The following is a 53,744-nucleotide window of genomic DNA, read 5'->3' as shown; positions in this document are numbered from 1 at the left end:
GGAGAGGGGCAAAGGGCAGAAGGTCAGAGTCCTGGTGTCCACCTGGGGAGTCCCTGACCTCAGTGCATGAGGACGGGTCTGGCTCCCCAGTGCCAGTGCAGGACTGCTCAGATGTGGCCCAAACTGTCTCAGAACGTATCACTCAGAAGAGTGTGACATGATATTCCTAAAACAAGTCTGTCAGTCAGAAAACCTCTCAGCGTGGCTCCTGCCCATCACCTGTTTTGGAAACCTTCCTATGCTTTCTTGGGCTTTTGTACAGACAGCAGACCTTCAACTGCCTGCCCCTGCCTCACCCTGTCATCCTGACACGGTCTGGCTCTGGTCTCTGGCTGTGTTCTCTGAGCTCTGTGAACCTCCTGTCGGTTTCACTCTAGAAACTTCTCACCGGACACAGCTGCTCTGGGGTTGGAGGAGAGTGGGTCTCACCTAAGGACTCTGTTTCTACCCACATCTGTTTCTCCTGAGCCTCTGCAGTGGGGTCAGGGCCTTGTTCACCCAAGTCCCACTGTCTGTATGTCCTGGTTTCTCTGTCTGTGGAGTCCGTGCTAGAGTCTGTCTGTGTTAGGGCCAATCTACAGTTTCCTCCTTTGGCATGCAGAGAGTGCCCTCTCCCTCCAAGGAGAAGCTGTATTCCTAGAATGCAGTATCCTGGAAACCTTCCCACGAACTAGCCCTGACTCCAGGAGTCTCAGCCCACCTTCCCTGCGCTTGTCCTAGTTGGGATGGGCCTGGCCAGCGAGGCCTGGCTTGGTGAAATCACGGGTTCCTGCTTCTAGGGGTGCTTCCCACAGAGAGCCAACAGTCACCTCCCCGCACACCATAGCCTTCTGTGACCCTCACGTGGCTCCTTCAAGTCCAGAGCCTTCCCCTCCCTCCTGACTGGGCTTCATGGGTCCCAGGCCAACTCAGGGCTCTCTCCTTGGGTGCCCACAGAAACCTGGAGCGGCCCCTGCACCTCCTACCTTGTTCCCAGCCTGGATCTGGAGTCCCACAGCCCAGGGGACTGGGCCGTGAGACTGATTTTTCATTCCCCAATCTTGGCTTTCAGGGTTTTGGGTCCTTCTAAAGTCTCCCAGGTGGTCACTCCTTCAAGCCCCTTGTTCCCTCTCCCCTGTGAGATGGGCCACAGCTTCCCCTGCACAAAGCTTTCTAGGCAGATGGAAGCCGAGGCAGGAGAGGACAGAACTAAGCATGTTTTAGGGAAGCAGCCTGGCCCTGGCCGACACACAGACAGACAGACAGACAGATGAGTCTCAGAAGGTCGTCCAGTCTAGCGCCCTACCTCTGTGGTCAGAGGTGAAGGGGTCTTGGTGACCCACTGAGGCAGGCAAGCATCTGAACAGGGAGGGGAGAGGTCCTTGCCTAGGACCTGGGCTCCAGAGAGAAAGCTTCACCACAGGCCAACACAAGATTCAGAAAGGAAAAAAAAACAGCAGAAAATTGCCCAGTACCTTGGGGAGAGCAGGGAAGGAGAGGGGAGAAGAGACTCACCTAGGACGGTCAGCTTGGTCCCTCCGCCGAATACCCAACACTGTGACACAGGCTCATACAAAAACTCTCCCTGGGACGCCCCCACTCCCAGCCCCCACTGCAGCTGTGATAGAGGAAGCTGGGGGCCACTGCCCCTGGTGGCATCTGCTCATGAGGGAGTTCACACGGCCCTACCCTCACCCCCACAGAGAGAAGGGAACAGGTGACATCTTGTGACCAGCGTCAGGATCCCTAGAAATCCTGGTTCCTGGAGGACACTGGCATTTTGGATTTGGTTTTCCCACCAACTATCATGCAATCACGGGAATGATTTTATTGGAGGGCATTGTGTCACTAGGAGTGAATTTCCATAGTCAGGGATAAATGGTCTCCCTAGTGGAGCTGACTCAATACTGACTGCTTGGTGAACCCCTGGGGTGAAGCAGAGCGTGCCGTCTCCCTCCAGGGAGAAGCTGGTTATCCTAGAGTGCAGTGTCCTGGGAACCTTCCCATGAACCTAGCTCTGACTCCAGGAGTCCCAGCCCCGCCTCCCCTGGGCTTGTCCTAGTTGGGATGGGCCAGGCCAGTGAGACCTGGCTGGTCCCCATTGAAAATGCCAGCCCCATCCTGCAGGGTAAAATGGAAGGATCTCCTGCACTCCTCAACCTGGTCTCATGTTGGTGGGCCAGGTGGGGTCGTGGCTGCCATTGCCTTATTCAAATGTGGGGGACGTAAGGGAGCTCCTGAATGTGGTCTCCAGATATGACCTTCTGCTCAGGGAAGTGAGGTCAGTGGGAGATCTCAGACCTGGGGCAGGAAAGGGACATGATGAGACAGAACCTCTCATCCTCCTAGAAATCAGGAGCCATGGAAGCTCCTGAGTCAATGGGAGAAAACCAGATGCTACCTGAAGAAGCGCCTAGGGGTACATGTCCATGTTTTGTCACCACATTGTCATTGGCAATTCAATATAACTGCAGTGGATCCCACATGTCAGGTGTCCTCACCTGCTAGAGCTCACTCTGGCACTACATCCCTGGAGGATGGCCGGGCACCAGATCGTCAGTTATCAAAGTGGTGAACAAAAGGGAGGAATTTACATTTCTTCTTTTTCCCAAAGCATGAAGCCCACTCCTGGGTGCATAGGGTAGCTGCTGCACCCTCCCTTCATGGACATGCTGCAGCGCTCACGAGAAGGAGGTGAGCTGAAGCCTTAACCCTCTGCCTTCCTTCTCATCTGGGGCTCGAAGTTACTGATTATCAAATGCAACCAATCGACCCTCCACCTTCCTTTTCATCTGAAGGTGTAAAGTTATTGATCATCAAATGCAACCAATCGACGCTCCACCTTCTTTTTCATCTGAGGCGTGAAGTTATTGATCATCAAATGCAACTAATGGACCCTCCGTCTTTTTTCTCATCTGAGGCACGAAGTTATTGATTATCAAGCAACCAATGTCACTAAAAGAATGACAACACAACATGGGTGACTTTGCTGGAAGTAGCCACATGTCCTGGGATGGGATTATGCCAGTGTCCAGCCTGAACCCCACTGAGCCTCTTGATGCTAGAACCATTTGTCAGGAAAAGAGAGGTTGAGGGAATCACTGGGTTGCTGCTCAGGGTCACAGTGGCTGCATTCCGACTGTGGGAGGTCCCGGGACCAGCTCTCAGCTCCTGCAGCTTCGGCCTTGCCTGGGAAAGCCAGAGCCATTTGGGAGACAGCTGCAGATGGAATGGACCTAAAAACACCTTCACTAATGATAACGTCAAGTATTTCAAGTATTTAATCCACTTAGAAACTACATTAAAACCCACAAATATGCGACAGCATCAGAAAGTCAACTAAAAATATACACAATGATATTCACAAGACATTGGATGAGACCCTCATTAACTATGATGTCGAGAAATCCTTGATTCTCTCCATTTAAGTGTGCAATGACTTCGGCACTTGCTTCACATCATTGCCCAAGGGAGTAGTTTAGTTATCCTGCTGTGAGTGGGGTCAACTGTGCCATCTCAGCTGGAGAAGGTCAGGCAGGCGTGTGGACTCTGCTGAGGAAATGCCCACCAGGGGCAGTGGCCCGGCTTCCTGCATCACAGCTGCAAGTGGGGGATGTGACCACAACCACAACTCCGGGGGTCTCGCTTCCATCCTCCCGGTGTTGTCTTAGTTTGGGATGGGTCTTGCCAGGTTCTAGTAAGAAATGCCAGCCTCAACTTCCAGGAAGTTGGATGCAAGCCCCTGTCACCCTTTCAGGGTCTTGTCTCATTTTTGGGTGTGTCTGGAGTGTCTGACACAAAAGGGCTGTGTAAGTATCACCCCAGTGTGATCGATAAATCCCACCTCCCACTTCCAGGGACCAGTCTACTCGGGGTTAATGGGCAATTCCAGGCAAAAGGCAGGAGAAAGATGTGCCCAGGATAGATTGTGAACAGAGAGCAGAAAGCCATCGAGGTCCACTGGGTTCTTTCAGGAGAATTCTGAGTCCACCAGAAGAGGCACCCAATGGGCCACGGTGGGTCAGTGTCATCGTCAATAAAATAGAACGGTGGTGGACTCAAATGTGTCACATACAGTGACATAACTTTGAGTTCACCATGATACCAAATAATTGTTCATCTTCAGAAGATGGCAGGCAACACGGTCATCGTTATTAAGATGCTAAATGAAAGGAAAGACTCAACATGTCTATGCTATTTCTTACTGAAATAAGAATCACACTCCTAGAGAAGCACAGAACATATGAGGGCAGGGCTTTACAGATACTCAGTAGAAGGAAAAGGTGGTCGAACTGAAGTGCAGTCACCTTGCATCCATATACCATCTAACAGCACTGGACACTAAGTGTGAAGCCCATGTGATGTCACAAATAGGTGACCCCACATGGGAGCCCACTAGCCAAGTGGTCTTGCTGAAAAGTCACACTGAACCTTGTTAAACCTTTCTGTCCAAGAACCCATTTTCAGGAAATGCAGAAGCAGGGAGGAGCGCTTGGTTCCAGCTTGGGGAGGCTGCGGACTGCATCCTGACCATGGGAAGGTCCTGGGACCAGCCCTCAGCTCCTGCAGCTCCTGCCTTGCAAGGAAATTAGAAATCAATTAGGAAGACACTTGCAGATGGAACAGGTCTAAAAACATAGTCACCAGTCACAATTTCAAACCGTATTGAATCCGCATAGAAATGAAATGCAAAATCACAAAATACCAATAACAACACAGGTCTAGTGAAAGAAGCATAGGACATTTTTGAAGCATTTGATGGGAAACTTCTTTTTGATATTAAAGAATTATTGATTTCTATTGGGTTTGTAAGGACGTAGTTTTTTTTTTTTTGGTCCATATTTTTAGAGACACAAATGGAATATTTAGACTAACGGACATGATGTCTGCAATTTGCTTCAGACAACTATGTAAAAGAGAAGTTACTTGATTTTGGGTGGGTCAACATTAGCTATATTATCCTCCCGTTTGCTTTTCTTGCTGTCAGTTTCCTGTAATATTTTACAAGGCAGTAATGAGAGGGCTTAGTCTTGGGACATCAGAGGAAAGTCTGGCATCCTACCCTGCAGGGCCATTGAGAAGGTGGAGGCCAACATGGTCCTCTTTGCTGTAGGGGTCTCAGCTTTCACATCCATGAAATGGGGCCAGACGGGGTGGTGGGAATCAGGACCCTTAAGTTTCCTTCTAACTTGTAGGTTGTGATTTGGGGAAGGGGTGGCTGTGATTAAGCTCCAAGAGGACCCCATTCTCTGCCCCACTATGGCCCTAGAGTTTCCTGTCCTTGCAGGCTCTGTCTCAAGCCTGGCCACCCAGCAGCTCTGATGAAGGCACCTGTCACATCGCTGATGTCCTGGAGGCACCAAGAAGGGGCCTGACAGCACCCAGCACTGATGAGGAGGGCTTCAAAGTGAGTCTCCCAAGGCCACCTCACCCGTTGTCAGGGACCCTGGGACAATTGTGTCTCTGACCTCGGGCTATAAGGGCAGATGTTGGGGCTGAGCCATGTGAGGGAGGGAGGGAGTAGGGCCTGGTGGGGTGGGGTCTAGGGTAGCTGAGTCCCATGAAAGCCTGACTTGCCTGTAGCCCTCAAGTCACACTCACCCTGCCGTGACCTAGTGTGACCTGGCCCTGATTCTTGGGTGGATACGATTTTGACACAGCCTCCATCAGACTATCAACGGATGCCCATTCTGTGCTGGGGATGGTGTCTTCCTCATTCAACCCAGTCCACCTGAGTCTGACCCTCATACAGGCTGGCTATCATGGCCCCAGCCATCACCATAATCTAACTCTACCATATCCCCTGACTTTAGAACTTGAGACTTCACAGTTGCAATCTCAGCCCCTTGCTCTCTTTCTGGCCTGGCCAGTGTCAACCCTGAGCCTGACTCATTCGATCACAACAAATCACCTGTGTGCCTCAGCCTTACCCCACGTCCCAGCGCTAGTGACATGAACACCAGGGGCTTGAAGAGCACTCTAGGGCTCTCTAAGTTGGTTGGGACCGTGAATAGAATTCTTGACTTGTAAGGTTATATAAAATTGTTTTCCCACTGCAGGACTTGTCAGTGCCTTTCATAACTAATGTGCCTTATGAAAGTGAAAACTACACTGAAGTTTTCCATTTTCCAGCCTTTTCATGCCTCCCTCTTGATGGCACAACCATGGGCCCCTCACCTAGTAAATGGTCTCCTAACTGCATATCATGGATGGGACAGGGAAGTTCAACCCTGTTCCTGCTCTGGTCATGGCCTGGGCTCAAGGGTGTTCTGCCTCTAGCCCACAGAAGGGCCCCTGGTACACTCCTCGTTTCTCCCCAATACCCCGCTCAGGGACACCACTCTGTCCTCACTAGGCTCCACATCCTTCGCAGGTGGGCAAGGACTGCATTTGAGGGACCACTTTGCAGGGATAACTTTCTGCTCTGGATCATGGTTCCCACCAACACAGGGAGCTCACCCGTTCCCTGGCAGGTTGGGTGGGGCGTGGGATGATGGGGACATGGGACCTTACCTGGAACTATCCCTGCCCCTCAGCAGCGACCCTTCAGCACAGGCACATGACCAGACACAGACGGCATATTGGAGACCCTGGGTTTTACACAGTCGGGTCCTTATTGAGAAGTAGAATTTTGAGGGTGTTGCACTGGTCTGAGCTGATACCAGGCCGGTGGCTCAGGGGTACAGCAGAGAGTTGGGGAAGGGGTGACTGGGTGAGATAGGACCCTCCAGAGAGATGCCTCAGAGAGGCTGTGAGTCTCCTCCCTTGGGTGACTTTCCCACTGGATGCAGAATTCCATCTGCCCCAGAGAACCCAGGAAAGGTTAGGAATTATATGTAAGAAAAGGAAAACTAAGATAAAACAAGATGTCTGGTTGACAATCAGAATATTTATTGAGGGCTTTTTGGGTGCAGGGAGAAGGGCTGGATGTCTTGGGATTGGGGGGAGAGACCTCTCCCCTGGGAACGTGCAGCTCCAGGCCCCGTGGGTGGGGTGAGGGTTGGGCCTAAGAACATCCTTCAGTGGCCACTGTCTTCTCCACGGTTTTCTCTTTGTGCGTGACGTGGCAGCTGTAGCTGCTGCGGGACCTCCACTGCTGCGGCGTCAGGCTCAGGTAGCTGCTGGCTGTGTACTTGTTGCTCTGTTTGGAGGGTGTGGTAGTCTTTGGCCTTGTACCCAGCAGGGTGGTACATGTGCCGTTAGGCTGGTTGTCACTGGTGGATATCTCCTAAATTGCTCTAGTGCTTCCTGGCAAGGCAGAAGGAGCTGCAGGAGCGGAGAGCTGGCTGGGCACCTTCCCCTGGTTGGAATACAGCCACGCCTCCTGGAGCAGGAACCTAGGGCTCCCCTTGGCTTTTATTTTCCTGGAAAACGATTCTAGCATGGAGGGGACTAACCGGATTCAGATTGAACATTGCAGAATAGCTTCCAAGGACCGGGGGCTACTTTCAGCAAAGCCACACATGACAGATTGCCACTATTGTAGTAATGTTAGCTGCATAGGATGGACAATAGCTGCAAGGAAGGCCGAGGGTTGAGGCTTCAGTTCACCTCCTTTTCATGAGCGCTGCAGTGTGTCTGTAAAGTCAGAGCCCTGCAGCTGGGCTCCATTCACCCAGGAGTGTGCTTCATGCTTTAGGAAGGAGCCGCTTTGCACACAGATGATCCAGGGCCCAGCCATCAATCCAGGGTGAATAATTCAAGTGTATTCTCACTCTGAACTCTAGGATTCAAGCCATCTAATGTTTTTGAAGCCACTGTCATTGTATTTAATTGATGATGACAGGTGGTCACCAATGATGAATATTTTCCCAATGGGAGTCTCCTAAAGGGGCATCAGATTTCCTCGCATGGCTCCAGGGAATTAAATGGCTCCTGATTAGTCAGAGGATAAGAGATCTGTCTTATGATGTCTTTTTCTTTTTTGTCTTATGTGTCTTTCCTGCCCCAGGCCTGGAATTACCCACTGATCTCCCTTCCCTTAGTGAGAGGTAGTATTTGGAGACCATACTCTGGAGGCTCCCTCATGTCCCCCATCTGAAAAAGACAATGACAGCCACCACCCCAGCTGTCCCAACCAACATGAGACCAAATTCAGGGGTGCAGGGGATGCTCCCAAGGTTACCCTCGCAGATGTGGCTGGCATTTCGTATCGGGACCAGCCAGGCCTCATTGACCAGGCCCATCCCAGCTAGAACTACTCCAGAAGGTAGGGCTGAAACCCCCAAGGTTCCTAGAACACTGCACTCTAGGGCCACCAGCCTCAGCCTCTGCCTGGCAGGAGAGGGGCACCCTCTGCATCACCCCATGGTGTTACCAAAAGTTGAATGGTTGGTTCAATTTTGCAGAGAAGAAACCACCTATCCCAATCTGTGTAATTTCACTCCTTAGTGGCACTGATGCCCTCCAGTAAATTCAACCCTGTGCCTGCATGATGGTGCAAAAAACAAATCCAAGATCCCAATGTCCTCCGGAAGCCTGGACTCCCAGGGATCCTGCTATGGGTCACAGGATGTCACCGGTCCTCTTCTTTCTGTGGGTTGAGTGTGGGGGCTGTGTGGATTCCCTAATGAGCAGATGCCACCAGGGGCAGTGGCCCCAGCTTCCTTTTTCACAGCTCTAGTGGGGGTTCGGCATCAGGCTCCAGGTGAACCCTAGCATGGGGCTGGAGGTCAAGCAGGAAGGGTGTGGACCACTAAATCAGGCCCAGGTAAAGTTAGTTTCTGGTTGGTTTGTGGATGGATCTTGATGATGGTCAGTCTGCAGGAGCAAGAGGACATGGGGAAATTGGGAAAATGAGAAAAGTCACCAATCCAAGGTCAAACTCTGCATCTATTGATTGCCCGGGGCAGGCTGTATCAGAGTTGAATTCAGGATGAGCTTCAGGGCCAGGTCAGACTGGATAAGAGCTGAGGGAATGTGGGCTGACAGCTCTAGGCAAGGGCTGGCCTCCACTAGGAGTCAGATCCCACAAACCCTCCTGCCCACTGAGCACCGTCTCCCTCCCTAGCCCGTGGTGGTGCAGCCTCCCCACCCCATCCCATGTACACCTGCTGCCTCATCTCAGAGACACTCATCCCAGTGTCTCCGACAGCAGATAATGTCAGCCTCCTGGGTGTGGCAGCCCTAGCCGTTCTTGGTCAGTCCTCAGTGCCTGGGTACTCTCAGATCCCCTGTCTCTGCCTCCAGCACATCAGGGATGTGGTTGCTGCCTTCAACAGAGCTGCTGGGTGATCCTGATAGGCCAGGGACAGAGCCTGCAAAGGCGGGAAGCTCTGCGGTCACCATGAGGCAGAGAAAGGGCCACTTGGTGCTTGATCACAGCCACCCCTGACTCAAATCCCAGCTTCTGAATTAGAAGAAGGCTAAGGATTCTAGTGGCCACAGTCCCTGTCTTATTTCACGAATGAGAAAACTGAGACCACCCAGGGAGGACCAGATCCATAGCCCTGCTGGGTACAAGGCCAAGGTGGCCTCCACACCCTGGGTGGTGGGGGTGCCATGTGCCTTCCAGGTCACCATCACAGCGCCTGGGTAGAAGTCACTCGTGAGACACACCAGTGTGGCCTTGTTGTCTCCGAGCTCCTCAGTGGAGGGCGCGAACAGAGTGACTGAGGGGGCGGTCTTGGGCTGAGCTGTGTGGACAGAGAAGGGGGTGAGAGAGGGCAGACAGAACCCCAGGGTGTTGTGGAGCCCCTCTCTCTGTCTAAAGTCTCTGGGAGGGTTCACGGTATGACCATCTGGTCCACCTGGGGCCTCTCCTCCTCTCCTTTTCCCCATCCTTTCCACTTGTACCCTGTGGAAAGCAGGCAGCCCTGAGCCTTCCTAGGAGCCCTTCCAAGTCACCTTTCCCAGGTGGCCCAGCTCCTCTCCTCTACAGCTCCCATTTCCTCATATACCCATGCCAGGCTCTGTTTCTTCGCCCTTGATCTCTGGAGTCTGAGTTTAGAATCTGGCCTTGACTCCCTGGATTTCTCATTCCCATCCCTAGACCCCCCCACCTCCCACTTAATTCTTCCAGGACTCAGAGCCCCCTCTGTGAACTGCAGGTCCCTTGCTCAGCCTGTAGAACTGTCCTGGCAGGCAGCGTGTGGGGAGACCTGAGCCTGCTTTGAACTGGAGCCTCCTATCCCCACAGGCACCAGGCTCTGCCCCAACCCACCCCCCTCAGCTCTACTGGCAGGGGGTGGGCTCCACCTAGAAAAGCCTCTCAGCTCCTCTGAGGCTCTGGGGAGTCTCCTTTCTCTGCAAGCGCAGCCACAGAATGCTTCACCTCAGCTGTGTTCTTGGGGCTTTTCCCTTAGACTATGAGACTCAGCAGCCCCCATGCCCACCCCAGCAATCTCTGATGACCCTGAACTTCTCCTGGTAGCCATGGAGTTCCCTCCACCCCTCATTCACTCCCATGTGGTCATCTCCTGAGTCTAACATGCCCTTTGAGGAAGGCAGGAGTCTGATCCATGAATAGGCACCAGACCCCAGAGGTGACGGGGCTCCAGGGACACACACATCTCTGCCTTAAGAGATCTTCTCCTTTCTAATGACTGTCCTGGGAGGGCTGGGCTCTGGGACCTCACCCAGTCTCATCCATCCCTCTGTGTCCCCGTGTCCTCATGACCCAGCATAGGCCAGAGAGCTGCAGCCTGGACCCAGAGCCCTCTCTGTGCCCTTCATTGGTCTTCCCTTGGGGTGACCTCTGTGTCCCCAGGCCCCTCTGTGGCCTTCACAGGCTGGATGGGCATCCAGCCCTTAGCCTAGACCCTGGGGTCCCAGGGACTGTCTCTAAGGCCACTTCAGGGCCCTTATTAGAACCGACCTCTGTCCCTCACTCAGACCTCTGGCCTGGAAGAGGGGAAGGAGGCTGACCCTGCCTAATCCCAGCCCAGGCCCTGTGACCAGGCTGCATCCCGCTGTTGGAAACTGATGGCAGCTGCTCCCACTGTGGGGCCCTTCCTGCCGGTTACCCCAAGAGTAACGCACATCCTCCAGTCCCCATGGAGAAAGGTAGTGGTCAGTGCTTAAGGCTGGGAAGGCAGTGGGGAGGAAGCCCCAGAGAGAGCAAACAGATTTTCCAGAGACAGCAGAGGGTGAGACAGGCTGGGAAAGGTTGAGAGCCACTTACCTAGGATGATGACCTGGGATGTTAGATCTAAAGATGTAACACAGTGACTGAGGCTCGGACCAAAACCCCCAAGGCCAGCACCTGGGGTCTGCTCCCTGGGGACTGGGCTGGAGCAGGAGCCTGCTGTGCATGACTGGCACAGGGGTTGCAGTGGGCAGGCTAGGCATGAGTCGGGGGGGTGGCCAGCCCCCCAGAAGTGTCCCGTACCTATCCCCTCTCCAAGGCAAGTGTCACCCACAGTCTTGGAGTCACCCCAGTGTGTGTCCTTCCTCTCCCAGGCTGTCGGTGCTGATGGCAATATTGGGACCAATAGGTCCCAGCAACTCCCTGAGTGACATATCCCCTCCTGCAGTGTGGCAGGGGAGTACTGAGTTGGCTTGGACCCGTTCAACCTCATCTGGCCTCATTTAAAGGGCCTCTGAGTTTTCCACACAAGTGTCCCCAGTCAAGCCAGGCTGGCTTTCTCTCTGGATTTAGAACACTGGGTCATTGCTGACTCAAGTGGTGATTCCTCTACTTTCCATCCATGGAGACACAGCTCAGTTCCACTTTGTGCATGAAGCTTTTTCTGATATCTCAGATTATTTTTTCCATCTACCTGTCCATCCAACTGTCCATCCAGCTGTTCATTTTTTTATCTCTTTGTTCATCAATCTATCATCCATCTATCCATCCATCCATCCATCCATGCATCTGTCCACTCATTCATCCAACAACAGTTCCCAAGCACCCATCTATGTCAGATACTGTTTTTATGCTGGGACATGGCAGGATTCCCTGGCTTTCAGCCTCATCTCTCCCTGAAATCTCTCCAGTTAAGGCCAGAAAGTCCCTTGTCTCAGTTTAGTCTGCAGTTCTTCCCCAGTCCCCTTATGTCTCTGCAAGAAGCTCTTCTTTCTAGCCACTGTCCCCTCCTTGGTGTCTGAGACTGCCCCCTCTCCTCCTTCTTGGCTTCCCTTTCTCCCAGGCCCATGCCCAGCTGCTGACTCCCAGATCTCTACCCTGGGTTTTGCTCTCTGTATTCTCCTCATTGTCTCTGCATCTGACTCTCATTGTGCACACTCACAACTGTCCAGGGGGTCTTAGATCCCTGTTTCCAGCCCTTATCTCTCTTTTAGGCTCTAGATTCATGTATATTCTACCTCCTCAACCTATGTCTTCTTGGATGCCTTGTAGAAACCTCCAACTCAACAGATCCCAGCTAAACTCATTTCTCTATAACCTTGCTCCCCCACAAAGTCCTCACTTCAGCAAGTTACTCTTCAAGCCAGAGGCCTGAGGACATCCCAGAATGCCTTCCCCTCATTGTATTATCCTCTGTCCTAGACGTCCTAGCAAGATACTATTAACATCCTCCAGAGAAAAAGAAAAACACCCAGGTCACACTCTAAGAGTTTACGATGGCAAGAATCCTCAGGTTTTGCCAAATCTTATTTTACTTCCCAAGGCAATTTGTTCACATTGGAAGATACCCATTGTGACAGGGCCAGCAAATTTCATCTTAGCAGCAGGTTGTATTTAATACATGTGTATTTAAGACATGTGCAGAAGATTTTTGAGACAGAATTTAATAGTAATATAAATTCAGCATTTGTTTATGGTATAAAGAAAGCAAACATCTAGACTTTTTTTTTAAGTTACTGAAGAAAACTTTCTTAACTCAATGAAGAACATCTCCCCAAATTTACAGCAGCATTTATATTTAAAGGCAAAACATTTAAAGAATCAGAAACAAGGCAAGGTTGTCTGCTCTCACTTTTACTATTCAACACATTCTATAGATTCTAGTCAATGAAATATTAAAGGGGTAGAGGAGGAGGTATAAATATTGAGGAAAAAGAAAGAAAATTGTTCTTGGCAAATGATGTGATAGTTGCCCACCCCCACCCCCACACACGGAGAATCAGCTGAAGAACTTCTGGAATTAATACAAGAGTTAAAGTGGCTGGATACAAGAGCAACATACAAAAGTTAATAGGGTTCCTTGCTATAGAAACAGTAATCATTCAGGATATAAAATTGGCAAAAAATTATAAATTCAATAAAATTATATTCATAAACCCTTTATGAATAAAAACAAAGTGTGCAAGATTTGCATGAATCAAATATCAAAACACTTCTCTGAGTGAATGAAGAGTACATCATATCTCTGGACAAAAACGCTGAGCATTATAAAGATAGCAGTTCTCAAATTAATCCCATATTCTGTGATATTACAAACATAACACCAAAAGAATGATTTTTGAAAATTAGGGAACTGATTCTACAGTCCAACTCTAAGAATGACGGATAATAGACATGACTATTTTGAGAAAAAGTAACAATGACGGGTTCTTTCCTACCAGATACTGAACATACTATAAAGCTAAAATAATCAAAACAGGGTGGGCACAGGACTAGATCAATAGCAAGAGAACCACAGAAAGAATGTAATAAATCAGTAATGTAGTAGATGATAAAAGTTGCGTTTATATTCAACAAATGTGTGATGACTGGCTTTCCTATTTGGGAAATAAGGTTTTATTCCTATATCCACAAAAATAAACTCCAGGTGAAATAAAGAAAAAAAAAACCACACAACAAAACACCAATACACTGAATGTACCAGAATAAAATAGAAAAATGACTTTATAATATTGAAATAAAGACGACTTCCTACACATGGAGGGGTCACAGCAACCATAAAGAAAAGGTTAAACCAGTTCAACACATACAAATTTACAACATCTTTATGGTGGGAGACCCCATAAACAGAAGACCCATAAAACGGACTAGGGAAAAATATTTACAATATGCATACTACACAAGTGGCTAAAATCCCAAATATATCCCAATATATAGATGCAAGCAACTGAATGGAAAAGCAGGCAACATGATAACCAGTTAATTCACAGAAGAAATACAATCAATCAATAAAAATATTAAAAATCTCACCAGTAATAAAATACACAATAAAACAATAAACACATTCATTTTTTTTGCTCATCAGATAGGCAGACAATAAAAAGATCAACAATATTGTGTCATTGACAAGAATGTAGGAGAGAAGGCACAACCATTCACTGGAATGAGTGGACACAGACTTGGAAGCATTACCTATAACATTTCAAAAGTGCAATCTCTCTGATTCAGCAATTCCACTTTTAGGCGTCTATCCTGGGGAGATATACGAATGCACTTTGTAGGCATACACACATGGATTTCCACTGCAGCATCATTTGTCATTTAGATTTTTTAGTGGAAATAACCTAGATGCCCATTAATAGGGGAATGATTAAATAAATTCTGGCTCATCTAAACTTTGCTTATATAGCCATGTGAATGTGGTTAATCCATATGGACTGATATAGAAAATGTCAATAATAGATTATTTTTAAAGTTGGTAATATGTGGAATATAGCTCTATTTTTCCAAAATAAAATCCCAACACCAATTCTGTATGTGTGTGTATATGTGTGTGTTTTCAGGGACGTACACACAGGAAAAAGTCTGGAAGTAATAGAACAACCTGACAGTGGCCATCTCTGGGAAGACGTGGGAGATGGTAAGCAGAAGCACTTGCTTTTACTTTATATACTTCTCTGTTTAATCTTTTTTTTTCTTTTGCAAGGCAAAAAAGTGATGTACGGAAGTCATTACATTTTGTAAAGTGCTCATTACAAAAAGAATAATGTACAAGAGTACATTACTCTTGTATTAAAAATTATATTAGAAGATAAAAATGAAATGTCCCTTTTTGTGAACAATTTCACAAAACCAGAAAATTATAAAGCCACAATGGAAATTAGGTGAAATCCCACCAGCCAGACAGACACACCATTGACATTTTCCTATATTTTCTGACAGATTTTTGAAAATGCATATATACTTTAAAAACACAATTGGGCCAGGTGCAGTGGCTCATGCCTGTAATTCCAGCACAGGGGAAGCCCAGGCGGAAGGATTGCTTGAGCCTAGAAATTTGAGACAAGCCTGAGCAACATAGCGAGGGTCTGTCTCTAAAAAATAATAATCCCACTAAAAATTAGCCAGGTGTAGTGGCCTGTAACTGTAGTCCCGGCTCTCAGGAGGCGGAGGCTGGAGGATCGTTTGCGCCCTGGAGGTTGAGGCTGCAGTGAGCTGTGGCTATCCCACTGCACTCCAGCCTGGGCAACAGAGCAAGACTCTCTTCTGAAACAACAACAACAAAACAGCCCCAAATACAATTGTGTTTTTTTCACACCCTTTTTGATAGATGTGATATTTGGGTTACTTCCAGTTTTTTCCCATCATTCATAATGCTGAGCTAACCACCCTTGTGATAAACATTTGGTTACAGCTTTGATTATTCCCCCCTTAAGATAAATTCCTAGAAGTGGAATTGCTCAATTTAGACAAATACATTTTGTTGTTTTACTCACCACCTATTGCTAAAATAGTTATACCTTTTCAATGCCCATAGACAGTCCCAGAGAGTGCCTGCTCCCCTCTGCCCAGCCCTCACTTCAGCTTCATGCTCCTGTTTCATAAGAATCTGGGACCCTGGCTGCTCTGGACCTGTGCCTCCTCCCCAGCCCCAGGGCATGGCTCCTTCCAGGCTCCCCACCTACCCTGGACCTGGCTGTCACTCCCTCTCCTCCCTCCTCTAATCCGGCCTTGCATCAGCCTTCGATCTGGCGCCAATTGTTCCAAAAACACAAATCCAACCCTGATAATCAATCTCCTACCTAAATCTCTCCAAGGACTCGTCCTGGACACGGGGATGGGTCATGGACCCTATGGTCCATCCCCTTCCCAGTCACCCAGGAACTCCCAGCCTCACCCCTCGCTCTCTTCTCCTCTGGTGCTGCCCATCACTGACCAGTGCCCCTTGATCTGTGAGACCAGCCTGGGCATCCCCCAACAGAGGGAGCTCCCCTCTCCCTTTATTGCTCCAAACATGGGCCATGCACCTGTTCCAATGATTGTACAGTGCCCCTCGGTTCAGCCCACCCTCCCTGTGTCCCTGAGCCTGGCCCCAGTCAGCATTTATGAGCAAGTTGGTGAATGGAGGGCCTTAGGGGAGACCAAGCCAAGCCCTCACTGCCTTCTCCAGGGAGTGGACCCTGCCCTCACTGGGCAGGAGGCACATGGGCAGAGAGGAGGAGGAGGAAGAGGGGGAGCAGGAACAGGCCTGGACACCCTGTGGGGACAGTGGCCGCCACCCCCTGTGGATGTCCTGCCCCTGCCTCTGTTCCTGCCCTACCCAGGGGACTAGGACTAGGTGATCGAGGCACTGACCCTGGTGCAAAATTTAAGTGGGGCCAGAAAACCCAGAAATCAAGAAAAATAATAGTTTAATATGATATTACAAACAGTAATTAATTCAAACAAATCTGTGATGGCCAAAATATCAACCTATTAGTTAAAGCCAGTGTCTCCCAGGACCCTCTTAGGGGTTAGCTTCCTCATCACCTCTCTGGCTTGTCTCCCCTTGGTCATCCTTTCCCAGCTTTGCCACAGGACCCCCACATCCCCTGGAATCTCTCGCCCCTTACCTGCCCCACAGCCTCCACAGGCTGGACCAGCTGCTTCCAACTGAGGCTGCAGGGTCTGGGACCCGGCTCTGCGGTGTAGCTGTTGGGCTCAGCAGGCCATAGGCGACCGTGGCCAGACCCAGCTGCAGCATGGGGGCCAGCGCTGCCTGGGACCAGGGCCCAGCTCCTTGGGGGTCTCACGACTCACTTGCTTGTCTTGGGTTTCATTGGCCCTCAGGGTTAGAGGCACCTCTGGCCCGACTTGCAGTATGGGCTCCCTGGAGGGTGGCACCCTGGTCCCTCTCTCCAGCGGGGCTGTTAAAGTGCACCCCAGTCCGTTGGCCATGTCCTCTCCTTGGAATGGCTCTGGTCCCTGTCCCTAGTCCAGGCCCTTCCAGGGTCCATGGCTGTTACCCCTGGGGATCTCTCCCAGAGGGGCAGCTACCAATTGCCCTGCTGTGGTCAAGATCCAGGGCTCAATGGCCTCCCATCACAGCCGCCTGCCTGGCCCCGCCCCTGGGGCCCTGGGTGGTAACACCTGACCCACTTCCCTTCCCCAGTTCCCCAAGGGCACCCTGGTCTGTGGAGCACCTCCCTAGGGCCTAGAGAGCTGCCCAGCAGGAGTCCCCAAGGGCTTGAGCTCAGGGGGTTGGGGCTGGGGCTGGAGCGGTGGCTTCTTTTCTGATCAGTCCCCCAGGCTGGGTGCCTGCACACTGCACTCCAGCCGGATGGGCCCAGCTCTTCCTTGGCTGGGTTGGTCAAGCCTGGCCGGCTACCCTATGATCCTCTCCTGAGTCAGGCAAGAGCCCTGAAGGGAGTGATTCTATATCCTTCAGGCAAGGAAAAGTGGTGAAATCATAAATGTGGAGTCTATCCAGACCTAGGTCTCCTCTGGGCCTCAGTTTCCTTATCTATAAAATGGGGAGAGAGTTCTTCTGCAGCAGGGAGGTTATGAGGGTTAAAGACACCATGTGTTTGCTAAGCATTCAGGGGGCGTTGAACAGATTCAGGTCCTCTTTTTGTTCTTTTAGTTTGGGATTCAGAACAACATGCGGGGTTTCCATGGGGCAAGTGACCCATGGGGCAAGCTGCCCCTCTGGGAGAGATCCCCAGGGGTAACAGCCATGGACCCTGGAAGGGCCCAAGACCATTCCTTCAGCAGGGAGCAAGCTGTGCTGGGATCTAGGAGGGAGCTCGCCCCCTGCATTCCTATTCATCTGTCTACCTGGAATACTCGTGCCTGGCTCTGTTCAGCAGTAGTGGAGGAGGAGAGGGCCGGCAGGTGCTTTGAGTTGGGGTCCTTTTTGACTGTGATAAGGAAATGTGATGCATAATACAATAATAATAGCAATGCTCCTTAGTGCTGGTGCTTTACAAGCCTTAATCCTGGGAGCTAAGATCATCTACTGTCTCCCGCAATTGAAGATGAGGAAATGCTGTTCAGGCTGATTCCCTACTTTTTTTTTTTTTTTGAGACGGAGTCTTGCTCTGTCACCCAGGCTGAGGGGCAATGGCACAATCTCAGCTCACTGCAACCTCTGCATCCTGGGTGGGTTCAAGAGAGCCTCCTACCTCAGCCTCCTGAGTAGCTGGGATTACAGGCACGTGCCACCATGCCTGGCTAATTTTTTTTTTTTTTTTGTATTTTTAGTAGAGACTGGGTTTCATCGTGTTGGTCAGGCTGGTCTCGAATTCCTGATCTTGTGGTCCACCTGCCTTGGCCTCCCAAAGTGCTGTGATTACAGGCATGAGCCACTGCTACCAGCCTGATTCCCTACCTTTTTAATGTCCAGGGCCAAGAGGCAGTAGGGCTGGAGTCAGAATCTGAGGCCTGGTTCTTGCATGACACCAGGGCATACTTTGCTGATGAAGACATGGCTCTCTGGGTCTAGGTGGTAACACGCTGCTTGGTGCATAGGAAAACTCCAAACCCAGAGGAGCACGAAGGAGCGGCTCAATTAAACATGGACTAGATCTGGCTGAACAAAACTCTTTTGCTTTGTGTGGCCCGTTGCGTCATTTGCACTCCTTTACCCCCTATTCATCTTTTCTGTTGCCCCTGAGAGCCTAGTATAAAAATGTTTGAGGAGATCTTCAAGACCCCATACCCTGGTGAGAAAGGCCCCTCCCCTGCCGCCTTACGGAAATGCAGTGAGGGTCTGCCCTCTTGCTTTCCAGTTACTTTTTCTGCCACAAAATCTCTAAAAACATCTGCTCACGTTCAGATCTGCTGCCCTCTAGGGATCTCAATGTTTTGTTTTAGCAACTCTCCAAGGAGCCTCCTAGAACTTCCTAAAGTGAATTTCCTGGGAGGCCCCCTTGAGAATTGCTTGGTTCACATTTTGAGTCAGATACTCCTTAATTTCCCTGATAAATTTGGTGACAATCAGGGCAGCCATTTTTGTGGGTGATGGTAACATTCACATAGCCTCAGACTTCACTTCGTTGATAAAGATGATGGTTGTTGGGAGGCAGTTGTCTACTATGGATCTCTGCATTTCTGCACGTCTCTCGGGCAAAGGCACTGATTGCCTTTGTTGTGGATGATCTTTTCAAGGCTGTTTTTAGAGTGAACAACCTCGGAAGGTACAGAGGCTGCCACTCTTTGGAACAGAAGGCAGATATGCTTACTGTCAAGTATAAAATGTTTGGGATCCCTGAGCTCTAGCATGCAGATGTCGCCTGGCCCACTTTGCATCACCTCGTGGAACTGGTGCAAGACAGTGCTAATACCTTGGCAACTGCTATTTTTGTGAAAGACAGACTATCTGCTGTCTCTGACCCAGGAGTCTCGCATCTTCTGCCAGCACCCATAACACTGTGGCAGGCTTACTTTTTAGTCTGCAAATAGGGTGAAGTCCCAGACTCTTCACAGTTCTTGATGGTGATGATAATGAGGAGAAGGGGGAGGAAGAAAGAGATGAAGTTGAAGATGGTGACCATGACTTAATGGTTCGACTCATCAAATCAGTTTTCAAAGCTCTCCAGGCTGGATCTTTATACACATTGCTTGGGCAACCTCTGAGGCCAGGTGCCAGGGGCTGGATTATATAAACAATGACCACACATCCCTGTCCTTGGAGATGGGCAAGGCACTGAGCAGTAATGGGGTGCCTTACATTATTCAGGGCATAAGGGGGGCCCCTGGGAAACCTCTGGTCCAGCACAGCTTCTCTTCCCCTGGGGAGCTTGGTCTATTCCTGCCTCTGATCTTGGGCTTCTTGCATTTTGGGGGCTGGGGCAGAGTCTGCCCTGGGGGTCTAGGCTGAAGCTGTGCCTTCCCAGTCCCTCTGTGAGTATGACACTCACCCATTGCTCAGGACCCAGAAGCTGTGGTTCCTTCCAGGGACAGTCCCAGGTCTTGGGGATAAAAAGGGGCTGTCCCTAAATGTAGTATCCCCAGCTGCTGCCCCCACCCCCACCCCTGCACCTGCCATGGCCGCTGGGCAGACGTCACCACCGCAGACCACATCCTCCCATGGTGGCTGCAGTCGGAAATCCGAGTCTGGCTGGGTCCCTGGAGGGCCAGACTGGGCTTTCCCAGCAGGTGCAGCTGCAGCTCTGGCCACCCAGGCCTGCCCCATGTCCTCCTGGACTGAGAGGTGCAAGGGCTGGACCCAGGTCTGGCAGGGGAGGTCAAGTCCAGCTGTCCTGCTTGGCAGACCCCCTGCTCAGGGTCTCTAGTGCCTCTGCAGAGCCCTCTGGGTCCTGCCCTGGCCCTTCTCTCCCAAAGCAGAGGGGTGTACCCCATCCAGTGGCTTCTGCCCTGCTCCATGTCTGAGGGTGTCCCCAATTCCGGTTTCCTGCTGGTCAGTCCCCTGCCCAGTCTCCACCCCCCAGATCCCAGAAACTCCATCTGCAGGCACTGTAGACTTCTCTCTCCCAGACCCAGGGGTCCCCACCTCCCCACTCGCCATCATCCCTAAATTGCAGCTGGCTGGTCTTTCTTGTCTCATCTTGAGCTTCTCACTGCTGGGATCTGGGGGAGTCTGAGGCACAGGATGACAAAGTATTGGCTGGGGATGTGACAGAGGTTCTGGACCTCTAAGTCTTCAGAGTTAGAAGCTGGCTCCGCAGCTTGTGATCCCCCTCTGAGGAGTCCCCAGGAAGCCCAAAGACCCTAGCTCCTCTGGTGGTCCTGGGTCGCAGCCTCCACCCCAGCTCTCCTCCAGGAAATGGGAGAGATTCCTGCTCCCTTTGTAGATGTCACAGACTGGACTCGCCAACCTGGCAGGGTAGTCTTCTAGCTCCTTCTACTGATGTGGAAACAGAGGTTCAGAGAGGGATAGTTTCTTGCCTGAGACACACAGCAACTTGGTGTGAAGACTGTGTCCTGGGATTTTACTAATAGCAGCCAGAAACCTGGGAGAACCAGCCTTTTTGGACATGGGGTGGAGCCAGCCTGGAATTGGAGGGTGGAATTTTGGGAGGTTTCTGTTCTTTAACGTCTACCAGCTGCCTGGAGAGCAGCTGTAAGGGAAGAGTCCAGTAGGGGGCAGCAGAGACCAGCAGTAGAGGAGCAGGACCCGGCCGGAGCTCTTCAGAAGAGGGAGGCGGAGACCCAGGGGAGGGCTCTGGTGGCGGGGCAGAAGAGGGTGCAGGGGCCTGACTCTGGTTTTGCATCTCCGTGGGTGCCCACTCTCCTGTGGGACTGTGGGTAGGACTAAGAGGGAAACCACTGAGGTGAGTGGGTCAGATCCTGAAATGTTGTTCATTGTGGGTTTTTTGGGCATTAATTTCTATTTTTGAAAATATTGCATTATTTATCTGGTCACCACATTTTTGGATGCTCCTTTAACTTTTGTGTTCAAGGTGAGTGATGGCTATCACTTGGAACTCCAGGAAACCAGTCTCTGGAGACATGCACACAGGGGCTATACACTTGACACACAATTGCAGAGCCCTGAGTCCTGGCTTGAGAATATCAAACCTCTAGCAGTGAAGGGGCCAACTGTCCCACTCAACAGTGTGTCCCAGTCACCTGGCTTGGCACCTGGAACATAGTGGGTCCTCCATGAATATTTCTTGACCAAATGAATAAACGGACCAGGATTCAACACCAGGCCTGTCTGACCAGAATCTCTTTCCTCTACACCCAGGGACCTCCGGCTTGGGAAGACCCTCAGGGTTGAACTCACTCACACCCCAGATGACCACCTGCTCTTCCCTCTGCCACCTCCTAGGGAAGGGGTTGCGGAGCATCAACTCACTGTGACATCACCTGCCCCTGATACAGGCCCTGAGGCCTCAAATCGAGGTGACACCTAGAACTTCCTCTCTCCAGGACTCTCTCCCCTGCTGGTGTGGGAAGCACTCCAGGCACATCAACCACCGGTGTCCCGAGAAGTGAATCTCTGTCCTTGTTGTCCCTGAAGTCATCTTCCCCAACTGGAAACATCTTCTGTCTGGACTGAGCAATAAGACCCCCGAAGCCACTCTGATCCCCCCTTAAGGAGTCCCTAGGAGCCTTGAAGACCTCAGCTCCTCTGATGATCCTGGGTTGCAGCCTCCACCCCAGCTCTCCTCCAGGGAATAGGGGAGGTTCCTGCTCCCTCTGTAGATACCATGGACTGGCCGACTGGCAGGGAGTCTTCTAGCTCCTGCTACTGATGAGAAAACAGAGGCTCAGAGAGAGTTCCAGGGCTCTCACTGCAGCCCTGGAAAATGCCTGTTGCTGCTTCCAGTAGGAAGACTAGGAAGCTGAGGCCCAGGGGGTTTAGAAGCAAACCTAGTGGGAGTGAATGGCCCATGGGAACTGGAACCTGGGATACCAGACTCCCAGCCCGGATGTTGGAGTTGGCCAGGGAGATGCAGCCACGTGGGGCCTGGCCAGCTTGAAGGCCACATGCCCAACAGCCTGGCTCATGTGGTCTGGTTTCCCAGCTAGGGTCAGAGAGCCCTCCCAGCACCTCTGAGGGTGGTTGGGATCTCTACAAATATGAGACACAGGGACTGGCCTGGTTCTTTAGGGAAGGTTCTGCAGCTGGTGGGATGGAAGCTTCTGCTCGAGTCTCTGGGCCAGGGCTGCTCTGCAGAGCCTGGAAATGGATCAGGGGGAGGAGCCAGGGTGGGCACCGGCAGAGCCTGGGGGCAGGGAGGAGGCAGGAGATGAGGAAGCAATGAGGGTGCTCGGGAGTGGAGGGGAAGCCCCAGTAGAGGGAGGCGGAACCTGGAGATGCTGCTGGGAAGGACTGGACCAGGGTGGGTGCAGACTTCCATCCCTCTGACCTTGGCCCAGCCCAAGCAGGAGGGAGCCCTGGTTGGCCAGTTCCCTCCATCTGGACTGACCCCCAGCACCGCTTGGGGGACCCTCATGTGGTCATTTCCATCACAAGAGGAATGACCCCTGTGGGACTGGGCCAGCTGAGCCCATACCTCTCATCCCTCATCCCCGCTCATGGATTTGTTTGTGTCTAGGGATTGAACAAACTCCTTTCTCCTCCGTTATCACTTCCCCCCGCCCCCACAATGAATGTTTGTGCTGAGGACTGAGACCAATTGTGTCAACGTAACTGCTGGTTCCAGGACACTCTTTCCCCGGAGGATGAGGGTGTAAATGATAAAGAATGTTACTCATTGCTTCAGGAAGTTCCTGAAAGCCAGTTATCCAGGTAAGTGGTCTGCTCAACAGAGCTCACAGTTCTCACCTAGGTAAATTGCTCACTTATCCAATAAATATTTACTAATCAAGACTTGATTCAAGGCCTTCCCTTCCCTGTGTCTACCAGCCTGTGTGTGCTGTGTGCAGGGCCTTGTGAGCCAGGCTGAGACGGCAGGTTTCTGTCTCACTTCCACATCTTCCTGTGTCACTGTGTGCAGTGCTGCTGTGTGGTACCTGACAGTAATAGTCAGCCTCATCCACAGCCTGGGTCCCGCTGATGGTCAGGGTGGCCGTGTTCCCCGAGTTGGAGCCAGAGAATCGCTCAGGGATCCCTGAGGGCCGCTTGCTATCTTGATAGATGACCAGCACAGGGGCCTGGCCTGGCTTCTGCTGGTACCAGTAAGCATATTTATCCCCCAGTTTATCTCCAGAGCAGGTGATACTGGCTGTCTGTCCTGGGGACACTGACACTGAGCGTGGCTGAGTCAGCTCATAGGAGGACATGGAGCCTACAGGAGAAAAACGGGGAGAGAAAAGTCTTGCAACTGAGAAGCTGAGCTCCAAGAAAATCTTCCCACATGCCTTGCCTGAACACGGCTCCAGGCACGAAAGAGCTCTTAGGGCAGTGTGAGCACAGGAGCACAGCATGGGGAGATTTCAGCTCACCAGCCCCTCCCCCTGCAGCAGGTCATGAGTATCCTACCCACCACAGGCAGGGCCCTGCTGAGCTCAGATTTGGGCCATGCTGGACCCAGAGCCCTGGGGCCGGGCTGGTGGCTGGGACCCTGGGGGCAGCACCTGTAAAGTGGGCAAGGAGGCCGAGGAGGAGAGGGGTCCAGGCCATGGCTGAGGCTCCCCCGATGCTGCTTCCTGAGGCCCAGGCTGGGCAGGTTCCTCCCAGGCCTCTCTTATCCCCTTGCTGAGAGAGCGGCCCGTGATGCAAATCAGCAGAGTCAGGGGCAGCTGCTGGAGGAGCTCTGTGGTTTCTACAGAAGGGCTCAGCCCTAAGGGACACAGAAGGAGGAGGGGTGACCCCTGCTTACCCACCCCCAGCACACAGAATTCTCCTTCTCCTGCTGGCCCCATCGTCGGGGCTGACATCACCACTGTAGGTTGTGTTCCGGCTTCACTCCTGAGCTGATCTGGCCATGCAGAGCTTTGCGAGGAATTCTATGTGCATGTTCCAGGGACTCTGATGCCCTGCCCATGTGGTCATTCCTTGTCCTGCATGGAGGTGACCAGGGACTTACAATGGCGACTGAGGGATTATTCTGGAACCTAAGGTCCTTCCTCTGTTGGATACTGGCTCAGAGTGACTTGGGTAATTTAGGATTCCGGGGGTGTCCTGTCCTTAAATATTTTGTGGCAAAGTCCAGACGTTAGGTGCAGTTGTAGCTCCCCCTCTGGAGGGCATTTTTCAACCCAATGCCGTGACCCTGTGACCCTACTCTACAGGTGACACCATGAGGCTTGCACATGTGCAGGGATCTGCTGTTGCTTCTGAGTGGTGGTTCCCAGAATCAAACGTCACCCGTGTCATGTGCACATGGACTGCTGAAAGACCCAGCAGATACTGTAAGTTCCTGGCCTTGGCTATGAACTTTGCTCTCCTGGGGTAGAGCAGAGGTGCTGTGCCCCAGTATCGCCGGTGTGTGGTCGTGGTACAGCTTAGATGCTGAGAGAAATCTTTGCTGTGCAGCAGAATGCGGGGCTCTCAGAGCAAACAGGAAGGAGATGAAACACATGTGCCCACAGGGGAGGACGGCCTCAGTGGTAATGACGCATTTTAGCACAGAAGAGTGGGCCAGTGTGTGGGAGAGCAAAGTGTCTGCACCTGGGTCAAACATGCAGCATTGGCAAGAGACAGAGCTGAGAAGACAAAGCCTGGAGAATCCGTACCTGGATGTTAAGGGCGATGCTATAGAAAACGACACCTTTCTAAATCTCGGGTGGCGGTCACTGACCCTCCCTGCATGTCAGCATCTCCTTGTCACCCAGGTCCACCCCATCTCCAGGTGGCTTTGCCAGGTAACTCTGCTCCTTCCTCTGGTGGCTGCTCCACACTGGCTGCTGGAGGCCAGGGCCTCCTGGGTCTAGCTGTATCCTCAGAATCTGCTGTTCAGGTCCCTGATTCCCTGATCTGTGAACTGCTGGCTCCAGTGGAAGAAGTTTTTCTCTTCTCTGTGTGACCCATGCCTGCCTCAAAACCAGGTGCAAGGGGTGCAGGTTACCCATGACAACAGGAACATGAATATTTGGAATAAGAGGAGTCAGGTCTACCTGAGGCTGCCTGCATAGGTCTCTGGGTGGTGGGTGGTTATGGGGGTAATGCCGGGGCTTGGCACAGAGGGTGGGGATCACAGGACTCAAGGACTGGCTTTTATTGGTGCCTGATGTGGATGCAGGGCCAACGAACAGTGGTGACTCCTGCACCAGAGTCAGGCAGAAGAACATCAGCCCAACAAATGTTTATCCAGACCCACTCTGGTCTGGGACACATTCCATGTTGGGAATTCAGCAGGAACGAGACACAGCCTTCTTGAAGTGAGTTAGTCATCGTGCTGGTTTGACCACGCAGTAAAACTGGGTTTGCAGATGCAGCAGACAGTCTCTGCCACCTTCCACCTGACCATTATCTTCTACATTCACTGAAAAGACCGGCGCCTGTGATTCCCAGGTTCTGCTCATCTGGGATTGATGGTGTGGCTCAGGCCTGATTAGTGAGATGCGAGGTCAATGGGTGAGGTTCTTCTTAGGAAAGCTTTGCTCTTGTGAAGGAAAGAAACCACTGGATTCATGAGGCCCTTTTCCCCTTGGATATGGGAGTGATACCTGGAGCTGTAGCAGCCACTCTGAGGTCTTACATCAACAAGGATGAAAACAAGGCCGACATCACAGGGATGGTGGAACAGAAAGTGAAAAAGATCCTGGTGTCTTCGTGGAAGTGGTGGGTGTTATTGCAGGGAGAAATACGCCCTTAGCTGTTTGTGCCTCTGTTTTTTTTATGTGTGCTTTTGTGATAAAAAAGCATTCGTGACCAATTAAGTAAATCATTAACACAAATCAATCAATTAATAAAAATAATAAGGCCGGGCGCGGTGGCTCAAGCCTGTAATCCCAGCACTTTGGGAGGCCGAGGCGGGTGGATCACGAGGTCAAGAGATCGAGACCATCCTGGTCAACATGGTGAAACCCCGTCTCTACTAAAAATACAAAACATTAGCTGGGCATGGTGGCATGTGCCTGTAGTCCCAGCTACTCAGGAGGCTGAGGCAGGAGAATTGCCTGAACCCAGGAGGCGGAGGTTGCGGTGAGCCGAGATCGCGCCATTGCACTCCAGCCTGGGTAACATGAGTGAAACTCCGTCTCAAAAAAAAAAAAATAAATAAATAAAAAATAAAAAATAAAAATAAAAATAATAATAGGCAAAGATTCCTATAGTTGTAAGTGCTATGGGGATAATGAAAAAAATGCAGGCAGAAAATAACAGGCAGTTTGTATTATAATAAGAGCCTGGGGACACCTTCATGGGGAGGTGTCTCTGCAACTTGTGTCAGGAATGAAAGAGAAAATGAGCCCTGGGAGCTGTGCAGGGAACAGCGGAGTCAGGCCCCTGTGGAAACAGTCCGGTGTGTGTGAGGATCTGAGAGGACAGCGGCAAACCTGAAAGGGGTCTCGGATTCAAACCATTTAGGCTTATTGCGCTATTTAAATAAATTAGTAATTTGGGAGCAGGAGTCATGTGTAGTCAGGTGTGGTGAGGGGAAATTTCCAGGTAATTAATCAGGTTGTTGGCAGCTGATGAGCACATATAGGGGCCTCCTGGATGCTGCTGCTGGGCAGTGATGGGGGAGGCCCTGGTTGGTTGAGCCCAACCCGCTGACCCCTTCCTAGTTCATCTGGAGCTGAAGACACTCAGGTGAGTGATTCCTGGTTTCTTACCTCATCCTGGTGCTCACCATGCAGCTCTGTGGGGACCCACACTTCTGCCTGTGCCTCTGGTCCTGGCCCCACTATCTGGGTTTCCATGTGGGTGACCAGCACCGCTTTCCCTGAAATTCTACAGATCTAGGACCTGGGAGCACAGAATCTGCAAAGTGCATTTGACACAGAAGGGAAGGGGCTGAGAAGGGGAGGAACAATTCCAAGGTCCCTTGGGAAGGAGAGAGAAAAGGAAGACGAGAAAGGCCCTGGACCTGTAACAATAAGTCTTCTTAGTGTCCTGGGACCAGCCTGCCAGGGGAGGGCATGGGAAAATCCTCAGCTCAAATTCTCAGGGTCCCTTCGTAAAGGGCGTCTCCCTGTCGGCTCTTCCAGCAGCCTGTAGGGGGCGTGCCTGTCACACTCTGGGTTCAAAGCGAGGGGAAAGACTGTTGGTTCCCAGTGCAGGAACCAAGCTCTCTAGAGATACTTTCCATACCCTGAACCTGTGCACCGTCTGCAGAGGCTTGGATTTCAAGTGGCAAGATGTTGGACTTCAAATGAATTATTTGTGAAAACCACAATGCAGATGAAAATCTGACACGATTCTCCTGTTGCTTGGGCTACAAGAGACACAGCGACAGTCGGTTGCAATGAAGGTCACGGTCATGGCACAGAGGGCAGCCTGAGAGTAACAGCCAGGCTGGGGCAGAGGTTACTGTCCCGTGTCCCCATCTGTGTCACTGTGAGTCACGGCCAGCTGTTCCCACTGCCATGGGCTGTGGCACAGTGATAGCCTCCTCTGCAGCCTGGGTCCTGCTGATGGTCAGGGTGGCCGTGTTCCTTGAGTTGGAGCTAGAGAATTGCTCAGGGATCCCTGAGGGCCGCTTGCTATCCCAACAGATGACCAGCAGGGGGGCCTGGCCTGGCTTCTGCTAGTACCAGGAAGCATATTGTATCCCCCAGTTTATCTCCAGAGCTGGTGATTCTGTCTGTCTGTCCCAGGGACACTGACGCTGAGGTTGGCTGAGTCAGCTCATAGGAGGCCATGAAGCCTGCAAAGAGAGGAAAGGAAGGTGGGCTTGCGGACAAAAACTCAGTTCCAGGAGACACCCTTATGTTTTGCACCTGTAGTCAGCTTCAGAGACTCCAGGGGCCCTCATTTCACCCCCTCCCATCATTCTCACCCCGGTGGTCCATGAGCATGGCAGGAGGATGGAGACTTTGAATCAATGAAAAAACACTCCCTTTCTCCTGGCAAGTGCAGTCTGTCAGACTCACACAAGCCAGTGAGCAGAGCACAGTGCAGTGTTGGGGGTAGGTTTCAGCCCCGCCAGTCCCTCACACACAGCAAGGTCATGAGCATCCTGCCCACCACAGGCAGGGCCCTGCTGAGCTCAGAGTCAAGGTCAGTCTGGGCTCAGGGACACATTCCATGCGGGAATTCAGCAGGAACAAGACACAGCCTTCTTGAAGTGAATTGCTCATCATTTTGATTTAGCCATTCAGTAAACACTGGGTTTACAGACCCAGAAGACCCCTGCCACCTTCTACCTGCACTTTGGGCTCTATATTCACGGAATAACAGGCACCTGCGTTTCCCAGGTCCTTCTCAGCAGGGATTGACCATGTGGCTCAGGCCTGGTCAGTAGAATGTGAGAGTCAACGGGTGAGGTGCTTCTTAGGAAAGTTTTGCTCTTGTAAAGAAAAGAAAACCATTGGATTCATGAGGGTCTTTTCCTCTTAAATACAGGTGTGATAGCTGGAGCTGGAGCAGCCACCCTGAGGTCTTGTATCAGCAAGGATGAAAACATCACCAACATCATAAGGCTGGTGGAATAGAGAATGAGAAAGACACGGTGTCTTCGTGGAAGTGGCAGGTATTAATGCAGGGAGAAATACACCCTTAGCTCTTTGTGCCTCTGTTTTTCATATGTGTGCTCTTGTGGTATAAATGTATTCCTGATCAAGTAGAAAAATAATGAACACCAATCAATCAATTAATAAAATAATGATAGGCAAAGAATCCAACAGTTGTAAACGCTATGCAGACAATGAAAAAGGTGTAGGCAGAAAATGACAGGCAGTCTGCGTTATAATAACAGGCTGGAGACACCTAAATTGCAAGGTGTCTCTGGAACTGCTGTCAGGACTGAAAGAAGGAATGAGTCTCAGGAGCTGTGTGGGGAACAGCGGAGTCAAGCCCCTGTGGGAAGAGTCTGGCATGTGTGAGGATCCCAGAGGACTTGGCAAACCTGAAAGGGGTCCCGGATTCAAGCCAGTGGAGGCTCATTTAGCTATTTTAATACATGAGTAATTTGGGGCAGGAGTCATGTGTAGTTAGGTGTGACGAGGGGAAATGTCCAGGTAATTAGTCAGGCTCTTTGGTGGTTGCTTAGCATATACAGAAAATTCTAGGATGATGATGCTGAGACAGGGATAAGGGAGGCCCTGGTGGGTTGAGCCCAGCCTGCCGACTCCTCCCTGGTTCACCTGGGACTGAAGACACTCAGGGGAGTGGTTCCTCATTCCTCCAGTCTACCTGGCACCCACCATGCAGCTCTGTGGGGACCCACACTGCTGCCTGTGCCTCTGGTCCTGGGCCAGCTGTCCAGGATTCCATGTGGGTACCAGCACTGCTTTCCTTGAAATCCTACTGAGGTAGGACCTGGGAGCACAGAATCTGCAAAGTGCACTAGACAGAGACAGAAAGGGGCTGCGAAGGAAAGTGGAAATCCTAAGGTCACTTGGGGAGGAGAGAGAAAGGAGGACCACAGAAACCCTGGACCTATAACGAAAACATCTTTTGGGTCCAGCAAGCTAGGGGAGGGAAAATCCTCAGCCCAAATTCTCCGGGTCCCTAAGGAGAGCACTTCTCCCCGTGGGCTCTTTCAGTTGCCTGTAGGGGGCGCACCTGCCAGACTCTGGGTTGAAAGGGAGGGGAAAAGCTGTTGGTCACCAATGCAGGAAATGTCTAGAGACATTTTCCATCCTCTGAACCCTGTGCGCTGGACTCTGCAGAGGCTTGGATTTCAAGTGGTAAGATGTTAGGGCTTGAACTGATTGTGTGTGTGTGTGTGTGTGTGTGTGTGTGTGTGTGTGTGTGTGTGTGTGTAAATCACGATAAAAATAAAAATCTGATGCAAATTTCCTCTTGCTTGGGCTGCAGGAGAAACAGGCAGAGTCAGTTGAAGTGAAGGTCACGGTCATCGCTTAGAGGGCGGCTAAGAGTGACATCACGTTAAGGCAGAGGTTTCTGTCCCGTGTCTCCATCTGTCCGTGTCACTGTGAGTCACTGCCAGCTGCTCCCACTGCCATGATATGTAGCACAGTAATAGTCAGCCTCATCCCTGGCCTCAGCCCTGCTGATGGTCAGGGTGGCCGTGTTCCCCGAGTTGGAGCCAGAGAATCGCTCAGGGATCCCTGAGGGCCGCTTGCTATCTTGATAGATGACCAGCACAGGGGCCTGGCCTGGCTTCTGCTGGTACCAGTAAGCATATTTATCCCCCAATTCATCTCCAGAGCAGGTGATACTGGCTGTCTGTCCTGGGGACACTGACGCTGAAGGTGGCTGAGTCAGCTCATAGGAAGCCACAGAACCTGCAAGGAGAGAAAAGACAGGTGGGCTTGAGAATGAAAAACCAAGTTCTAAGGCATTTCCTCACCTTTTGTACTTGGAATCAGCTCCTGATACTCAGTGAGCCCTCAGTTCACTCCATCCCATTGATCTCAGCCCCAGTGGTTCATGTGCATGGTACGAGGATGCGGACTTTGAACAAATGGGAGAATGGAAGGCAAAATTCCCCTCAGAGCACTGCATGGCTGGGCCAGCTCAGGAGTAAGGCCAGGATGCCACAGTCTACAGGAAAGTTCTGTCTGCATTCCCCCTTTCTCATGGCAGGTGCAGCCTGTCAGGCTCACACAAGCCAGTGAGGATAGTGTGTTGGGGGCATTTCAGACCCACCAGCCCATCCCCCTGCAGCAGGTCATAAGCATCCTGCCCACCACAGGCAGGGCCCTGCTGAGCTCAGAGTCAGGGCCAGGCTGGACCCAGAAGCCAGGGGGTGGGCAGCTGGCTGAGACCCTGGGGGCAGCACCTGTGCAGTGAGCGAGGAGGCCAAGGAGGAGAGGGGTCCAGGCCATAGCTGACATGTCCCAGATGCTGCTTCTGAAGCCAGGCTGGGCAGGTTCCTCGCAGGCCTCTCTTATCCCCTTGCTGGAGACAGCAGCCTATAATGCAAATCAGCAGAGTCAGGGGCAGCTGCTGGAGGAGCTCTGTGGTTTCCAGAGAAGGGCTCAGCACCAAGGAACATAGAGAGGTTGGGGTGGCTCAGTAAGACCCGCCCTCAGCCCACAGGATTTTCTTTCTCTGGCTGGTCCCATAGTCTAGGCTGACATCCCTGCTGTAGGCTGTGGCCTGGCCTCAATTCTAAGCTGGCCTGGCCCTGCAGAGCCCTGAGGGGAATTCTGGGTGCATTTTCCAGGGAATCTGATGTCATGCCCATGTGGTCATTTCTTATCTTGCCTGGAGGTGGCCAGAGAGTCAAATAGCAACTGAGGGATTATCCTGGGACCTCAGGTCCTCCCTCTGTTGGTTCCTGGCTCAGGAGTAATGTGAGTATTTAAGGACTCCGGGAGTGTCCTGTCCTTAAATGTTTCGTGGCAGTGTCTAGATATTAGGTGTAGTTCTAGCTTCCCCTCTGGAGGGCAATGCAGTGACCCTGTGACCCCACTCTACTGGTGACACCATGAGGCTTACACATGTGTAGAGACCTGCTGTTGCTACCGAGTGGTGGTTCCCAGAATCAAATGCCACCCTTGTCATGTGCACGCGGAGTGTTGCAAGGTCCAGCAGATGCTATGAGTTCCCGGTTTTGGCTGTGAGTTCCTGGGGCAGGGCACAGGGGCTGTGCCTCAGTATCTTCAGTGTGTGGTCAGGGTCAGGTACAGCTTAGGCTCTGAAAGAGGTCTTTGCTGTCTAGCAGAATGAGTGGGCTCTCAGAAGAAACAGGAGGGAGACGAAAGACAAAAGCAAAGGCGAACTTTGTGGCGGTGACAGCATTGTGGCACAGAAGAATGGCCCAATGGGTGTGGGGGGAAGCAAAGTATCTGCACCTGTGTCAAATATGTAACATCGGCGAGAGATGGAGCTGAGAAACACAAAGCCTGGAGAACGTGTACCTTCGTGTTAAGGATGATGCTGTAGAAAAATGCCATCTTTCCCTCTGGGTGTCAGGTGTTGGTCATTGACCCTCCCTGCATGTCAGCTTCTCCTTGTCACCTAGGCCCACCCCCTCCCCAGGTGGCTTTGCCAGGTGACTCTCTGCTTCCCCCTGTGGCAGCTGGAGACTCAGGGGCCTTCTTGGCTCAGGTGTGGATTCAGAATCTGCTGCCCAGGTCCCTGATTCCCTGATCTGTGGACTGCTGACCTCAGGGGAGGAATTTCTCTTATCTGTGTTGTCCTTGACTGTACAAGGGTCTCAGCTTACACATGAAAATATGAACATGACTATTTGACAGAGGAGAAGGCAGGTCCACCTGCGGTTGCCTGCACCTGTCTCTGGGTTGTGGGTATTATGGGGGAGATACAAGGGCTTGGGACGCAAGATGCGGGTCACAGGACTTAGGGACTGGCTCTTACTGGTGCCCGCTGTGGATGCAGGGACAATGTGTTGTGGTGGCTGCTACACTACCATCAGAGACAAAAGAGTGAATGTTTATCCAGATGCACTCTGGTCTGGGACACGTTTCCTGCTGGGAATTCAGCAGGAAAAAGACACAGCCTTCTTGAAGTGAGTTGCTCATCATGTTGGTTTGGCCATTCAGTAAACACCGGGTTTGCAGACCCAGCAGATACTACGTGCCACCTTCTACCTGAGCATTGTCTTGTATGTTCACCGAAAAGACTGCTGCCTGTGATTCCCAGCTTCTTTTCAGCCGGAATTGACCGTGTGGCCCAGGACTGGTCAATGGGATGTGAGATTCAGTGGGGGAGGTTCTTCTTAGGGAGTTTTTGTTGTCGTGAAGGGAAGGAATACAACAGATTTGTGTGGCCCTTTTCCTCTTGAATGCGGGTGTGATAGCTGGAGCTGCAGCCGCCACCCTGACATCTTACAACAGCAAGGATGGAAAGAAAACCAATGTTACAGGGATCGTGGAGTAGAAAGTTAGAGACCCCAGTGTGTTCATGGTAGTGGTGGGTATTATTGCAGGAGGAAATATGCCCTTAGCTATGTGCCTATTTTTCATGTGTGTGTTCTTGTGGCAATAAAGCATTTTTGACAATTAGGAAAATAATTGACACAAATCATTCAGTTAATAAAATAACAATAGGCAAAGAACTCTACAGTTGTAAATGTTATGCAGATAATTAAAAAGATTTAGGCAGAAAATGACAAGGAGGTCGTGTTAGAATACGAGCCTGTGGACACCTTCATTGGGAGGTGTCTCTGGAACTGTAGTCAGGGTTAAAGTAGGAGTGAGTTCCTGGAGCTGCGTGGGAAACAGTGGAGTCAGGCCCCCATGGGAAGTGTCTAGTGCATGTGAGGATCTGAAAGGATGGTGGCAAATCCAAGAGGTTCCAGATTCAAGCCAGTGTAGGTTCATTGTGCTATTCTAACAAATGGGTAATTTGGGGTGAGTCATGCATAGTCAGGTGTGGTGACAGGAAATTGCCAGGTAATTAATCAGGTTTTTGGCGAATGCTTAGCACATATAGGGGCCTCCAGGATGATGCTAAACCCACCTGAGCCTCCCCAGAAACAGAGGAGGCTCAGGTGGGTTTAGCCGAGCCCAGCGGCCCCTTCCTAGTTCACCTGTGGCTGAAGACACTCAGGAGAGTGGTTCCTGGTTCGTCCCCTCGACTCGGTGCCCTCCATGTAGCTCTGTGGGGACTCGCACTGCTGCCTGTGCCTCTGGCCCTAGGCCAGCTGTGTGAGATTCCATGTAGGTAACCAGCACTGCTTTCCCTGAAATTATCTAGGACCAGGGAGCACACAATCTGCAAAATGCACTTGAGAGAGAAGGGAAGGGCTGAGAGCGGGTGTGACAATCCCAAGGTTACTTGGGAAGGAGAGAGAAAAAGGGCCATGGAGGCCCTGGACCTGGAACAATAACATCTGGATGTCTTGGGACCAGCCTGCCCCGGGAGGGCGTGGGAAAATCCTCAGCCCAAATACTCAGGGTCCCCACTGTGGGCTCTTGCAGCTGCCTGTAGGGGGCGCACCTGCCACACTCTGAGTTGAAAGGAAGAGGAAAGACTTGGTCCCCAGTACAGAAACCAAGCTCTCGAGACGCATTTTCCATACCCTGAACCGGCGTGCTGGTCTCTGCAGAGGCTTGGATTTCAAGTGGCAAGATGTTTGGGTTTGAAATGAATTCTTTGTGAAAACCATGATACAAATGAAAATCTGACAGGATTCTCCTGTTGTTTGGGCTGCGGGAGAAACAGGCAGCGTCAGTTGAAATGGAAGTCATTGTCATTGCTTAGGGGGCAGCCTGAGAATGACAGCCAGGTTGGGAGAGAGGTTTCTGTCCCATGTCTTCATCTGTCTGTGTCACTGGGAGTCACTGCCAGCTGTTCCCACTGTCATGATCTGTAGCACAGTAATAACCTCAACCCCAGCCTCAACCCCACTGATGGTCAAGGTAGCCATGCTCTTAGAGTTGGAGCCAGAGAATTGCTCAGTGATCCCTGAAGGCCAGTGGCTATCAGTGTAGATGACCAGCATGGGGGCCTGGCCTGGCTTCTACTAATACCAGGAAGTGTATTTATTCCCCAGTTTATCTCCAGAGCAGGTGATCCAGGCTGTCTGTTCCGGGGACACTGACACTGAGGGTGGCTGAGTCAGCTCATAGGAGGCCACAGAAGCTGCAGGAAGAGAAAGGGGGAGAGAAAAGGCTTGAAACTGAAGAGCTGAGTGCCAAGAAAATCTCCCATGTGCCTGGCGTGGACATGGCTCCAGGCATGAAAGAGCCCTTAGGGCAGTGTGAGCACAGGAGCACAGCATGGGGAGATTTCAGCCCCCTCCAGCCCATCCACCTGCAGCAGGGTCATGAGCATCCTGCCCACCACAGGCAGGGCCCTGCTGAGCTCAGGGTCAGGCCAGGCTAGACTCAGAGTCCTGGAGCTGGGCAGGTGGCTGGGACCCTGGGGGTAGCACCTGTAAAGTGAGCAAGGAAGCCGAGGAGGAGAGGGGTCCAGGCCATGGCTGAGGCTCCCCCGATGCTATTTCCTGAGGCTCAGGCTGGCAGGTTTCTCCCAGGCCTTTCTTTTCCCCTTACTGGAGTGAGTGGCCCTTGATGCAAATCAGCAGAGTCAGGGGCAGCTGCTGGAGGAGTTTTGTGGTTTCCAGAGAAGGGCTCAGCCCCAAGGGACACAGAGAGGAGACACAAAGAGGACACACAGAGAGAGGACACAGGCTCCAGCACACAGAATTCTCCTTCTCCTGCTGGTCCCATTGTCTGGGCTGATATCTCCACTATAGATCGTGGGGTCCTGGCCTTATTCCTGAGCTGATCTGGCCATGCAGAGCTCTGAGGGGAATTCTGTGTGTCTCTTCCAGGGAGTCTATGTCCTGCCCATGTGGTCATTCCTTGGCCTGTCTGGAGATGGTCAGGGAGTCACAAAGGCAACTGTGGGATTATTTTGGGACCTCAGGTCCTTTCTCTGTTGGATCCTGGCTCAGGCGTGATGTGGGTAATTTAGGAATCCAGGGATGGGGTGTCCTATTCTTAAATATTCTGTGGCCGAGTCCAGACTTAAGTATAGTTCTAGCTCCCCCTCTGAAGGGCACTTTTCAACCCAGTGCAGTGACCCTCATGATCCCACTCTACAGGTGACACCATGAGTCTTGCACATGTGCAGGGACCCACTGTTGCTTCTGAGTGGTGGTTCCCAGAATCAGAGTCACCCTTCTCATGTTCACATGGAGTGTTGAAAGATCCAGGAGATGCTGCTGTAAGTTACTGACCTTGGCTGTGAGCTCCTTGGGTAGGGCACAGGTGCTGTGCCTCAGTATCCCCAGTGTGTGGTCAGGGTCAGGTACAGCTAAGATGCTGAAAGAAATTTTTGCTGTCCAGCAGAATAAGGGGGCTCTCAGAACAAACAGGAGAGAGATGAAACACATGTGCCCACAGGGAGGATGGCATTCGTGGCAGCGACAGTGTTTTATCACAGAAGAGTGGGCCAGTGTGTGTGGGGAAGTGGTGTCTGGATCTGTGTCAAATATGCAACATCAGCCAGAGACGAAACTGAGAGACGCAAAGCCTGGAGAATTTGTACCTTTGTGTTAAGACGATGCTGTAGAAGAAAGCTACCTTTCTTTCCAAGTCTCAGGTGGTGGTCACTGACCCTCTCTGCACGTCATCTATCACCCAGGTCCACCGCCTCTCCAGGTGGCTTTGCCAGGTGACTCTCTGCATCCCCCTGGTGGCCATGCTACATTGGCTGCTGTAGACTCAGGGGACTTCCTGGGTCCAGGTGTAGAACCAGAACCTGCTGATCAGGTCCCTGACTGCTTGGTCTGTGGACTACTGGGCCCAGAGAAGGCATTCCCATGCCTGCCTCAACACCAGGTTCGAGGGGCACAGATTAGCCATGAGAATATGAACATGAGAATTTGGAGGAGAAGGCAGGTCCACATGAGGCTGCCTGCACATGTCTCTGGGTGGTGGGTGGTCATGGGGGTGATATCAGGGCTTGGCACAGGGGAGTGGTGACATGTCGACCCTCACCACTCAACAACGAATGAATGAATGCACTCTCACACCTGGTTCAGTGATTCAAGTGGACTAGGGATGGTCATCAGTTGCCTTCAGAGAGTGAAATGCAGCCAATCAACCAAGAGCCCCTGTACATCCACACATTTATTCTATAAAGATTTCATAACAGAGGTTCTAAGTCAACATGCTTATGGGTAATTAACATGGTTAAAAGAGTGGTTTTATGAATGATTAAAAACTTTAGGTTCCAGGCCCAGAGTAAACACTATTAATGGGTAATTCCCCTTTGATCTCCCCAAGAGGGCCATCCAGCACAAAGTTTACATGAGTAAGCAGTTAGTGTAGAGACAAAGGGATGTGGGGTAAACAGACGTAAACTGGGAAAGCCTTTTATCATCCCTATCTCTTCCTTAACGTGATGGACCAGCCGCTGTTGGCCTGTCCCAACAAAACCTCTCAGCCTTCCATAAGGTTTGAGATTCTAATCTATATCTTTCCTTAATATTTTGCCTTCGCCCCTGAGTGAATCTCAACAGAGTGGGGGTCACAGAACTCAAGGACTGTCTCCTTTTGCTGCCCGCTTTGGGAACAAATGGCACCATTCACTGGTGGCATCTATTCCAAAGTAAGAGACAGAAGAAGATGCACCCAACAAATGTTTACTGCCACCCACTCTGGGCTGGGTCACATTCCATGTTGGGAATTTGGCAGGAACAAGACACAGCCTTCTTGAAGTGAGTTGCTTGTCATGTTGGTTTGGCCGTGCAGTGTAAATGGGTTTGCAGACCCAGCAGACAGTCCCTGCCACCTTCAGCCCGAGAACTGTCTTCTATATTATCTGAAAAGACAGGTGCCTGTGATTCCCAGGTCCTTCTCAGTGGAGATTAACCATATGGCTCAGGCCTGATCAGTGGGATGTGAGGTCAATGGGTGAGGTTCTTCTTAGGAAAGTTTTGCTCTTGTGAAGGAAAGAAATCCGCTGGATGCATGAGGCCTTTTTCCTCTTGATTATGGGTGTGGTAGCTGGAGCTGGAGCAGCCACCCTGAGGTCTTACATCAGCAAGGATGAAAACAAGGCCGACATCGTACGGATGGTGGAACAGAAAGTGAGAAAGACACGGTGTCTTCGTGGAAGTGGCGGGTATTACTGCAGGGAGAAATACGCCCTTAGCTGTTTGTGCATCTGGTTCTCATATGTGTGCTTTTGTGGTTAAAAAGTATTGCTGACTAATTAGGAAAATAACTGACACAAATCAATCAATTAATAAAATAATGATAGGCAAAGAACCTTACAGTTGTAAATGTTATGCAGAAAATTTAAAAGATTGGGGCAGAAAATGACAGGTAGGTTGTATTATAATAAGAGCCTGGGAGACCTTAATGGGGGTGTGTCTCTGGAACTGCAGTCAGGACTGAAAGAAGGAACAAGTCCCAGGAGCTGTGCAGGGAACGGCGGAGTCGGGCCCCTGTGGGAAGGGTCTGGTAGGTGAGAGGGTCTGGAAGGGTCTGAAAGAGGTCCTGGATTCAAGCCAGTTGAGGTTCACTGTGCTATTTTAATAAGTGAGTAATTTGGTGGCAAGAGTCTTGAGTAGTCGTGTGCAGTGGGGGAAATTTCCAGGTAATTAATCGGGTTCTTTGGTGGCTGCTTAGCACATATAGGGGCCTCCAGGATGTTGCTGCTGGGCCAGAAACAGGGGAGACTCAGGTGGGTTCAGCCGAGCTCAGTGGCCCCTTCCTAGTTCACCTGGGACTGAAGACACTCAGGGGAGTGGTTTCTGGTTTCTCTCCTCCACCCAGAGCCCATGATGCAGCCCTATGGGGTGCTACACTATTGCCTGTGCCTCTGATCCTGGGCCAGCTGCCTGGGGCCCCCTGTGGGTGACCAGCACTTCTTACCCTGAAGTTCTACAGATTTAGGACCTTAGAGCACAGAATCTGCAAAATGCACTTGAGAGGGAAGGGAATGGGCTGAGAGGGCATGCGACAATCCCAAGGTGGCTTGTGATGGAGAGAGAAAAGGAGGACCAACATCCTGAGACCATTCATCTTAAATGAATGGTTTAATGGCTGTTAGAAGACTCATTTGCTACACCAGCGAGGTGGCAAGAACATGTAGGGTTGGGGCTGTATCTTCCAGGAGGGGTATATTTTGCCATTCGTGGCTAATATATGGTGCTGTTCCTCCCACAGCCACAATTCATGGTCCAGGAATCAGGGAGCGAGTTGGAGTGGCTCCTCCATCCATTAATGTTCTTAGTGACCCGCCAACAAAAATTTACGTCATTTCCCTTGACCTTCTGCTTGGCTGGACTAGAGGTCTTAGGTGTTCTGCCAGACCCCAGTTCACTCCTGACTTCCTGAATGGAGGGCTGGAGTGAAGGACAGCCTGGGGCCAGATCCAGGTGACCTGGGCTAGACCTGTTCATGGCTTTGTTCACAGCCTTCCTGGGGCTGGAAGAAAAGGAAGACAGAGTTTGGGAAGGGGTTTGTGTCTGTCTCACTTCCCCATCTGCCTGGGTCAATGTGGATTGAGTACTACTGCTGTCACTCAGTTGACAGTAATAGCCTCATATTCAGCCTGGGCCCCATTGATAGTCAGGGTAGTTGTTTGCGGATCTGAACTAGACCCCAGTAATCACTAAGAGACCCTGAGGGCTGGGAGTGATCTGTATGTATCACCAGCACAATGATCTGGCCTGGCTTTAGCTGGTACCAATGAGCATAATTTTCCCTACTATATTTCCATAACTGGTGATCCTGGCCATCTGACTCAGGGACACTGACAGCGATGACCACTGTGTCAGCTCATAGGAGGCCATGGAACCTGCAAAAGAGGGGAGGAGAGAGGGCTTGAAGATGAAGAACCTATTCCCAGAGTATCTCTCCCTGAGGCGGTATCTCCGCCCAGTATCTCTGCCTGGGCGGAGCTTAGGGTTCTGGGCAGTCTCAGCTCAGTTGGAGCTGAGTCTAGGGCAGGGCCTGGCGGCAGCACCTGTACAGAGAGTGAGGGGGGGAGCAGAAGAGGGGTCTAGGCCCTGGTGAGATACCTAGAGCTCTGGCTCCTGAGCCCACAGCACAGCTGCGCTCCCCAGGTCTGTTGTATCCTCTCTCAGGCCCTTTGGGGCAGTGAGTGTTTGGTATTTATGCAAATGTACATCCTCTGGGACTCCTTATTGAGGGATGTCACTCAAAGCAGCTCTGAGGCAGCACAGGAACAAAGGAGGAAGGGGTGGGTCCCCCAGCTTCCTCCATCTGCTTCTCTGGTCAGAAAATCATCTTCAACTTCCAAGGCCTCTGGTCACAGTCACCATTCCAGGGTTTGGCCACATGGCCACTGTCCCAAACTTCTCTGGCCTGTGGTCTGTCCTGGACAGACCAAAATTACCAAAAATGTGACTGACAGAGTGGCATCCCTACCAACCTTATCAAAGTACGGTTATAGGCAACAGTATAAGCAATCAATGCCAAAAGCATAGATGACTCAAATGAAGTGGGCAGATGCCTGGACAGACAGAAATTCTCAAAACTCACTCCTTAGTAGGAAATCTGAATAGATTTATGACACATAAAGATTCTGAGTTAACAGTTAACTCCTCCCGCTAAAAAAGCTCACCCAGTTCCAAGTGGCTTCACTGGCAAACACTATCAAATTTTTATGGAAGTAAAGATATCAATCCCACGTGAACTCCTTCAGAAGATGCACGAGGAGGGAACATGTTCCTACTTTCTCTTTGGGGCCTGCTTTACTCTGACACCAAAGCCAGACAAGCACATGACAGAAACACTACAGACCTGTGTCCACTGTGAACGTGGACATCCTCAGGCAGGAGCTGTCACTATGCATGTGGGGCCATGTGGCTTCTATACTCTCATTCTCTTTTTCCTTACTTCTCGAGGGTCTCTCTTATTCACTTTGATTTAACATTTGAGAGCCTCACTTTTCTGGCACCAGGACCTAGGTCTTAGAGGCTGTAGAGAAAGGGGAGTTGGGAAATGTGACGCATATATGTCTTAACTGGTTCAGAGTCTGCGGTGAATTCTTTGTCCCGTTTTGTGGAGCACACTGTGGGTAGGGGTGTGCATGTGTTTAGGGGGAGGATTGTCTTTGATGTTTACATGGATTTTTGTGATTTTAAACTTTAAAGTGGGTGTTTTTCTAGGCAGCATGTATAGTTGAGTCTTGCTGTTAATTTCAATCTGACAACATCTGACTTATAGTTGTTGTATTTAGACCATTTACAATTAATGTGATCAGTCATGTCATTCTATTGAAATATACCTTCTTGCTCTCTATTTTCTGTTTGTGCCATATGTTCATTGTCCTTTCCCTTTCTCTGTCTTGGTGTTTGATTGGTTTTTTAAAAAAGTATTCTTTTCTGTCTCCTTGTTGGCTTAAGTGATGGCAAATTTTAAGTGTCAGATTGACTAGGATGTGGTGTTGGGTTGATTTTGTTCAACACCAGCATAGAGCTTGCTGTGAAGACATTGTTCAGATGTGACTCATATTTAACCTGGTAGACTTTGTGTAGCAGATTACTCATCACGATGTGGTTGGCCTTGTTAATGAGTAGAACGTGTTTGGAGCAAACTGAGGATTCCTGAAGTCCTGCCTTGCTGAATACAGGCTCAGGGCCACAACATCCACTCTTACCTGAATTTCCAGCCTCCAGCCTGTCCATGAGATTTCATCCGTGTCATACATGACAATCCTATGAGCCAATTTCTTAATATAAGTTTCTCTCTACATACAGACATACACGCATAAGCATAAATACATATGAATATTATACACACACATATCCTTTTGATTTTGTTTCTATGGAGAATCCTAATATAGCTTATTAGTTATAATTCTTTTTTGTTCAGAGTTTTGTTTTAATGGCTTTTTTAGTGTTTATATCATATAAAGAACTTATGAAAATCTACCTGCAAGTGTTATACATTCCTATATAGTGTGACCTTGATGACATATTCTTTACCCATCTCAGCTTTTGTGATCCCTTTGTCATATAATTTACTTTTATTTTCATTATAAATCACAATGTATTTTATTAATTTATTTTTGAAGAGCTAATTGTATTTTATAGACATTAACGCAAGATATGAGGTTTCCATAAGTATCCATGCAGTTACCATATCTGGTGTGTTTTTAATTTTTATTTTTTTTTATAGAGTCAGAGTCTTAATACGTCGCCCAGGCTGGGGTGCAGCAGTGCAATCATAGCTGAAACTCCTGACCTCAAGTGATCCTCCCATCTCAGTCTCCCAAAGTGCTGAAATTACAGGCATGAGCCACTGGGCCTGACCTGATCTTTTTACTAATTTGTGTAAATTCACATTTCAACGTGATCACTTTCCTTCTGTCTGGAGATATCCTTTACCATTCTAATAGCAAGAGTCTGATGGTGACCAGTTCTGTAAGTTTTTAAATGTCAGAAAAACTTTTATTTGTCCAACAATTTTGAAAGCTATTGCACGAAGGGGACTCTGAGGAAAACTGAATTTTAAAGCGGGCAAAATTTGATTAAACATTTCACTAAGGAAGATACACAGATAATAAGCACCTGGAAAGTTGCTCAGCATGATGCCTCTGAGAAAGAAAAGACAAGTTAAAAACACGATGAGAATCACTACAGATCTATTAGAATGACTTTAAATAGAAACTGACAATGATATCAAGTGCTAATGAGGATTCGCACAACTACAGTTCTCATACATTATGGAGACATGCCAAGATTCACATTCCTCCTCAGTCAGAGTCCCAGGACGGGACACAGGGTGCAGTGGCACTCAGTGAACGCGGTCATCCCAGCCTGGCCCCTCTCTCAGGGTCCTTTTCCTGCCTGGGCTGTTCTGGCCTCTCCCCACAGCCTGGTGTGGAGGAAACAGAATGATGAGTTTTCCTCGGTCGTGGCCTGCATCTGCCTCTGCCTAGAGTTGTTTTGAGGGAGGATATGTGGGATGATGAGATTTGCAAGGGGCGGAGTCATCATTCTCAGGGTTCTGGAGAGGGGCTTGGGGCTTCTCACTCTGAGTCCACGAGGAGAAGCAGGAGATGGGAAGTTTTGACCTCGCTTCCCCTTTGTCTGTGTCACTGTGGCTTACCCGTACTGGCCATCAATGGTGTGGCTCTCTCCACAGTGATAGTCAGCCTCGTCCTCAGACCGGAGGTTGGAGATGGTGAGGAAGCGGTCAGCTCCAGAGCTGGAACCTGAGAAGCGATCGGGGATCCCGTCCCCCTTGCTGTGGCTGCCATCACTGTTAACCTTCATTATATACTGGGGGGACCTCCCTGGTCTCTGTTGATACCAGTGAATAAAGTAGTTGCTGTGCTCACTGCTCAGGGTGCAGGTGAGCTTGACCGAGGCTCCCAGTGAGGCAGATGCAGACGGGGGCTGAGTCAGCACAGGCAGAGCACAGAGACCTGGAAACATAGAATTTCATGAACGATGCTGAATGCACAGGAGAACTGGAAAAGGTGCTCATGAGGAGTGGTGCTCATGGGAAAATAGCTGTGAAAGGGTTTCCCTGGATTCCCTGGGATGTTCTGACCTGTGGAGAAAATGAAAGGCAGGAGGCAGAAAGAGACCCAGGCCATGGTTGGAGAGACTTCCAACAGCTCTGTGTGAGGCTGCCCAGTGGAACCTGGACACAAGAGCCTCCTGTCTTACCTTTTTGAAGCTCAAGAAGGGAGGGGCTATGAATGCAAATCTGCTTTCCACTTCCCAGCATGTCTGTCTGAGATACTGTCTGAGCCCTGAGTCTGAGGACTTCACGTTGGCAATTTCTCAAGGTCAGGAGAAGGGCCAAGTGGGTGTCATGAGTGGAGCATGAATTTTACCCAATAGAAGGGGCCTCAAAGGATGCATCAGTCATGCCCTTTGCACTTGAGCCCTACCAGGGAAGTCGTTAGGGTCCTCAAAACAAGGCACACAGTGCCCTCTAGTGCACACAAGAGGAATGTCGTCCTCATGTATCACTAGATAAAGCAGAATGACTCCTTTGAGACATTAATATGTGACAGGCCCTTTGGAGAGTGTTTTACAGGCACCACCTCAACCACACATTCACAGTAGCCCCACAGCAAGCATACACTTAAGACACAGCCTCTCCTTCAGCTTATTCATGGCAGAATCAACATCAGGAAGTTACAAGATTTATCAAATTTTCCCAGAGAGTAGCGATTGGAGTCAGGGTTTCATCCATCCTCAGAGCCTGACCTTCCAGCTCCTCCCTGCCCCGCCTCCTACCCTATGCCCCATCTTCTTCTCCTCCATCCTCCAGGACCCTGGACCCACGTATCACGGCCCTACATTTTTTAATCAGATACAATGTCCTTCGAGTCCTTTGGACAAAGGCGTAGATGCTCTGCCTGCTCCCTTTATGGCAAGTGACAAAGGAGCATGTCTTAGCGGTGACATCAGGGACATCCAGATGTCTGGTCGTGCTCCTCAAGCCAGGCTCCTCTCCAGACAAGTTAGGATTGGAATACCATTTCTAACAAGGTGGAGGCCATTGAATTTGGACAACTGTCACATTAGATACTGAAACATTTTAACCTTAGTGAATACAAGTGGCAGAATATTTCCTTCCTGTTATCTTAGATACATGTATTGCTTTTCCAACCTAGAACTACCGAGAATGTGATGAAATGAATTCATGAACAAAACACTGGCCCATTAGAAATGGAAAGAATGTGTGAAGCCCCAAGGTGTCCATGGGTACAGACAGAAGCGTCCACACATTGCACCTTAGAGTTTGGTGTAAAGAGATAGCTGAGGTAAGAGGTCACATGACACCGATATGCCTGCTCCTGTACTTGGCTGGGCACGTCACTGCAGCTCCCCCATGCACTTCCCAACCAGTGCTTCCACTTTTCCTGTCACTTGATACCTCAAAGTCTCCACATTGGTCCCTGATGACCACTCAGGCCGGTCAGTTCTGACACCCTTGCTTGTGGGTCCTGATACAGCATTGGATGTAATTTGCTAAGACCACCCTGGGAAAATGCACCATCATAAAAATGATCAATGCTTGTGAGTCAGGCAAAAATAGCCCTTTGTGAAGATAGCAACACACTCAGCTTCAATACTATATTCCTCATGATCAGCCCCTTTTCATCCAGATCTCTGTATAAATAATAACTTCCTACCTTTAGTTGGTTTTATGGTAAGGATCTTTCCACTGAAAGGGATCCTTGGAGCACAATTCACAGGGACCATTGCCATTCATTCCACTGACCAGTAGAAAAACATGGCTTTAATGGCTCAGATTTATCTTCAAACTGGAAGTTATAGTCAATGTCTTTGAGAAGAGAAGAAGTGCGAAACACGTTGTAAAAATCCCCTCGTTTCTGAGAGCCCTTGTGTTTCTACTGCGGTTGGAAAACGGGACATCCATTCTCCTTTAGGGAGGCCCTCTGGGTCGTGGGACTCTCCATTACCCCAAGATGGTTCTAAGTATGTACCGCAGAGGCTGTGATCCAATGGACCATCATTCATCTGGATCTGCTCTGTCCACTATAGCAGCCATAAGTCCCAGGGAGCTACTAAGTTTTCGAAATGTGGGTAGTTCAAGTTAAGATGTGATGTGGGTGTAAAATGCACCAGATTTCAAAAAGGTTGTATGAAAATAACATAAAATATCTCAATATTTTTACGTTGATTACATATTGAAATAATATTTGGATAATGTCATTTAAACAAAATATAATATGAAAGTTTATTCCACCTGTTCTTTTTTACTTTTTAAATGTGGCTACTGAAAAATTTTAAAATCATTGAAATTATAGTTCTAGTAGAACCCTCAACACCAGAGTATTCCTACTGCACTGCAGATCACTGCAAATATGAGTTACTTGATTTTGAAAAGTACAGAGAACTTTCTGGAGTCTTAAGGAGATGCCAATGCTTTCCCTTAAAGCACAGCAACAGGCCACAGTGTGGTGTTAAGGAACAGGATCTCTGGGACTGGAAGACCTCAGGTTCTGCTCCCGGGTCAGCCACTTTCTAGCTCTGACATCAGGCAAGTTGCTCTTCCTTTCTTTGCCTTGGCTTTTCCATGTCTCAAAATCTATATCATAGATTCTCCAACTGGAAGTAGAGAGATAATGTCAATATTTGGCTCATGGAGTGGTTGATATTGAGCGATTTAGTAAATATGAATTGTTTCGAAGAGTGCTTGGTATGTATGAAACACACATGAATGAGTAATTAAACACATCATTCCTCCTCCTCCTATTTCTACCCCAATCATTGTCCTTATTCTTATGAAAGTACGAAGGTAGTAAAGATACAAGGAGAAAATTTAGGAAAACAGGAAAGTTTTGAGTTTGGGACACTTGACACTGACAAGCCATTCTTGCACCATCAAATGCACAGGTACACGTATGTACATACATACACAGGCAGGCACAATCAACACAGCTCACACCTGGCACAAACTGCACAACCTCCCAGCCTACTGTCCTGTTTAGTGGGCTTTCTGTTCCAAGGACCTGGACTGGTTCTCAGAGACATCACCAGGATGTGTCCCAGTAGGACTACAGCAAAATCCCTTTGTGTGTCCGGGTGCTCTGATGCATGTTACTCCCCCAGTTGCTTCTCTAGAGCTGGCCTTGCTTGTGACTTCCTGGTTCTGTGAGGAGGCCCCCAGTTTTGCCGAAACTGTCAAGATGATCTGTACAATGTTGGCATCAGCTTGTGATCTGTGACCATTCACAGTAGGCAGCGTAGAGGCCTGAATGGGGACTGCTGGTCAATAGGGCAGTGCTGGTGCCACTGAGGAGAAGAGACCCCGGGGGAAGACTTCACAGTGAAGCAGTTTCTGAGACGTGGGAAAAGCAGGGTGGCTCTCCTCGGCTCCTAGAACTGGATTTAAGTCACTGACGTCTTTCTTGTCCCTAACCTTTTCAAACGCTCTGCGCTGCAGTTTCTCCATCTGAGGTCCAAGTTCCATGAATGACATCAGCAATCATTGCTGCCAGCTCATGAGCAGCTAAGGTGTGTCAGGTTTGTGTAAAACAGTCTATAAATGTGATCATTAAATTCCTGCAGCACTTTTGGTAAAGAACCTGCCTTCTGTTTCCCATTGATTTCTGCACACACCGGCTCCTCTTCACCTTCTGTCAGGAGAGGAAGCAGCTCAAGGTCTTCCCTGGATGCAGATGCTCACTGTCGAACTTTACAGATGTCAGGAGCATGGCCCAAATAAACCTTTTCTTCTTTACAAATTACCCAGATTCAGATATTCCATTTTAGCAAAAGGGACTGAGGCATGTTAGTGGAGGAGAACTAGGTCACTTATGCTTCTCAGAAGGTGCGTTTTGTAGGTGAGTTTCAGCCGTGCTGAGTGAGGAGGGTGCACAGGAGCTAAACCACCCAAAGTGTGTTCCTTGAAGGACCAGCATCAATCAACTTCCTGGGAGGCTATTGGCCATAGAGAATCTGGGGCCACACTAAAACCTGCAGAGGCTGTGTCTGCAGTTTAACCAGACCCTATGTGGTTTTCGTGTACCCATTGACATTTCCAATGCTCTGGTCTCAACCACAATGGAAAATCTCACATCCTCTGCTTTTGACAACATGGTCTTGTCTCCCTGATGTGCTCCTTAGGCCACCTGGGCTTGCTGGTTAACTGCCCTGTCCTCATTTAACTGAGCTTGATTCAGGTGCTACACCCTGTTACGACCCACAAGAAATGTTTTAGGAACAGACGTCTTCACAGTCCACATGTGTGGTATGTCGGGAGGAGGTGTCTCAGTGTGTTGTCTAGAGAGAAACAGATGGCTCATGTTGTTTGCCTTGTTTCCATTCAGCTCCAGTTAGCCTGGGCTTTGTTTATTTCTTAGACATATTATGCCGTCTTCCATGTTCAGGCATCTTTGAGATTTTCTTTTTCTGTGTGTGACTCACCTCCTCGTCCAATACCTGCCCAAATCCTACTTATCTTTCAGATGCCTGTGCTTATTACTTGCCAAGGAAGCAGGCTCTGACACAAAATTACAATCTTTTAGCATTTATTGCTAAGTATCATCACGATTGGATATGAGGCATTCAGTTTGCGTGAAGGAACACCGCATCCGATGGCACCATGAATCGTACATTTTATGAGGCTTTAACAAGAATGGGAAAACAACAGGAAGTAATGTCTGCTTACATGAAAACATTCGATGTGACTAGCGAAATAATCATGTGGTTTTATCTTTTATTTTATTAATATGGGGCATTACGATAATGAATTTCCATAGGTGAAGAATCCCTTGGATTTTGGGGATGAATACTGGTTAGCCATGGAGTTTAATCCTCTTAATATTTTGCTAGTACTCTGTTGCAATCTTGTTTCTCATCTAGTTTCATAGAAGCTATTGGGCTACATTTGACTTTTCATGTTTCTCTTTTAGAATGAGCGGCTCGTGTTCCCCTTTCTTGTATTTTTGGAAGAGTTTTTGAATAATTGTTATTAATTCCTTAACCAGTTCATAAAATTCATCAATGAAACCCTCCATGCCTGGGCCTTTCTTTGTGAGAAGTTTCAATTCCTAATTTAAACTCTTGCTGTGGCACTAATCAGGCTTTCCATACCTCCTTGAACCAGCTTAGTTGTTTTTATGTTTTTAGAAATTTTTCCTTTTCACCTAATTTTTGGCATGCGGTTTTTCACAGTGTTCTCACATAACATTTTATTTTTCAGTATCAGTGTTCAGAGGATATCATTTGTTTGTTTATTCCTTCCATATCTCATGCTGAAACGTGACCTCCACTGTAGGTAATTTCTGGAAATAAAAATTTCACTTCACCCAGCAAGCCCATTACTGGGTATATACCCAAAGGATTATAAATCGTTCTGTTATAAAGACACATGCACACGTATGTTCATCACAGCACTGTTTACAATAGCAAAGACCTAGAGCCAACCCAAATGCCCATCAATGATAGACTAGACAAACAAAATGTGGCACATATACACCATGGAATACTACGCTGCCATAACAAATGAGTTCATGTCCTTTGTAGGGACATGGATGAATCTGGAAACCATCACTCTCAACAAACTGACACAAGAACAGAAAATCAAACATTGCATGTTCTAACTGATAGGCAGGTGTTGAACAATGAGAACATGTGGACACAGGGAGGGGAGCATTACACACTGGGGTCTGTTGAGGGGGCTAGGGGAGGGACAGCAGGGGTGAGGAGAGTGGGGAGGGATAACATGGGGAGAAATGCCAGGTATAGGCGATGGAGGGATGGAGGCAGCAAACCACCTTGCCATGTATGTACCTATGCGACAATCACGCACGATCTGCACATGTAACCTAGAACCTAGAGTGCAATTAAAAAAAAAAGTAAACTTCCACTTTATTTTCTAAGATTGAAAGAGGTGAATGAGTTAGCATCAGCAATGTTTGTGAGTTAGATGTGGGGGAAACCTCAACTGTGCATTCTTGTAATAATTTAATGATTCAAATGCCCACAAAATAATATTTAATAATCAGTAGCCATGGAGTATCTCTGGTAGTGTTTGGAAGAGTCATAATTAACACAGAAAATAAACAAAAAGTATCAAATGTTGAATTTTTTTTCCAGAATGGAATATGTCTGACCTAGAACTAAGATAAATCGTAGACAAAAATGGTACAGTCCAAAGAAAATCCCTGTGTTGTATGCATATTAAACTATTAAGTCCAATTTTAGTATTGAACATCAACATTTTCATGTGCTAATACAGATACCTGTCAATGTTATTTATTAACACAAAGTATGATTGTTTCCTAGTTAATGTTACAGTTTTTTTTGTGGGGTGAACATATTCTTGACAGTGGGAAAAAAGGATGCACCATAAGATATTTTCTTATACCTAAGATAATAAAATTTCTGCTTTTACAGAAGATGATAGTTTGCAGCATTAACACATTTCCAATATCAAAGGCCTGTTCTTTTCCTAGCAACTTTCTTTGGGTCTTTAAAGCTGAAAGTCTTAAGCTCTCTTCTTTATTTTACTCTTCCATTCTGGGATTTACTGTCTTCATGCTTTATATAAATGTTCAATACATTCAGAGCATAAACTTCATTCTCCATTTATTTATAATCCCAAGAACTCCAGCAACCTTGTATGTTTATGGTTTCAGCTACAATGCTGATTTTAAGACTCTTCTATGTGCCTGCTCTGTACTATTCCTGACTTGCTGCAGGCTTCATTGCCCCTTTGCTCCTCCTCATCCTGCTAATTTTCAACCTTGGGGGAGTCTATTCCTGATATGCTAATGCTCTTCCCCATGACTTAGAACAAATGGATCAAGATAAAAGTTATGAGACTGTGACAAAGGACTGCTCCGGGAAGACCGAAGATTCATCAGATGAATGGTATACATATTTTCTTAGCCAAAGAAAGAGCTGAAGCCTCCATAGGAGGTGAAATCCAGTGACACTCACAGAGAGAGCTCCACCTAGAATGTACGCTGGTAGAATTTTCAAACTTGCAAGAACACTAAAAACCAGGGAGCATTGGTCGGACACGGTGGCTCACGCCTGTAATCCCAGCACTTTGGGAGGCCGAGACGGGTGGATCACGAGGTCAAGAGATTGAGACCATCCTGGCCAACACGGTGAAACCCCATCTCTACTAAAAATACAAAAAAATTGGCCAGGCGTGGTGGCATGTGCCTGTGGTCCCAGCTACTCGGGAGAGGCTGAGGTGGAAGAATTGCTTGAACCTAGAAGGCAGAGGTTGCAGTGAGCTGAGATTGCGTCACTGCACTCCAACCTGGTGACAGAGCAAGACTCCGTCTCAAAAAAACAAAAACAAAAACAAAAACAAAACAGGGAGCATTAAACCACATCCTGTGGGCTATCCCTAGTCTGGCCCCTGTTTTTGTGTGGCCCCAGAGCTGAGAGTGGTTTTTACCGTTTTAAATGCTTACACAGTAAATGGTGCTGTAAGTACCACATAATATTCTCAAGTTGACTTTTGGGTAGCAAAGACTAAAATAAGTCATATCTGGACATTTAAGAAAAAGTTGACTAAATCCTAAAAAACAATGAGCACTGAAATATTTGAGTAAATGCAGAACCTCAAGCAGAATAGGAAAAAATCAAACATCAAACTGAAACAACTTAACATTTGAAAACCTGGTAGGCTGGCAACAATTTAAACTTTCATCAATGTCCTCTGATTAAATATTTGTGGCTGCATTGTAAACTGGTAGAGATCTCTGGAGGGAAATCTGAGAACAAGGTGAAAATTTCAAACACAAATCCTTTTGACCGAGAAATTCCATTTCCACAAATTTATCGTATGGTCATGTTCACACATGAACCCAAATGAGTCTGCACAGGGCTATTCACTGCAGTGTTGTTTGTGAGATCAAATTCATGTTGATAACCATGAAAGCCTCCAAGTCTCAAATTCTACCGAGGAATATTCTGCCGCCTTCAAATGAACGGGACAGTGGGCTATCGCTAGGATGTCACAGGAAAGAATGAGAAATGGTGCATGCATAAGATGGTCTTTGACATGGAGGACCAGGACAGGTGCTTTCACTTCACTCTTTTCTTTTACCCTGAGCTGACCTACATCTGCCAAAGAGTACAGTAGCAGCCTTCCTCAGGCTGGGCCTGGCCATCTGCTCTGGCCTCCAAATGCAGCTCAGCCTCACAGCCTGGCTGCAACTTCATGATCAACTGGGAACCAAAACCACCAAACCAAGCCTCTCCCAATTCCTGATGCATTGAAGTCACAAGATCACACACGTGTTCTCTTAACATGCTAAGTTTCACGAGTAATTTTTTAAAATTATGCTTTAAGTTCTGGGGTACATGTACAGAACGTGCAGTTTTGTTACATGGGTTTACACATGCTATGGTGGCTTGCTGCACCCATCAACCCATCAGCTACATTAGGTATTTATTTCTCCTAGTTTTGCCCTCCCCTAGTCCCTCACTCCCCAACTGGCCCTGATGTGTCCCTCTCTGTGTCCATGTGTTCTCATTGTTCAACTCCCACATATGAGTAAGAATATGTGGTGCTTGTTTTTTTTGCTCTTGTGTTAGTTTTCTGAGAGTGATGGTTTCCAGCTTCATCCATGTCCCTGCAAAAGATATGAACTCATTTTTTTTGGCTGCGTATTCCATGGTATATATGTACCACATTTTCTTTATCCAGTCTATCTTTATCCTGTCTGTATTCTTTATCCAGTCTACTAGACATTTGGGTTGGTTCCAAGTCTTTGCTATTGTGAGTAGTGCTACAATAAACATACATGTGCATGTGTCCTTATAGTAGAATGATGTGTAAGCCTTTGGGTATACACCCAGTGAAGGGATTGCTGGGTCAAATGGTATTTCTAGTTCTAGATATTTGAGAAATCGCCTCACGGTCTTCCGCAATGGTTGAACTAATTTACACTCCCACCAATGGTGTAAAAGCATTACTTTTTCTCCACATCCTCTCCAGCATCTGTTGTTTCCTGACTTTTTAATAATCTCCATTCTAACTGGCATGAGATGGTATCTCGTCATTTTGATTTGCATTTCTCTGATGACCAGTGATGATGAGCTTTTTTAAATATGTTTGTTGGCTGCATCAATGTCTTATTTTGAGAAGTGTCTGTTCATATCCTTTGCCCACTTTTTGATGTGGTTGGTTTTTTCCTATAAATTTGTTTAAGTTCTTTGTAGATTCTGGATATTAGCCCTTTGTCAGATGGATAGATTGCAAAAATATTTTTCCATTTTGTAGTTTGCCTGTTCACTCTGGTAATAGTTTCTTTTGCTGTGCAGAAGCTCTTTAGTTTAATTAGATTCCATATGTCAATTTTAGCTTTTGTTGCCATTGCTTTTGGTGTTTCAGTCATGAAGTCTTTGCCCATGCCTATGTCCTGAATGGTATTACCTAGGTTTTCTTCTAGGATTTTAATGGTTTTATGTTTTATGTTTAAGTCTTTAATCCATCTTGAGTTGATTTTTGTATAAGGTGTAAGAAAAGGGTCCAGTTTCAGTTTTCTGCATATGGCTAGCCAGTTTTCCCTACACCATTTGTTAAATAGGGAATTCTTTCCCCATTGCTTGTTTTTGCCAGTTTTGTCAAAAATCAAATGGTTGTAGATGTGTGGTGTTATTTCTGTTCCATTGGTCTATATATCTGTTTTGGTACCAGTACCATGCTGTTTTGGTTACTGTAGCCTTGTAGTATAGTTTGAACTCAGGTAGTGTGATGCCTTCAGCTTTGCTCCTTTTGCTTAGGATTGTCTTGGCTATGCGGGCTCATCTTGGTTCCATAAGAAGTTTAAAGTAGTTTTTTTTCCAATTATGTGAAGAAAGTCAATTGTATCTTGATGGGGAAAGCATTGAATCTATAAATTACTTGGGCAGTATAGCCATTTTGACGATGTTGTTCTTCTTATCCATGAGAATGGAATGTTTTTCCATTATTTGTGTCCTCTTTTATTTCTTTGAGGACTGGCTTGTAGTTCTTGAAGAGGTCCTTCACATCCCTTGTAAGTTGTACTCTTAGATATTTAATTCTCTTTGTAGCAATTACGCATGGGAGTTCATTCATGATTTGGCTCTGTTTGTCTGTTATTGGTGTATAGGAATGATTGTGATTTTTGCACATTGATTTTGTATCCTGAGACTTCTCTGAAGTTGCTTATCAGCTTAAGGAAATTTTGGGCTGAATCGGTGGGGTTTTCTAAATATATAATGATGTCATCTGCAAACAGAGACAGTTGGTTGTCTTTTCCTATTTGAATACTCTTAATTTTTTTCTCTTGCCTGATTTCCCTGGCCAGAACTTTCAATACTATGTTGAATAGGAGTGGTGAGAGAGGGCATCCTTGTCTTGTGTCAGTTTTCAAAGGGAGTGCTTCCAGTTTTTGCCCATTCAGTATGATACTGGCTTTGTC

At 49.0% G+C, this 53,744-nt stretch overlaps 1 protein-coding gene, 1 long non-coding RNA gene and 3 gene segments (V, D, J or C); 1 reads left to right on the top strand and 4 right to left on the bottom strand.

The window, feature by feature from the left end:
- Window positions 1-6,846: 6,846 nt before the first annotated feature.
- Window positions 6,847-17,089, bottom strand: IGLL5 (immunoglobulin lambda like polypeptide 5). Its single transcript, XM_032256606.1, is given in 3 exon segments — window positions 6,847-7,141; window positions 9,454-9,614; window positions 16,618-17,089. Coding segments are annotated over 3 exon segments (642 nt in total). The 5' UTR covers window positions 16,943-17,089; the 3' UTR covers window positions 6,847-6,985.
- A 4,518-nt stretch (window positions 17,090-21,607) lies between these two features.
- Window positions 21,608-29,406, top strand: LOC116535515. Of its 2 annotated transcripts, XR_004262233.1 has the most exons (4): window positions 21,608-21,942; window positions 23,014-23,207; window positions 24,653-24,772; window positions 28,872-29,406. It is a non-coding gene; the product is annotated as an uncharacterized LOC116535515 (long non-coding RNA). The 2 variants fall into 2 exon arrangements; XR_004262232.1 differs by lacking the exons at window positions 24,653-24,772; window positions 28,872-29,406 and having other exon boundaries at window positions 23,014-23,293.
- On the bottom strand, window positions 23,303-24,167 carry LOC116535510. The segment is given in 2 exon segments: window positions 23,303-23,706; window positions 23,996-24,167. Coding segments are annotated over 2 exon segments (435 nt in total).
- An 833-nt stretch (window positions 29,407-30,239) lies between the features above and the next one.
- On the bottom strand, window positions 30,240-31,276 carry LOC116535513. The segment is given in 2 exon segments: window positions 30,240-30,718; window positions 31,216-31,276. Coding segments are annotated over 2 exon segments (363 nt in total).
- An 11,186-nt stretch (window positions 31,277-42,462) lies between these two features.
- On the bottom strand, window positions 42,463-43,501 carry LOC116535512. The segment is given in 3 exon segments: window positions 42,463-42,712; window positions 42,947-43,265; window positions 43,394-43,501. Coding segments are annotated over 3 exon segments (411 nt in total).
- Between the last annotated feature and the right edge of the window lie 10,243 nt (window positions 43,502-53,744).

Source organism: Sapajus apella, unplaced genomic scaffold, assembly GCF_009761245.1.
Source record: "Sapajus apella isolate SASKATOON/1434 unplaced genomic scaffold, GSC_monkey_1.0 scaffold95, whole genome shotgun sequence".
NCBI lineage: Eukaryota > Metazoa > Chordata > Mammalia > Primates > Cebidae > Sapajus > Sapajus apella.
Note: the sequence above shows the minus strand (reverse complement) of the source record. Positions and strands in the feature narration are given on the sequence as shown.